Genomic DNA, 72,089 nt, shown 5'->3' with positions numbered 1-72,089 from the left:
ACACTGACAAGATGCAGCAGCCATTGGGGATGGCAGTTACTGGTTGGATTCCAGGTGGAATGTTGGTGTGTTCCACGAGGCTTGTTGTGGCTGTTGGATCCTAAGTAACCGGGCCGAGTTCTGTGGGTGGATCAGTGTGATGGAGGGGCTGCAGGCCTCTGTGGAGCTTGGCTTAGGTGTTTGGTCCGGGAAGCTGTGTAAGTTCGAGATACTTCTGCTGCCCAAAGACCTGAGTTCACAGGTCAGTTTCTAGAACCTGAAAGGGCAGACAGTGGAAGATCTGCCTGTCATCAGCTTACTGGTGAGGCTCCGAGGTACTTTCAGACTTGCCCAGTCCTGGTGAAGTCGACTTTAGGGGAGTCACGAAGAGAAGCTGGCCGAAAAGCTGGCTGCACGCATTGAGGAGAGATGCGAACACATGGATGAGAGATGTTCTGCTACAATGGAGAATACTGGCGTGGAGACAGCTGTAGAGGATACCAGGCTCAAAAGACATTCAGGAGACATATTGAACCTCGCTGATACTGGCAGAAACATACGGAGTGCCAACGTGGACTTGAGGAAGTTCCTCAATTCTCTTCTCCAAGAACGGGTCCAAGGTCCCTGACGTGTGCAAGAGAAGAGATGGCAGAGATGATCAAAACGCTCCTGTTCTTGGAAGAGGTCGTGAGAATCCACACGTCCCAAGGGGCCTTCCCAAGACATTCAGACCAAAATTCACCAAGCCCAGGTAAGCCTTTTCCCAGGTTTGGGCCTAGCTAGCAAGCACTTGCCCTTCCCTCCCCTCCACTCACGCATCCATTTTGAAGGTTCAGTACCTGAGCGGCAATGAAGCCATTAGGAGAAGGGCAAGTCCCTCCTAGAATCAGAGTTCCTCCAGCTTCACACTCTGTGAACAACAGTGAACTCCTTAAAGGTCAAATAGTCTCGGCTGAAATAGATAGGAATTGAATAATTAGCTCACACCTAGAAACGATGGCCTTCCGCTAGATTCAGCAGATGTTGTGTTTATGTCTTCCCTGGGGTGAAGGGAGTGTGGTAAGTGAGGGGAATCTTTGACTGAACTTGAATCTGTACTAGGCCTCAGTTTTTCAAGACAGTATATGTAAATAGTACAAGTCAGAAAGTGAAGTGTACTGTAAAAGTCGCCAATGACATTAAAGACACAGCTTATGTGGATCGTCTTTCAATTGAGTCAAGCCCCCGGGGGCATTATATCATGTGGGTGCAGACTGGGTTTCGTTAAATGGCTTTACCCAACATGATCGGAAGATTAACTGTTCTCATCACTGATAGAAGAACACCTGGTTCTCCATAGACAAGCATAAATGCAGCAGCGTTCTCCTACCTATAATGCCTCTAGGTGCTTTTGGATTCAAACCTAAATGTATATATTTGGTTTGTTTCCTCTTGTATTTTCCTAGAGAGGGATGTTACCCCTTGAAATGCCAACATTGGCCAGTCGGTGACAAATAGGGCTAAAGGGCACCACATGCCCAAGTGTATCCAAGGTTGGGGGTTATTTCATGTTTCCAATATTTATTTCATGGTTACTCTTGGTCTCGGAGGCTTCAACCGTAAAGAGCTGACATGAACCCTTTGACAGTTTGGACTGCTAGTTTGCATTCTATCTGTCAATGTTTTCCGTAGAGCTGACAAAATGTTACCAAAATTGACAAGTCTGGCTTCTAGGTCGATTTAGTGTGTTTCAAAAAATAACTTCATTTTCGTATAACTCCCAAAACATGGAAATGAATTCTGTTAAATTTCTTAAAGACTGCAAATGAGATATCAACACAATGTCAAAACAGGTTTCTTTGGACAACCCCTCCCACCACGGCTGTATAGAAACAAAGAGCTAAGCAAATATCACATTTCTGTGAAATGTATCTGGAAAGTGTTGATTCATCGATGCCCAGTTGGCAGAGAAGAAGTGCAACCTGCACTCACGCGCTCCCTTGTACAGAGAAATGTAAAACTCCACTCACCCAGCCATTGGCACAGGACACTTGCCGAAGAGAGCTCTGTTACTTCCAAAGACAGGATGAGGCCTCAGGACACCTGGAAGCAGGAGAAGGCAAACAGGGAATGGAAACCAGTGCAGGGTCTGACCAACAAGGGTGAAACCCTGGTTAACTTGGACGCACCCTCTCAAGCGGACAGGAGACATGAGATTGAAGGTGATGTGCTGAGATTTACAAGAGTGCACAGCAGATGCTTGGCTGACAGAACTCAAAGAAACCAGCGCAAAATATCCCCACAGTTGATTCTGAGACCAAGATCCGTGATGCCAAATTACAGTTAGCAGGAGCATCGGTAAGTGAGGTATAGGGCTACGGTTGATGGCATACACTTAGTCTCAGGGATCTGGAGTGCGTTGTGGGATGTGGTGGGTCTAATCAAGAGAGCAAACCGAACAGTGTACCAATGATAAAACAACCACACTGGTCGCGCGGTTGAGATTACCGATCTGTCCCATGGCCACACCCAGTGCATCTGCAGGCCCAGGGACCAATTGTGCATTTTGCCAATAGAGCACGTGTGGGGCTGTATCAGAGCTATTGTGCATCTGGTCTGAGGGATCCAGGGGGCCTTGGGTTTGAAATCAGAATGAAAAGCCTTAGGATCTACTACATTCATAACCTAGGCTGGGATTATGGTTTGGTTTGAGGCACAGGATGCGCAACAGCTCTGTGGTGGCCTTCGTGCACCCGTGCCACAAGGATGATAGGACAAGGTAGAGTGGTCCAAGTCCACAGCGTGAGAAGAGGAAGCATTTCCTTCAGCACTATCTCCCAAAATCGGATGCTACATTTTGGAAGGCACCGGCACGGTACGGCAGCGAGGACACCAAGGTCGGTCTGCGGGATCATTCCAGCAGGCCCTGATGTGTGACATCCATGGATGTGCTTCCACTGGTGTTTCAGTAGACAGAGAAGCTCTGGGAAGAACTGCTTTCATTGGGACATTCCCGTGGCACTACAAAGCACAAGCGCACTCTCAGTTTGCTGTTTTGGAAACACTCCAAAATGACATAGAGCAGAATGCAGAGCTGAGAACCTTTAGAATCCTCATTTCCACAAGAGGCCGTGTCCTGCGCACTTTCAGAATTGTGAGATAAGCGTAATCAAAATGAAGTTATGCTAATCGAAATAGTATGGGTTGTTCATCACAACAAATGCAACACCAGCAATTGGAGATATACCAGACAACACACACAGGAAGAGAATATGGCATCAATGTCTAGGAGAAATTGTCCTCACAGAAATCCCTTGGAATTGCGTAGAGACAAGAGCCTAAAATTTTCACTTAACATAGCCCTAAAAATCTACATTAGATACCTGATATTACCTGACCAGTAGAGATGAAGAAGTACCTTAAAAGAAATAGGAAGTACCATTTTCAGTTCCAAAGATATTGAAGGCCCAAAAGATAAGCTTTCAAACAACTAGACTGCAAAACCCTATGCAGTCCAAGTGTTGAAAATGGATGTCAGGAAAACACTGAAGAACAAAAGGGTCTCAGAATCACAAAAGGCAGAATACCAGAAAAGGTTAAGAGAAAGTCTAAAGACGAGCCAAAAGATATCAGAAAACTCAGTGGATGTGATATTATCAGGGCTAAAATTCAGTCCTTAGCAGAATAGATAATGCAGAGGGACGCGTGAATGACTGTGAAGACAGGGGAACAGAAATCCCTCGGTCAGATTCGGACATAGGAAAGCAAGTGCAAAACAATGAAAATATTGCTGTTGTATCCTGGGTTAAGACAGGGCATGAAAGACTAGAATTCATAAGAGTCCCAGATGGAAAAGCAAGAGATAAAGAAATAAAATATGTCTGAAAATTTATCTGTAGAAATATCAGACTGAAACTTGTTGAAAGCCAAGAAAAAATCATCTATGCGAATTCAGGAATTACACAGCATCCAAAGGAGATGGAATCCCAATAGACCTACCAGCAGCTGTATGATTCCAATCAACAAAGTTCACGAATATCACAGTGATTTAAAATGCACCTGGAGGAAACAACATAGTCACAAGGGAACCTCCAGAGGGGTTTCAGCTTATAACTCAGCAGCAATATTGCAGGTCAGGGAGGAGTGCCAGGACACAGACCATATCCTGAATGGCCAAATGCTGCCACCTAGGGTAGCCTATGCCACATGACCACCATTTCTAATAACGGTAGATCTAGAGCAATCCACAGACCGGCAAATCATAAAAGAATTCAGCAGTTCAAAACTTCTTCTAAAAGGAAGGTCGAGAATACTCCCCGGAATAGGAAAGCAGCAAGATGAAATGGAAAGAAGAAAACCATTATTGGAAATGCAAGAAGAGCATGAGTGGCAAAGAAGAAACAAGAAGAAGGCAAGGAGGACATCAAAACCTTAAAGATTGGAGAGGGAAGCAGGAAATCATAGGTGATTGGAAGCACTCTCTTAAGTGATTCAGCTTATTTGACTCTCTGAAGCGAAAGGAGAGATGCATGTCCTGATGTGTTTGCAAAACAAGCGAGAAGCAGACCAACAAAGAATCAAACCAACAAACATGCACCAAAATGGTACGGTTGGCTGACATATACCATGGGAAACATGATTATTCAAAAGAAAATACTCAAGGTGATGTTAAGGATCATTCAGCACGCATCGACCCAGTATTGCGGCTTGCATGTACTCAGCACACTTGTATTCGGAAATCAGAGGCGTGCATTCATATTCGTAAATATAGATTCATAAGAGCATATCGTGACCTCACCGAAATGCCGATTTGGATTCCATTGGATTCCTAGTCCGTGATGTAGTCTTGTATGTCTTCCAACAGGACGAAGGAATGCCATATTCTACGCTACGTAGAGAAGAATTGTAAGAAGCCTATAACAAAGGCAAGTAGCTCTGCCAAAGTGTACTAAGAGCAAAAGAGACAGACAGTAAAGTGCACATTGGGGTTGGTTTCATTTCTTGGAAATTCAGCCCCCATGAAACCAATAGATCCATGTCCTGAGAGTGTGGGTTTTTCAGCAGAAATCATGCGACGCATATGTTTTCCGGTTGTACGGATATTATATGAACATAAGTCTCCTTTACTGGGTCTCTGTGTACTGTGAACTCTTAGAAAGTTTAAAGACATGCGAAAACTTCAACTGAAAAGGGACACACTTCTCTCCATTGGTACTGTGCATACAGATCTGAACAAAAGGAAAGAGGGAAGAAGAAAGGCCCATGGGACGCTAGTGGGCAGAACCACATTGACTTTAGGAACCTCTCGTCGGATGCAGCCCCTCCCCCAACACTGACAAGATGCAGCAGCCATTGGGGATGGCAGTTACCGGTTGGATTCCAGGTGGAATGTTGGTGTGTTCCACGAGGCTTGTTGTGGCTGTTGGATCCTAGGTAACCGGGCCGAGTTCTGTGGGTGGATCAGTGTGATGGAGGGGCTGCAGGCCTCTGTGGAGCTTGGCTTAGGTGTTTGGTCCGGGAAGCTGTGTAAGTTCGAGATACTTCTGCTGCCCAAAGACCTGAGTTCACAGGTCAGTTTCCAGAACCTGAAAGGGCAGACAGTGGAAGATTTGCCTGTCATCAGCTTACTGGTGAGGCTCCGAGGTACTTTCAGACTTGCCCAGTCCTGGTGAAGTCGACTTTAGGGGAGACACGAAGAGAAGCTGGCCGAAAAGCTGGCTGCACGGATTGAGGAGAGATGCGAACACAAGGATGAGATATGTTCTGCTACAATGGAGAATACTGGCGTGGAGACAGCTGTAGAGGATACCAGGCTCAAAAGACATTCATTAGACATATTGAACCTCGCTGATACTGGCAGAAACATACGGAGTGCCAACGTGGACTTGAGGAAGTTCCTCAATTCTCTTCTCCAAGAACGGGTCCAAGGTCCCTGACGTGTGCAAGAGAAGAGATGGCAGAGATGATCAAAACGCTCCTGTTCTTGGAAGAGGTCGTGAGAATCCACACGTCCCAAGGGGCCTTCCCAAGCCATTCAGACCAAAATTCACCAAGCCCAGGTAAGCCTTTTCCCAGGTTTGGGCATAGCTAGCAAGCACTTGCCCTTCGCTCCCCTCCACTCACGCATCCATTTTGAAGGTTCAGTACCTGAGCGGCAATGAAGCCATTAGGAGAAGGGCAAGTCCCTCCTAGAATCAGAGTTCCTCCAGCTTCACACTCTGTGAACAACAGTGAACTCCTTAAAGGTCAAATACTCTCGGCTGAAATAGATATGAATTGAATACTTAGCTCACACCTAGAAACGATGGCCTTCCGCTAGATTCAGCAAATGTTGTGTTTATGTCTTCCCTGGGGTGAAGGGAGTGTGGTAAGTGAGGGGAATCTTTGACTGAACTTGAATCTGTATTAGGCCTCAGTTTTTCAAGACAGTATAGGTAAATAGTACAAGTGAGAAATTGAAGTGTACTGTAAAAGTCGCCAATGACATTAAAGACACAGCTTATGTGGATCGTCTTTCACTTGAGTCAAGCCCCCGGGGGCACTATATCATGTGGGTGCAGACTTGGTTGCGTTAAATGGCTTTACCCAACATGATCGGAAGATTAACTGTTCTCATCACTGATAGAAGAACACCTGGTTCTCCATAGACAAGCATAACTGCAGCAGGGTTCTCCTAGCTATAATGCCTCTAGGTGCTTTTGGATTCAAACCTAAATGTATATATTTGGTTTGTTTCCTCTTGTATTTTCCTAGAGAGGGATGTTACCCCTTGAAATGCCAACATTGGCCAGTCGGTGACAAATAGGGCTAAAGGGCACCACATGCCCAAGTGTATCCAAGGTTGGGGGTTATTTCATGTTTCCAATAGTTATTTCATGGTTCCTGTTGGTCTCGGAGGCTTCAACCGTAAAGAGCTGACATGAACCCTTTAACAGTTTGGACTGCTAGTTTGCATTCTATCTGTCTAGGTTTTCCGTAGAGCTGACAAAATGTTACCAAAATTGACAAGTCTGGCTTCTAGGTCGATTTAGTGTGTTTCAAAAAATAACTTCATTTTCGTATAACTCCCAAAACATGGAAATGAATTCTGTTAAAATTCTTAAAGACTGCAAATGAGATATCAACACAATGTCAAAACAGTTTTCTTTGGACAACCCCTCCCACCACGGCTGTATAGAAACCAAGAGCTAAGCAAATATCACATTTCTGTGAAATGTATCTGGATAGTGTTGATTCATCGATGCCCAGTTGGCAGAGAAGAAGTGCAACCTGCACTCACGCGCTCGCTTGTACAGAGAAATGTAAAACTCCACTCACACAGCCTTTGGCACAGGACACTTGCCGAAGAGAGGTCTGTTACTTCCAAAGACAGGATGAGGCCTCAGGACACCTGGAAGCAGGAGAAGGCAAAGCAGGGAATGGAAACCAGTGCAGGGTCTGACCAACAAGGGTGAAACCCTGTTTAACTTGGACGCACCCTCTCAAGCGGACAGGAGACATGAGATTGAAGGTGATGTGCTGAGATTTACAAGAGTGCACAGCAGATGCTTGGCTGACAGAACTCAAAGAAACCAGCGCAAAATATCCCCACAGTTGATTCTGAGACCAAGATACGTGATGCCAAATTAGAGTCAGCCGGGGCATCGGTAAGTGAGGAATAGGGCTACGGTTGATGGCATACGCTGAGTCTCAGGGATCTGGAGTGCGTTGTGGGATGTGGTGGGTCTAATCAAGAGAGCAAACCGAACAGTGTACCAATGATAAATCAACCACACTGGTCGCGCGGTTGAGATTACCGATATGTCCCATGGCCACACCCAGTGCATCTGCAGGACCAGGGACCAATTGGGCATTTTGCCAATAGAGCACGTGTGGGGCTGAATCAGAGCTATCGTGCATCTGGTCTGAGGGATCCAGGGGGCCTTGGGTTTGAAATCAGAATGAAAAGCCTTAGGATCTGCTACATTCATAACCTGGGCTGGGATTATGGTTTGGTTTGAGGCACAGGATGCGCAACAGCTCTGTGGTGGCCTTCGTGCACCCGTGCCACAAGGATGATAGGACAAGGTAGAGTGGTCCAAGTCCACAGCGTGAGAAGAGGAAGCATTTCCTTCAGCACTATCTCCCAAAATCGGATGCTACATTTTGGATGGCACCGGCACGGTACGGCAGCGAGGACACCAAGGTCGGTCTGCGGGATCATTCCAGCAGGCCCTGATTTGTGACATCCATGGATGTGCTTCCACTGGTGTTTCAGTAGACAGAGAAGTTCTGGGAAGAACTGCTTTCATTGGGACATTCCCGTGGCACTACAAAGCACAAGCGCACTCTCAGTTTGCTGTTTTGGAAACACTCCAAAATGACATAGAGCAGAATGCAGAGCTGAGAACCTTTAGAATCCACATTTCCACAAGAGGCCGTGTCCTGCGCACTTTCAGAATTGTGAGATAAGCGTAATCAAAATGAAGTTATGCTAATCGAAATAGTATGGGTTGTTCATCACAACAAATGCAACACCAGCAATTGGAGATATACCAGACAACACACACAGGAACAGAATATGGCATCAATGTCTAGGAGAAATTGTCCTCACAGAAATCCCTTGGAATTGCGTAGAGAAAAGAGTCTAAAATTTTCACTTAACATAGCCCTAAAAATCTACATTAGATACCTGATATTACCTGACCAGTAGAGATGAAGAAGTACAGTAAAAGAAATAGGAAGTACCATTTTCAGTTCCAAAGATATTGAAGGCCCAAAAGATAAGCTTTCAAACAACTAGAATGCAAAACGCTATGCAGTCCAAGTGTTGAAAATGGAGGTCAGGAAAACACTGAAGAACAAAAGGGTCTCAGAATCACAAAACTCAGAATACCAGAAAAGGGGAAGAGAAAGTCTAAAGACGAGCCAAAAAATATCAGAAAACTCAGTGGATGTGATAATATCAGGGCTAAAATTCAGTCCTTAGCAGACTAGATAATGCAGAGGGACGCGTGAATGACTGTGAAGACAGGGGAACAGAAATCCCTCGGTCAGAATCGGACATAGGAAAGCAAGTGCAAAACAATGAAAATATTGCTGTTGTATCCTGGGTTAAGACAGGGCATGAAAGACTAGAATTCATAAGAGTCCCAGATGGAAAAGCAAGAGATAAAGAAATAAAATATGTCTGAAAATTTATCTGTAGAAATATCAGACTGAAACTTGTTGAAAGCCAAGACAAAATCATCTATGCGAATTCAGGAATTACACAGCATCCAAAGGTGGTGGAATCCCAATAGACCTACAAGCAGCTGTATGATTCCAATCAACAAAGTTCACGAATATCACAGTGATTTAAAATGCACCTGGAGGAAACAACATAGTCACAAGGGAACCTCCAGAGGGGTTTCAGCTTATAACTCGGCAGCAATATTGCAGGACAGGGAGGAGTGCCAGGACACAGACCATATACTGAATGGCCAAAGGCTGCCACCTAGGGTAGCCTATGCCACATGACCACATTTCTAATAACGGCAGAGCTAGAGCAATCCACAGACCGGCAAATCATAAAAGAATTCAGCAGTTCAAAACTTCTTCTAAAAGGAAGGTTGAGAACACTCCCCGGAATTGAAAAGCAGCAAGATGAAATGGAAAGAAGAAAACCATTATTGGAAATGCAAGAAGAGCATGAGTGGCAAAGAAGAAACAAGAAGAAGGCAAGGAGGACATCAAAACCTTAAAGATTGGAGAGGGAAGCAGGAAATCATAGGTGATTGGAAGCACTCTCTTAAGTGAATCAGCTTATTTGACTCTCTGTTTGAAGCGAAAGGAGAGATGCATGTCCTGACGTGTTTGCAAAACAAGCGAGAAGCAGACCAACAAAGAATCAAACCAACAAACATGCACCAAAATGGTACGGTTGGCTGACATATACCATGGGAAACATGATTATTCAAAAGAAAATACTCAAGGTGATGTCAAGGATCATTCAGCACGCATCGACCCAGTATTGTGGCTTGCATGTACTCAGCACACTTGTATTCGGAAATCAGAGGCGTGCATTCATATTCGTAAATATAGATTCATAAGAGCATATCGTGACCTCACCCAAATCCCGATTTGGAATCCAATGGATTCCTAGTCCGTGATGTAGTCTTGTATGTCTTCCAACAGGATGAAGGAATGCCATATTCTACGCTACGTAGAGAAGAATTGTAAGAAGCCTATAACAAAGGCAAGTAGCTCTGCCAAAGTGTACTAAGAGCAAAAGAGACAGACAGTAAAGTGCACATTGGGGTTGGTTTCATTTCTTGGAAATTCAGCACCCATGAAACCAATAGATCCATGTCCTGAGAGTGTGGGTTTTTCAGCAGAAATCATGCGACGCATATGTATTCCGGTTGTATGGATATTATAGGAATATAAGTTTCCTTTACTGGGTCTGTGTGTACTGTGAACTCTTAGAAAGTTTAAAGACGTGTGAAACCTTCAACTGAAAAGGGACACACTTCTCTCCATTGGTACTGTGCATACAGATCTGAACAAAAGGAAAGAGGGAAGAAGAAAGGCCCATGGGACGCTAGTGGGCAGAACCACATTTACTTTAGGAACTTCTCGTCGGAAGCAGCCCCTCCCCCAACACTGACAAGATGCATCAGGCATTGGGGTGGCAGTTACCGGTTAATTCCAGGTGGAATGTTGGTGTGTTCCATGAGGCTTGTTGTGGCTGTTGGATCCTAGGTAACCGGGCCGAGTTCTGTGGGTGGATCAGTGTGATGGAGGGGCTGCAGGCCTCTGTGGAGCTTGGCTTAGTTGTTTGGTCCGGGAAGCTGTGTAATTTCGAGATACTTCTGCTGCCCAAAGACCTGAGATCACAGGTCAGTTTCCAGAACCTGAAAGGGCAGACAGTGGAAGATCTGCCTGTCATCAGCTTACTGGTGAGGCTCCGAGGTACTTTCAGACTTGCCCAGTCCTGGTGAAGTCGACTTTAGGGGAGTCACGAAGAGAAGCTGCCCGAAAAGCTGGCTGCACGCATTGAGGGGAGATGCGAACACATGGATGAGAGATGTTCAGCTACAATGGAGAATACTGGCGTGGAGACAACTGTAGAGGATACCAGGCTCAAAAGACATTCAGGAGACATATTGAACCTCGCTGATACTGGCAGAAACATACGGAGTGCCAACGTGGACTTGAGGAAGTTCCTCAATTCTCTTTTCCAAGAACGGGTCCAAGGTCCCTGACGTGTGCAAGAGAAGAGATGGCAGAGATGATCAAAACGCTCCTGTTCTTGGAAGAGGTCGTGAGAATCCACACGTCCCAAGGGGCCTTCCCAAGCCATTCAGACCAAAATTCACCAAGCCCAGGTAAGCCTTTTCCCAGGTTTGGGCCTAGCTAGCAAGCACTTGCCCTTCCCTCCCCTCCACTCACGCATCCATTTTGAAGGTTCAGTACCTGAGCGGCAATGAAGCCATTAGGAGAAGGGCAAGTCCCTCCTAGAATCAGAGTTCCTCCAGCTTCACACTCTGTGAACAACAGTGAACTCCTTAAAGGTCAAATAGTCTCGGCTGAAATAGATAGGAATTGAATACTTAGCTCACACCTAGAAACGATGGCCTTCCGCTAGATTCAGCAAATGTTGTGTTTATGTCTTCCCTGGGGTGAAGGGAGTGTGGTAAGTGAGGGGAATCTTTGACTGAACTTGAATCTGTATTAGGCCTCAGTTTTTCAAGACAGTATAGGTAAATAGTACAAGTCAGAAAGTGAAGTGTACTGTAAAAGTCGCCAATGACATTAAAGACACAGCTTATGTGGATCGTCTTTCACTTGAGTCAAGCCCCCGGGGGCACTATATCATGTGGGTGCAGACTTGGTTGCGTTAAATGGCTTAACCCAACATGATCGGAAGATTAACTGTTCTCATCACTGATAGAAGAACACCTGGTTCTCCGTAGACAAGCATAAGTGCAGCAGGGTTCTCCTAGCTATAATGCCTCTAGGTGCTTTTGGATTCAAACCTAAATGTATATATTTGGTTTGTTTCCTCTTGTATTTTCCTAGAGAGGGATGTTACCCCTTGAAATGCCAACATTGGCCAGTAGGTGACAAATAGGACTAAAGGGCACCACATGACCAAGTTTATCCAAGGTTGGGGGTTATTTCATGTTTCCAATAGTTATTCCATGGTTCCTGTTGGTCTCGGAGGCTTGAACCGTAAAGAGCTGACATGACCCCTTTAACAGTTTGGACTGCTAGTTTGCATTCTATCTGTCTAGGTTTTCCGTAGAGCTGACAAAATTTTACCAAAATTGACAAGTCTGGCTTCTAGGTCGATTTAGTGTGTTTCAAAAAATAACTTCATTTTCGTATAACTCCCAAAACATGGAAATGAATTCTGTTAAAATTCTCAAAGACTGCAAATGAGATATCAACACAATGTCAAAACAGGTTTCTTTGGACAACCCCTCCCACCACGGCTGTATAGAAACCAAGAGCTAAGCAAATATCACAGTTCTGTGAAATGTATCTGGATAGGGTTGATTCATCGATGCCCATTTGGCAGAGAAGAAGTGCAACCTGCACTCACGCGCTCGCTTGTACAGAGAAATGTAAAACTCCACTCACCCAGCCTTTGGCACAGGACAGTTGCCGAAGAGAGGTCTGTTACTTCCAATGACAGGATGAGGCCTCAGGACACCTGGAAGCAGGAGAAGGCAAAGCAGGGAATGTAAATCAGGGCAGGGTCTGACCAAAAATGGTGAAACCCTGTTTAACTTGGACGCACCCTCTCAAGCGAACATGAAACATGAGATTGAAGGTGATGTGCTGAGATTTACAAGAGTGCACAGCAGATGCTTGGCTGACAGAACTCAAAGATACCAGCGCAAATTATCCCCACAGTTGATTCTGAGACCAAGATCCGTGTTGCCAAGTTACAGTTAGCAGGAGCATTGTTAAGTGAGGTATAGGGCTACGGTTGATGGCATACGCTGAGTCTCAGGGATCTGGAGTGCGTTGTGGGATGTGGTGTGTCTAATCAAGAGAGCAAATCGAACAGTGTACCAATGATAAATCAACCACACTGGTCGTGCGGTTGAGATTACCGATATGTCCCATGGCCACACCCAGTGCATCTGCAGGACCAGGGACCAACTGGGCATTTTGCCAATAGAGCATGTGTGGGGCTGAATCAGAGCTATCGTGCATCTGGTCTGAGGGATCCAGGGGGCCTTGGGTTTGAAATCAGATTGAAAAGCCTTAGGATCTGCTACATTCATAACCTGGGCTGGGATTAAGGTTTGGTTTGAGGCACAGGATGCGCAACAGCTCTGTGGTGGACTTCGTGCACCCGTGCCACAAGGATGATAGGACAAGGTAGAGTGGTCCAAGTCCACAGCGTGAGAAGAGGAAGCATTTCCTTCAGCACTATCTCCCAAAATCGGATGCTACATTTTGGATGGCACCGGCACGGTACGGCAGCGAGGACACCAAGGTCGGTCTGCAGGATCATTCCAGCAGGCACTGATGTGTGACATCCATGGATGTGCTTCCACTGGTGTTTCAGTAGACAGAGAAGCTCTGGGAAGAACTGCTTTCATTGGGACATTCCCGTGGCACTACAAAGCACAAGCGCACTCTCAGTTTGCTGTTTTGGAAACACTCCAAAATGACATAGAGAAGAATGCATAGCTGACAACCTTTTGAATCCTCATTTCCACAAGAGGCCCTGTCCTGCGCACTTTCAGAATTGTGAGATAAGCGTAATCAAAATGAAGTTATGCTAATCGAAATAGTATGGGTTGTTCATCACAACCAATGCAACACCAGCAATTGGAGATATACCAGACAACACACACAGGAACAGAATATGGCATCAATGTCTAGGAGGAATTGTCCTCACAGAAATCCCTTGGAATTGCGTAGAGACAAGGGTCTAAAATTTTCACTTAACATAGCCCTAAAAATCTACATTAGATACCTGATATTACCTGACCAGTAGAGATGAAGAAGTACAGTAAAAGAAATAGGAAGTACCATTTTCAGTTCCAAAGATATTGAAGGCCAAAAAGATAAGCTTTCAAACAACTAGACTGCAAAACGCTATGCAGTCCAAGTGTTGAAAATGGAGGTCAGGAAAACACTGAAGAACCAAAGGGTCTCAGAATCACAAAAGGCAGAATACCAGAAAAGGGGAAGATAAAGTCTAAAGACGAGCCAAAAAATATCAGAAAACTCAGTGGATGTGATAATATCAGGGCTAAAATTCAGTCCATAGCAGACTAGATAATGCAGAGGGTCGCGTGAATGACTGTGAAGACAGGGGAACAGAAATCCCTCGGTCAGATTCGGACATAGGAAAGCAAGTGCAAAACAATGAAAATATTGCTGTTGTATCCTGGGTTAAGACAGGGCATGAAAAACTAGAATTCATAAGAGTCCCAGATGGAAAAGCAAGAGATAAAGAAATAAAATATGTCTGAAAATTTATCTGTAGAAATATCAGACTGAAACTTGTTGAAAGCCAAGAAAAAATCATCTATGCGAATTCAGGAATTACACAGCATCCAAAGGAGGTGGAATCCCAATAGACCTACCAGCAGCTGTATGATTCCAATCAACAAAGTTCACGAATATCACAGTGATTTAAAATGCACCTGGAGGAAACAACATAGTCACAAGGGAACCTCCAGAGGGGTTTCAGCTTATAACTCGGCAGCAATATTGCAGGACAGGGAGGAGTGCCAGGACACAGAACATATCCTGAATGGCCAAATGCTGCCACCTAGGGTAGCCTATGCCACATGACCACCATTTCTAATAACGGCAGAGCTAGAGCAATAAACAGACCGGCAAATCATAAAAGATTTCAGCAGTTCAAAACTTCTTCTAAAAGGAAGGTTGAGAATACTCCCCGGAATAGAAAAGCAGCAAGATGAAATGGAAAGAAGAAAACCATTATTGGAAATGCAAGAAGAGCATGAGTGTCAAAGAAGAAACAAGAAGAAGGCAAGGAGGACATCAAAACCTTAAAGATTGGAGAGGGAAGCAGGAAATCATAGGTGATTGGAAGCACTCTCTTAAGTGAATCAGCTTATTTGACTCTCTGTTTGAAGCGAAAGAAGAGATGCATGTCCTGACGTGTTTGCAAAACAAGCGAGAAGCAGACCTACAAAGAATCAAACCAACAAACATGCACCAAAATGGTACGGTTGGCTGACATATACCATGGGAAACATGATTATTCAAAAGAAAATACTCAAGGTGATGTCAAGGATCATTCAGCACGCATCGACCCAGTATTGCGGCTTGCATGTACTCAGCACACTTGTATTCGGAAATCAGAGGCGTGCATTCATATTCGTAAATATAGATTCATAAGATCATATCGTGACCTCACCCAAATGCCGATTTGGAATCCACTGGATTCCTAGTCCGTGATGTAGTCTTGTATGTCTTCCAACAGGATGAAGGAATGCCATATTCTACGCTACGTAGAGAAGAATTGTAAGAAGCCTATAACAAAGGCAAGTAGCTCTGCCAAAGTGTACTAAGAGCAAAAGAGACAGACAGTAAAGTGCACATTGGGGTTGGTTTCATTTCTTGGAAATTCAGCCCCCATGAAACCAACAGATCCATGTCCTGGGAGTGTGGGTTTTTCAGCAGAAATCATGCGACGCATATGTATTCCGGTTGTACGGATATTATAGGAACATAAGTCTCCTTTACTGGGTCTCTGTGTACTGTGAACTCTTAGAAAGTTTAAAGAGGTGTGAAACCTTCAACTGAAAAGGGACACACTTCTCTCCATTGGTACTGTGCATACAGATCTGAACAAAAGGAAAGAGGGAAGAAGAAATGCCCATGGGACGCTAGTGGGCAGAACCACATTTACTTTAGGAACCTCTCGTCGGATGCAGCCCCTCCCCCAACACTGACAAGATGCAGCAGCCATTGGGGATGGCAGTTACCGGTTGGATTCCAGGTGGAATGTTGGTGTGTTCCACGAGGCTTGTTGTGGCTGTTGGATCCTAGGTAACCGGGCCGAGTTCTGTGGGTGGATCAGTGTGATGGAGGGGCTGCAGGCCTCTGTGGAGCTTGGCTTAGGTGTTTGGTCCGGGAAGCTGTGTAAGTTCGAGATACTTCTGCTGCCCAAAGACCTGAGTTCACAGGTCAGTTTCCAGAACCTGAAAGGGCAGACAGTGGAAGATCTGCCTGTCATCAGCATACTGGTGAGGCTCCGAGGTACTTTCAGACTTGCCCAGTCCTGGTGAAGTCGACTTTAGGGGAGTCACGAAGAGAAGCTGGCCGAAAAGCTGGCTGCACGGATTGAGGAGAGATGCGAACACATGGATGAGAGATGTTCTGCTCCAATGGAGAATACTGGCGTGGAGACAGCTGTAGAGGATACCAGGCTCAAAAGACATTCAGGAGACATATTGAACCTCGCTGATACTGGCAGAAACATACGGAGTGCCAACGTGGACTTGAGGAAGTTCCTCAATTCCCTTCTCCAAGAACGGGTCCAAGGTCCCTGACGTGTGCAAGAGAAGAGATGTCAGAGATGATCAAAACGCTCCTGTTCTTGGAAGAGGTCGTGAGAATCCACACGTCCCAAGGGGCCTTCCCAAGCCATTCAGACCAAAATTCACCAAGCCCAGGTAAGCCTTTTCCCAGGTTTGGGCCTAGCTAGCAAGCACTTGCCCTTCCCTCCCCTCCACTCACGCATTCATTTTGAAGGTTCAGTACCTGAGCGGCAATGAAGCCATTAGGAGAAGGGCAAGTCCCTCCTAGAATCAGAGTTCCTCCAGCTTCACACTCTGTGAACAACAGTGAACTCCTTAAAGGTCAAATAGTCTCGGCTGAAATAGATAGGAATTGAATAGTTAGCTCACAACTAGAAACGATGGCCTTCCGCTAGATTCAGCAAATGTTGTGTTTATGTCTTCCCTGGGGTGAAGGGAGTGTGGTAAGTGAGGGGAATCTTTGACTGAACTTGAATCTGTATTAGGCCTCAGTTTTTCAAGACAGTATAGGTAAATAGTACAAGTCAGAAAGTGAAGTGTACTGTAAAAGTCGCCAATGACATTAAAGACACAGCTTATGTGGCTCGTCTTTCACTTGAGTCAAGCCCCCGGGGGCACTATATCATGTGGGTGCAGACTTGGTTGCGTTAAATGGCTTTACCCAACATGATCGGAAGATTAACTGTTCTCATCACTGATAGAAGAACACCTGGTTCTCCATAGACAAGCATAACTGCAGCAGGGTTCTCCTAGATATAATGCCTCTAGGTGCTTTTGGATTCAAACCTAAATGTATATATTTGGTTTGTTTCCTCTTGTATTTTCCTAGAGAGGGATGTTACCCCTTGAAATGTCGACATTGACCAGTAGGTGACAAATAGGACTAAAGGGCACCACATGCCCAAGTGTATCCAAGGTTGGGGGTTATTTCATGTTTCCAATAGTTATTTCATGGTTCCTGTTGGTCTCGGAGGCTTCAACCATAAAGAGCTGACATGACCCCTTTAAAAGTTTGGACTGCTAGTTTGCATTCTATCTGTCTAGGTTTTCCGTAGAGCTGACAAAATGTTACCAAAATTGACAAGTCTGGCTTCTAGGTCGATTTAGTGTGTTTCAAAAAATAACTTCATTTTCGTATAACTCCCAAAACATGGAAATTAATTCTGTTAAAATTCTTAAAGACTGCAAATGAGATATCAACACAATGTCAAAAAAGGTTTCTTTGGACAACCCCTCCCACCACGGCTGTATAGATACCAAGAGCTAAGCAAATATCACATTTCTGTGAAATGTATCTGGATAGTGTTGATTCATCGATGCCCAGTTGGCAGAGAAGAAGTGCAACCTGCACTCACGCGCTCCCTTGTACAGAGAAATGTAAAACTCCACTCACCCAGCCTTTGGCACAGGACACTTGCCGAAGAGAGGTCTGTTACTTCCAAAGACAGGATGAGGCCTCAGGACACCTGGAAGCAGGAGAAGGCAAAGCAGGGAATGGAAACCAGTGCAGGTTCTGACCAACAATGGTGAAACCCTGTTTAACTTGGACGCACCCTCTCAAGCGGACAGGAGACATGAGATTGAAGGTGATGTGCTGAGATTTACAAGAGTGCACAGCAGATGCTTGGCTGACAGAACTCAAAGAAACCAGCGCAAAATATCCCCACAGTTGATTCTGAGACCAAGATCCGTGATGCCAAATTACAGTTAGCAGGAGCATCGGTAAGTGAGGTATAGGGCTTCGGTTGATGGCATACGCTGAGTCTCAGGGATCTGGAGTGCGTTGTGGGATGTGGTGGGTCTAATCAAGAGAGCAAACCGAACAGTGTACCAATGATAAATCAACCACACTGGTCGCGTGGTTGAGATTACCGATATGTCCCATGGCCACACCCAGTGCATCTGCAGGACCAGGGACCAATTGGGCATTTTGCCAATAGAGCACGTGTGGGGCTGAATCAGAGCTATTGTGCATCTGGTCTGAGGGATCCAGGAGGACTTGTGTTTGAAATCAGAATGAAAAGCCTTAGGATCTGCTACATTCATAACCTGGGCTGGGATTATGGTTTGGTTTGAGGCACAGGATGCGCAACAGCTCTGTGGTGGCCTTCGTGCATCCGTGCCACAAGGATGATAGGACAAGGTAGAGTGGTCGAAGTCCACATCGTGAGAAAAGGAAGCATATCCTTCAGCACTATCTCCCAAAATCGGATGCTACATTTTGGATGGCACCGGCACGGTACGGCAGCGAGGACACCAAGGTCGGTCTGCGGGATCATTCCAGCAGGCCCTGATGTGTGACATCCATGGATGTGCTTCCACTGGTGTTTCAGTAGACAGAGAAGCTCTGGGAAGAACTGCTTTCATTGGGACATTCCCGTGGCAATAAAAAGCACAAGCGCACTCTCAGTTTGCTGTTTTGGAAACACTCCAAAATGACATAGAGCAGAATGCAGAGCTGAGAACTTTTAGAATCCTCATTTCCACAAGAGGCCGTGTCCTGCGCACTTTCAGAATTGTGAGATAAGCGTAATCAAAATGAAGTTATGCTAATCGAAATAGTATGGGTTGTTCATCACAACAAATGCAACACCAGCAATTGGAGATATACCAGACAACACACACAGGAACAGAATATGGCATCAATGTCTAGGAGAAATTGTCCTCACAGAAATCCCTTGGAATTGCGTAGAGACAAGAGTCTAAAATTTTCACTTAACATAGCCCTAAAAATCTACATTAGATACCTGATATTACCTGACCAGTAGAGATGAAGAAGTACAGTAAAAGAAATAGGAAGTACCATTTTCAGTTCCAAAGATATTGAAGGCCCAAAAGATAAGCTTTCAAACAACTAGACTGCAAAACGCTATGCAGTCCAAGTGTTGAAAATGGAGGTCAGGAAAACACTGAAGAACAAAAGGGTCTCAGAATCACAAAAGGCAGACTACCAGAAAAGGGGAAGAGAAAGCCTAAAGACGAGCCAAAAGATATCAGAAAACTCAGTGGATGTGATAATATCAGGGCTAAAATTCAGTCCTTAGCAGACTAGATAATGCAGAGGGACGCGTGAATGACTGTGAAGACAGGGGAACAGAAATCCCTCGGTCAGATTCGGACATAGGATAGCAAGTGCAAAACAATGAAAATATTGCTGTTGTATCCTGGGTTAAGACAGGGCATGAAAGACTAGAATTCATAAGAGTCCCAGATGGAAAAGCAAGAGATAAAGAAATAAAATATGTCTGAAAACTTATCTGTAGAAATATCAGACTGAAACTTGTTGAAAGCCAAGAAAAAATCATCTATGCGAATTCAGGAATTACACAGCATCCAAAGGAGGTGGAATCCCAATAGACCTACAAGCAGCTGTATGATTCCAATCAACAAAGTTCACGAATATCACAGTGATTTAAAATGCACCCGGAGGAAACAACATAGTCACAAGGGAACCTCCAGAGGGGTTTCAGCTTATAACTCGGCAGCAATATTGCAGGACAGGGAGGAGTGCCAGGACACAGACCATATCCTGAATGGCCAAAGGCTGCCACCTAGGGTAGCCTATGCCACATGACCACCATTTCTAATAACGGCAGAGCTAGAGCAATCCACAGACCGGCAAATCATAAAAGAATTCAGCAGTTCAAAACTTCTTCTAAAAGGAAGGTTGAGAACACTCCCCGGAATAAAAAAGCAGCAAGATGAAATGGAAAGAAGAAAACCATTATTGGAAATGCAAGAAGAGCATGAGTGTCAAAGAAGAAACAAGAAGAAGGCAAGGAGGACATCAAAACCTTAAAGATTGGAGAGGGAAGCAGGAAATCATAGTTGATTGGAAGCACTCTCTTAAGTGAATCAGCTTATTTGACTCTCTGTTTGAAGCGAAAGGAGAGATGCATGTCCTGACGTGTTTGCAAAACAAGCGAGAAGCAGACCTACAAAGAATCAAACCAACAAACATGCACCAAAATGGTACGGTTGGCTGACATATACCATGGGAAACATGATTATTCAAAAGAAAATACTCAAGGTGATGTCAAGGATCATTCAGCACGCATCGACCCAGTATTGCGGCTTGCATGTACTCAGCACACTTGTATTCGGAAATCAGAGGCGTGCATTCATATTCGTAAATATAGATTCATAAGAGCATATCGTGACCTCACCCAAATGTCGATTTGGAATCCAATGGATTCCTAGTCCGTGATGTAGTCTTGTATGTCTTCCAAAAGGATGAAGGAATGCCATATTCTACGCTACGTAGAGAAGAATTGTAAGAAGCCTATAACAAAGGCAAGTAGCTCTGCCAAAGTGTACTAAGAGCAAAAGAGACAGACAGTAAAGTGCACATTGGGGTTGGTTTCATTTCTTGGAAATTCAGCCCCCATGAAACCAATAGATCCATGTCCTGAGATTGTGGGTTTTTCAGCAGAAATCATGCGACGCATATGTATTCCGGTTGTACAGATATTATAGGAACATAAGTCTCCTTTACTGGGTCTCTGTGTACTGTGAACTCTTAGAAAGTTTAAAGACGTGTGAAACCTTCAACTGAAAAGGGACACACTTCTCTCCATTGGTACTGTGCATACAGATCTGAACAAAAGGAAAGAGGGAAGAAGAAAGGCCCATGGGACGCTAGTGGGCAGAACCACATTGACTTTAGGAACCTCTCGTCGGATGCAGACCCTCCCCCAACACTGACAAGATGCAGCAGCCATTGGGGATGGCAGTTACCGGTTGGATTCCAGGTGGAATGTTTGTGTGTTCCACGAGGCTTGTTGTGGCTGTTGGATCCTAGGTAACCGGGCCGAGTTCTGTGGGTGGATCAGTGTGATGGAGGGGCTGCAGGCCTCTGTGGAGCTTGGCTTAGTTGTTTGGTCCGGGAAGCTGTGTAAGTTCGAGATACTTCTGCTGCCCAAAGACCTGAGTTCACAGGTCAGTTTCCAGAACCTGAAAGGGCAGACAGTGGAAGATCTGCCTGTCATCAGCTTACTGGTGAGGCTCCGAGGTACTTTCAGACTTGCCCAGTCCTGGTGAAGTCGACTTTAGGGGAGTCACGAAGAGAAGCTGGCCGAAAAGCTGGCTGCACGCATTGAGGAGAGATGCGAACACATGGATGAGAGATGTTCTGCTACAATGGAGAATACTGGCGTGGAGACAGCTGTAGAGGATACCAGGCTCAAAAGACATTCAGGAGACATATTGAACCTCGCTGATACTGGCAGAAACATACGGAGTGCCAACGTGGACTTGAGGAAGTTCCTCAAATCTCTTTTCCAAGAACGGGTCCAAGGTCCCTGACATGTGCAAGAGAAGAGATGGCAGAGATGATCAATACGCTCCTGTTCTTGGAAGAGGTCGTGAGGATCCACACGTCCCAAGGGGCCTTCCCAAGCCATTCAGACCAAAATTCACCAAGCCCAGGTAAGCCTTTTCCCAGGTTTGGGCCTAGCTAGCAAGCACTTGCCCTTCCCTCCCCTCCACTCACGCATCCATTTTGAAGGTTCAGTACCTGAGCGGCAATGAAGCCATTAGGAGGAGGGCAAGTCCCTCCTAGAATCAGAGTTCCTCCAGCTTCACACTCTGTGAACAACAGTGAACTCCTTAAAGGTCAAATAGTCTCGGCTGAAATAGATAGGAATTGAATAATTAGCTCACACCTAGAAACGATGGCCTTCCGCTAGATTCAGCAAATGTTGTGTTTATGTCTTCCCTGGGGTGAAGGGAGTGTGGTAAGTGAGGGGAATCTTTGACTGAACTTGAATCTGTATTAGGCCTCAGTTTTTCAAGACAGTATAGGTAAATAGTACAAGTCAGAAAGTGAAGTGTACTGTAAAAGTCGCCAATGACATTAAAGACACAGCTTATGTGGATCGTCTTTCACTTGAGTCAAGCCCCCGGGGGCACTATATCATGTGGGTGCAGACTTGGTTGCGTTAAATGGCTTTACCCAACATGATCGGAAGATTAACTGTTCTCATCACTGATAGAAGAACACCTGGTTCTCCATAGACAAGCATAACTGCAGCAGGGTTCTCCTAGCTATAATGCCTCTAGGTGCCTTTGGATTCAAACCTAAATGTATATATTTGGTTTGTTTCCTCTTGTATTTTCCTAGAGAGGGATGTTACCCCTTGAAATGCCAACATTGGCCAGTAGGTGACAAATAGGACTAAAGGGCACCACATGCCCAAGTGTATCCAAGGTTGGGGGTTATTTCATGTTTCCAATAGTTATTTCATGGTTCCTGTTGGTCTCGGAGGCTTCAACCGTAAAGAGCTGACATGACCCCTTGAACAGTTTGGACTCCTAGTTTGCATTCTATCTGTCTAGGTTTTCCGTAGAGCTGACAAAATGTTACCAAAATTGACAAGTCTGGTTTCTAGGTCGATTTAGTGTGTTTCAAAAATAAATTCATTTTCGTATAACTCCCAAAACATGGAAATGAATTCTGTTAAAATTCTTAAAGTCTGCAAATGAGATATCAACACAATGTCAAAACAGGTTTCTTTGGACAACCCCTCCCACCACGGCTGTATAGAAACCAAGAGCTAAGCAAATATCACATTTGTGTGAAATGTATCTGGATAGTGTTGATTCATCGATGCCCAGTTGGCAGAGAAGAAGTGCAACCTGCACTCACGCGCTCCCTTTTACAGAGAAATGTAAAACTCCACTCACCCAGCCTTTGGCACAGGACACTTGCCGAAGAGAGGTCTGTTACTTCCAAATACAGGATGAGGCCTCAGGACACTTGGAAGCAGGAGAAGGCAAAGCAGGGAATGGAAACCAGTGCAGGGTCTGACCAACAAGGGTGAAACCCTGTTTAACTTGGACGCACCCTCTCAAGGGGACAGGAGACATGAGATTGAAGGTGATGTGCTGAGATTAACAAGAGTGCACAGCAGATGCTTGGCTGACAGAACTCAAAGAAACCAGCACAAAATATCCCCAAATTTGATTCTGAGACCAAGATCCGTGATGCCAAATTACAGTTAGCAGGAGCATCGGTAAGTGAGGTATAGGGCTACGGTTGATGGCATACGCTGAGTCTCAGGGATCTGGAGTGCTTTGTGGGATGTGGTGGGTCTAATCAAGAGAGCAAACCGAACAGTGTACCAATGATAAATCAACCACACTGGTCGCGCGGTTGAGATTACCGATATGTCCCATGGCCACACCCAGTGCATCTGCAGGACCAGGGACCAACTGGGCATTTTGCCAATAGAGCACGTGTGGGGCTGAATCAGAGCTATTGTGCATCTGGTCTGAGGGATCCATGGGGCCTTGGGTTTGAAATCAGAATGAAAAGCCTTAGGATCTGCTACATTCATAACCTGGGCTGGGATTATGGTTTGGTTTGAGGCACAGGATGCGCAACAGCTCTGTGGTGGCCTTCGTGCACCCGTGCCACAAGGATGATAGGACAAGGTAGAGTGGTCCAAGTCCACAGCGTGAGAAGAGGAAGCATTTCCTACAGCACTATCTCCCAAAATCGGATGCTACATTTTGGATGGCACCGGCACGGTACGGCAGCGAGGACACCAAGGTCGGTCTGCGGGATCATTCCAGCAGGCCCTGATGTGTGACATCCATGGATGGGCTTCCACTGGTGTTTCAGTAGACAGGGAAGCTCTGGGAAGAACTGCTTTCATTGGGACATTCCCGTGGCACTACAAAGCACAAGCGCTCTCTCATTTTGCTGTTTTGGAAACACTCCAAAATGACATAGAGCAGAATGCAGAGCTGAGAACCTTTAGAAACCTCATTTCCACAAGAGGCCGTGTCCTGCGCACTTTCAGAAATGTGAGATAAGCGTAACCAAAATGAAGTTATGCTAATCGAAATAGTATGGGTTGTTCATCTCAACAAATGCAACACCAGCAATTGGAGAAATACCAGACACACACACAGGAACAGAATATGGCATCAATGTCTAGGAGAAATTGTCCTCACAGAAATCCCTTGGAATTGCGTAGAGACAAGAGTCTAAAATTTTCACTTAACATAGCCCTAAAAATCTACATTAGATACCTGATATTACCTGACCAGTAGAGATGAAGAAGTACAGTAAATGAAACAGGAAGTACCATTTTCAGTTCCAAAGATATTGAAGGCCCAAAAGATAAGCTTTCAAACAACTAGACTGCAAAACGCTATGCAGACCAAGTGTTGAAAATGGAGGTCAGGAAAACACTGAAAAACAAAATGGTCTCAAAATCACAAAAGGCAGAATACCAGAAAAGGGGAAGAGAAAGTCTAAAGACGAGCCAAAAGATATCAGAAAACTCAGTGGATGTGATATATTAGGGCTAAAATTCAGTCCTTAGCAGACTAGATAATGCAGAGGGACGCGTGAATGACTGTGAAGACAGGGGAACAGAAATCCCTCGGTCAGATTCGGACATAGGAAAGCAAGTGCAAAACAATGAAAATATTGCTGTTGTATCCTGGGTTAAGACAGGGCATGAAAGACTAGAATTCATAAGAGTCCCAGATGGAAAAGCAAGAGATAAAGAAATAAAATATGTCTGAAAATTTATCTGTAGAAATGTCAGACTGAAACTTGTTGAAAGCCAAGAAAAAATCATCTATGCGAATTCAGGAATTACACAGCATCCAAAGGAGGTGGAATCCCAATAGACCTACCAGCAGCTGTATGATTCCAATCAACAAAGTTCACGAATATCACAGTGATTTAAAATGCACCTGGAGGAAACAACATAGTCACAAGGGAACCTCCAGAGGGGTTTCAGCTTATAACTCGGCAGCAATATTGCAGGACAGGGAGGAGTGCCAGGACACAGACCATAACCTGAATGGCCAAATGCTGCCACCTAGGGTAGCCTATGCCACATGACCACCATTTCTAATAACGGCAGATCTAGAGCAATCCACAGACCGGTAAATCATAAAAGAATTCAGCAGTTCAAAACTTCTTCTAAATGGAAGGTTGAGAATAATCCCTGGAATAGAAAAGCAGCAAGATTAAATGGAAAGAAGAAAACCATTATTGGAAATGCAAGAAGAGCATGAGTGGCAAAGAAGAAACAAGAAGAAGGCAAGGAGGACATCAAAACCGTAAAGATTGGAGAGGGAAGCAGGAAATCATAGTTGATTGGAAGCACTCTCTTAAGTGAATCATCTTATTTGACTCTCTGTTTGAAGCGAAAGGAGAGATGCATGTCCTGACGTGTTTGCAAAACAAGCGAGAAGCAGCCCAACAAAGAATCAAACCAACAAACATGCACCAAAATGGTACGGTTGGCTGACATATACCATGGGAAACATGATTATTCAAAAGAAAATACTCAAGGTGATGTGAAGGATCATTCAGCACGCATCGACCCAGTATTGCGGCTTGCATGTACTCAGCACACTTGTATTCGGAAATCAGAGGCATGCATTCATATTCGTAAATATAGATTCATAAGAGCGTATCGTGACCTCACCCAAATGCCGATTTGGAATCCAATGGATTCCTAGTCCGTGATGTAGTCTTGTATGTCTTCCAACAGGATGAAGGAATGCCAAATTCTACGCTACGTTGAGAAGAATTGTAAGAAGCCTATAACAAAGGCAAGTAGCTCTGCCAAAGTGTACTAAGAGCAAAAGAGACAGACAGTAAAGTGCACATTGGGGTTGGTTTCATTTCTTGGAATTTCAGCCCCCATGAAACCAATAGATCCATGTCCGGAGATTGTGGGTTTTTCAGCAGAAATCATGCGACGCATATGTATTCCGGTTTACGGATATTATAGGAACATAAGTCTCCTTTACTGGGTCTCTGTGTACTGTGAACTCTTAGAAAGTTTAAAGACGTGTGAAACCTTCAACTGAAAAGGGACACACTTCTCTCCATTGGTACTGTTCATACAGATCTGAACAAAAGTAAAGAGGGAAGAAGAAAGGCCAATGGGACGCTAGTGGCCAGAACCACATTTACTTTAGGAACCTCTCGTCGGATGCAGCCCCACCCGCAACACTGACAAGATGCAGCAGCCATTGGGGATGGCAGTTACCGGTTGGATTCCAGGTGGAATGTTTGTGTGTTCCACGAGGCTTGTTGTGGCTGTTGGATCCTAGGTAACCGGGCCGAGTTCTGTGGGTGTATCAGCTTGATGGAGGGGCTGCAGGCCTCTGTGGAGCTTGGCTTAGGTGTTTGGTCCGGGAAGCTGTGTAAGTTCGAGATACTTCTGCTGCCCAAAGACCTGAGTTCACAGGTCAGTTTCCAGGAACTGAAAGGGCAGACAGTGGAAGATCTGCCTGTCATCAGCTTACTGGTGAGGCTCCGAGGTACTTTCAGACTTGCCCAGTCCTGGTGAAGTCGACTTTAGGGGAGTCACGAAGAGAAACTGGCCGAAAAGATGGTGGCACGTATTGAGGAGAGATGCGAACACATGGATGAGAGATGTTCTGCTCCAATGGAGAATACTGGCGTGGAGGCTGCTGTAGAGGATACCAGGCTCAAAAGACATTCAGGAGACATATTGAACCTCGCTGATACTGGCAGAAACATACGGAGTGCCAACGTGGACTTGAGGAAGTTCCTCAATTCTCTTCTACAAGAACGGGTCCAAGGTCCCTGACGTGTGCAAGAGAAGAGATGGCAGAGATGATCAAAACGCTCCTGTTCTTGGAAGAGGTCGTGAGAATCCACACGTCCCAAGGGGCCTTCCCAAGCCATTCAGACCAAAATTCGCCAAGCCCAGGTAAGCCTTTTCCCAGGTTTGGGCCTAGCTAGCAAGCACTTGCCCTTCCCTCCCGTCCACTCACGCATCCATTTTGAAGGTTCAGTACCTGAGCGGCAATGAAGCCATTAGGAGAAGGGCAAGTCCCTCCTAGAATCAGAGTTCCTCCAGCTTCACACTCTGTGAACAACAGTGAACTCCTTAAAGGTCAAATAGTCTCGGCTGAAATAGATAGGAATTGAATACTTAGCTCACACCTAGAAACGATGGCCTTCCGCTAGATTCAGCAAATGATGTGTTTATGTCTTCCCTGGGGTGAAGGGAGTGTGGTAAGTGAGGGGAATCTTTGACTGAACTTGAATCTGTATTAGGCCTCAGTTTTTCAAGACAGTATAGGTAAATAGTACAAGTCAGAAAGTGAAGTGTACTGTAAAAGTCGCCAATGACATTAAAGACACAGCTTATGTGGATCGTCTTTCACTTGAGTCAAGCCACCGGGGGCACTATATCATGTGGGTGCAGACTTGGTTGCGTTAAATGGCTTTACCCAACATGATCGGAAGATTAACTGTTCTCATCACTGATAGAAGAACACCTGGTTCTCCATAGACAAGCATTACTGCAGCAGGGTTCTCCTAGCTATAATGCCTCTAGGTGCTTTTGGATTCAAACCTAAATGTATATATTTGGTTTGTTTCCTCTTGTATTTTCCTAGAGAGGGATGTTACCCCTTGAAATGCCAACATTGGCCAGTAGGTGACAAATAGGACTAAAGGGCACCACATGCCCAAGTGTATCCAAGGTTGGGGGTTATTTCATGTTTCCAATAGTTATTTCATGGTTCCTGTTGGTCTCGGAGGCTTCAACCGTAAAGAGCTGACATGACCCCTTTAACAGTTTGGACTGCTAGTTTGCATTCTATCTGTCTAGGTTTTCCGTAGAGCTGACAAAATGTTACCAAAATTGACAAGTCTGGCTTCTAGGTCGATTTAGTGTGTTTCAAAAAATAACTTCATTTTCGTATAACTCCCAAAACATGGAAATGAATTCTGTTAAAATTCTTAAAGACTGCAAATGAGATATCAACACAATGTCAAAACAGCTTTCTTTGGACAACCCCTCCCAACACGGCTGTATAGAGACCAAGAGCTAAGCAAATATCACATTTCTGTGAAATGAATCTGGATAGGGTTGATTCATCGATGCCCAGTTGGCAGAGAAGAAGTGCAACCTGCACTCACGCGCTCCCTTGTACAGAGAAATGTAAAACTCCACTCACCCAGCCTTTGGCACAGGACACTTGCCGAAGAGAGGTCTGTTATTTCCAAAGACAGGATGAGGCCTCAGGACACCTGGAAGCAGGACTAGGCAAAGCAGGGAATGGAAACCAGTGCAGGGTCTGACCAACAAGGGTGAAACCCTGTTTAACTTGGACGCACCCTCTCAAGCGGACTGGAGACATGAGATTGAAGGTGATGTGCTGAGATTTACAAGAGTGCACAGCAGATGCTTGGCTGACAGAACTCAAAGAAACCAGCGCAAAATATCCCCACAGTTGATTCTGAGACCAAGATCCGTGATGCCAAATTACATTTAGCAGGAGCTTCGGTAAGTGATGTATAGGGCTACGGTTGATGGCATACGCTGAGTCTCAGGGATCTGGAGTGCGTTGTGGGATGTGGTGGGTCTAATCAAGAGAGCAAACCAAACAGTGTACCAATGATAAATCAACCACACTGGTCGCGTGGTTGAGATTACCGATCTGTCTCATGGCCACACCCAGTGCATCTGCAGGACCAGGGACCAATTGGGCATTTTGCCAATAGAGCACGTGTGGGGCTGAATCAGAGCTATCGTGCATCTGGTCTGAGGGATCCAGGGGGCCTTGGGTTTGAAATCAGAATGAAAAGCCTTAGGATCTGCTACATTCATAACCTGGGCTGGGATTATGATTTGGTTTGAGGCACTGGACGTGCAACAGCTCTGTGGTGGCCTTCGTGCACCCGTGCCACAAGTATGATAGGACAAGGTAGAGTGGTCCAAGTCCACAGCGTGAGAAGAGGAATCATTTCCTTCAGCACTATCTCCCAAAATCGGATGCTACATTTTGGTTAGCACCGGCACGGTACGGCAGCGAGGACACCAAGGTCGGTCTGCGGGATCATTCCAGCAGGCCCTGATTTGTGACATCCATGGATGTGCTTCCACTGGTGTTTCAGTAGACAGAGAAGCTCTGGGAAGAACTGCTTTCATTGGGACATTCCCGTGGCACTACAAAGCACAAGCGCACTCTCAGTTTGCTGTTTTGGAAACACTCCAAAATGACATAGAGCAGAATGCAGAGCTGAGAACCTTTAGAATCCTCATTTCCACAAGAGGCCGTGTCCTGCGCACTTTCAGAATTGTGAGATAAGTGTAATCAAAATGAAGTTATGCTAATCAATAAAGTATGGGTTTTTCATCAGAACAAAAGCAACAACAGCAATTGGGGATATACAAGACAACACACACAGGAACAGAATATGGCATCAATGTCTAGGAGAAATTGTCCTCACAGAAATCCCTTGGAATTGCGTAGAGACAAGAGTCTAAAATTTTCCCTTAACATAGCCCTAAAAATCTACATTAGATACCTGATATTACCTGACCAGTAGAGATGAAGAAGTACAGTAAATGAAACAGGAAGTACCATTTTCAGTTCCAAAGATATTGAAGGCCCAAAAGATAAGCTTTCAAACAACTAGACTGCAAAACGCTATGCAGACCAAGTGTTGAAAATGGAGGTCAGGAAAACACTGAAAAACAAAATGGTCTCAAAATCACAAAAGGCAGAATACCAGAAAAGGGGAAGAGAAAGTCTAAAGACGAGCCAAAAGATATCAGAAAACTCAGTGGATGTGATATATTAGGGCTAAAATTCAGTCCTTAGCAGACTAGATAATGCAGAGGGACGCGTGAATGACTGTGAAGACAGGGGAACAGAAATCCCTCGGTCAGATTCGGACATAGGAAAGCAAGTGCAAAACAATGAAAATATTGCTGTTGTATCCTGGGTTAAGACAGGGCATGAAAGACTAGAATTCATAAGAGTCCCAGATGGAAAAGCAAGAGATAAAGAAATAAAATATGTCTGAAAATTTATCTGTAGAAATGTCAGACTGAAACTTGTTGAAAGCCAAGAAAAAATCATCTATGCGAATTCAGGAATTACACAGCATCCAAAGGAGGTGGAATCCCAATAGACCTACCAGCAGCTGTATGATTCCAATCAACAAAGTTCACGAATATCACAGTGATTTAAAATGCACCTGGAGGAAACAACATAGTCACAAGGGAACCTCCAGAGGGGTTTCAGCTTATAACTCGGCAGCAATATTGCAGGACAGGGAGGAGTGCCAGGACACAGACCATAACCTGAATGGCCAAATGCTGCCACCTAGGGTAGCCTATGCCACATGACCACCATTTCTAATAACGGCAGATCTAGAGCAATCCACAGACCGGTAAATCATAAAAGAATTCAGCAGTTCAAAACTTCTTCTAAATGGAAGGTTGAGAATAATCCCTGGAATAGAAAAGCAGCAAGATTAAATGGAAAGAAGAAAACCATTATTGGAAATGCAAGAAGAGCATGAGTGGCAAAGAAGAAACAAGAAGAAGGCAAGGAGGACATCAAAACCGTAAAGATTGGAGAGGGAAGCAGGAAATCATAGTTGATTGGAAGCACTCTCTTAAGTGAATCATCTTATTTGACTCTCTGTTTGAAGCGAAAGGAGAGATGCATGTCCTGACGTGTTTGCAAAACAAGCGAGAAGCAGCCCAACAAAGAATCAAACCAACAAACATGCACCAAAATGGTACGGTTGGCTGACATATACCATGGGAAACATGATTATTCAAAAGAAAATACTCAAGGTGATGTGAAGGATCATTCAGCACGCATCGACCCAGTATTGCGGCTTGCATGTACTCAGCACACTTGTATTCGGAAATCAGAGGCGTGCATTCATATTCGTAAATATAGATTCATAAGAGCGTATCGTGACCTCACCCAAATGCCGATTTGGAATCCAATGGATTCCTAGTCCGTGATGTAGTCTTGTATGTCTTCCAACAGGATGAAGGAATGCCAAATTCTACGCTACGTTGAGAAGAATTGTAAGAAGCCTATAACAAAGGCAAGTAGCTCTGCCAAAGTGTACTAAGAGCAAAAGAGACAGACAGTAAAGTGCACATTGGGGTTGGTTTCATTTCTTGGAATTTCAGCCCCCATGAAACCAATAGATCCATGTCCGGAGATTGTGGGTTTTTCAGCAGAAATCATGCGACGCATATGTATTCCGGTTTACGGATATTATAGGAACATAAGTCTCCTTTACTGGGTCTCTGTGTACTGTGAACTCTTAGAAAGTTTAAAGACGTGTGAAACCTTCAACTGAAAAGGGACACACTTCTCTCCATTGGTACTGTTCATACAGATCTGAACAAAAGTAAAGAGGGAAGAAGAAAGGCCAATGGGACGCTAGTGGCCAGAACCACATTTACTTTAGGAACCTCTCGTCGGATGCAGCCCCACCCGCAACACTGACAAGATGCAGCAGCCATTGGGGATGGCAGTTACCGGTTGGATTCCAGGTGGAATGTTGGTGTGTTCCACGAGGCTTGTTGTGGCTGTTGGATCCTAGGTAACCGGGCCGAGTTCTGTGGGTGTATCAGCTTGATGGAGGGGCTGCAGGCCTCTGTGGAGCTTGGCTTAGGTGTTTGGTCCGGGAAGCTGTGTAAGTTCGAGATACTTCTGCTGCCCAAAGACCTGAGTTCACAGGTCAGTTTCCAGGAACTGAAAGGGCAGACAGTGGAAGATCTGCCTGTCATCAGCTTACTGGTGAGGCTCCGAGGTACTTTCAGACTTGCCCAGTCCTGGTGAAGTCGACTTTAGGGGAGTCACGAAGAGAAGCTGGCCGAAAAGATGGTGGCACGTATTGAGGAGAGATGCGAACACATGGATGAGAGATGTTCTGCTCCAATGGAGAATACTGGCGTGGAGGCTGCTGTAGAGGATACCAGGCTCAAAAGACATTCAGGAGACATATTGAACCTCGCTGATACTGGCAGAAACATACGGAGTGCCAACGTGGACTTGAGGAAGTTCCTCAATTCTCTTCTACAAGAACGGGTCCAAGGTCCCTGACGTGTGCAAGAGAAGAGATGGCAGAGATGATCAAAACGCTCCTGTTCTTGGAAGAGGTCGTGAGAATCCACACGTCCCAAGGGGCCTTCCCAAGCCATTCAGACCAAAATTCGCCAAGCCCAGGTAAGCCTTTTCCCAGGTTTGGGCCTAGCTAGCAAGCACTTGCCCTTCCCTCCCGTCCACTCACGCATCCATTTTGAAGGTTCAGTACCTGAGCGGCAATGAAGCCATTAGGAGAAGGGCAAGTCCCTCCTAGAATCAGAGTTCCTCCAGCTTCACACTCTGTGAACAACAGTGAACTCCTTAAAGGTCAAATAGTCTCGGCTGAAATAGATAGGAATTGAATACTTAGCTCACACCTAGAAACGATGGCCTTCCGCTAGATTCAGCAAATGATGTGTTTATGTCTTCCCTGGGGTGAAGGGAGTGTGGTAAGTGAGGGGAATCTTTGACTGAACTTGAATCTGTATTAGGCCTCAGTTTTTCAAGACAGTATAGGTAAATAGTACAAGTCAGAAAGTGAAGTGTACTGTAAAAGTCGCCAATGACATTAAAGACACAGCTTATGTGGATCGTCTTTCACTTGAGTCAAGCCACCGGGGGCACTATATCATGTGGGTGCAGACTTGGTTGCGTTAAATGGCTTTACCCAACATGATCGGAAGATTAACTGTTCTCATCACTGATAGAAGAACACCTGGTTCTCCATAGACAAGCATAAGTGCAGCAGGGTTCTCCTAGCTATAATGCCTCTAGGTGCTTTTGGATTCAAACCTAAATGTATATATTTGGTTTGTTTCCTCTTGTATTTTCCTAGAGAGGGATGTTACCCCTTGAAATGCCAACATTGGCCAGTAGGTGACAAATAGGACTAAAGGGCACCACATGCCCAAGTGTATCCAAGGTTGGGGGTTATTTCATGTTTCCAATAGTTATTTCATGGTTCCTGTTGGTCTCGGAGGCTTCAACCGTAAAGAGCTGACATGACCCCTTTAACAGTTTGGACTGCTAGTTTGCATTCTATCTGTCTAGGTTTTCCGTAGAGCTGACAAAATGTTACCAAAATTGACAAGTCTGGCTTCTAGGTCGATTTAGTGTGTTTCAAAAAATAACTTCATTTTCGTATAACTCCCAAAACATGGAAATGAATTCTGTTAAAATTCTTAAAGACTGCAAATGAGATATCAACACAATGTCAAAACAGCTTTCTTTGGACAACCCCTCCCAACACGGCTGTATAGAGACCAAGAGCTAAGCAAATATCACATTTCTGTGAAATGAATCTGGATAGGGTTGATTCATCGATGCCCAGTTGGCAGAGAAGAAGTGCAACCTGCACTCACGCGCTCCCTTGTACAGAGAAATGTAAAACTCCACTCACCCAGCCTTTGGCACAGGACACTTGCCGAAGAGAGGTCTGTTATTTCCAAAGACAGGATGAGGCCTCAGGACACCTGGAAGCAGGACTAGGCAAAGCAGGGAATGGAAACCAGTGCAGGGTCTGACCAACAAGGGTGAAACCCTGTTTAACTTGGACGCACCCTCTCAAGCGGACTGGAGACATGAGATTGAAGGTGATGTGCTGAGATTTACAAGAGTGCACAGCAGATGCTTGGCTGACAGAACTCAAAGAAACCAGCGCAAAATATCCCCACAGTTGATTCTGAGACCAAGATCCGTGATGCCAAATTACATTTAGCAGGAGCTTCGGTAAATGAGGTATAGGGCTACGGTTGATGGCATACGCTGAGTCTCAGGGATCTGGAGTGCGTTGTGGGATGTGGTGGGTCTAATCAAGAGAGCAAACCAAACAGTGTACCAATGATAAATCAACCACACTGGTCGCGTGGTTGTGATTACCGATCTGTCTCATGGCCACACCCAGTGCATCTGCAGGACCAGGGACCAATTGGGCATTTTGCCAATAGAGCACGTGTGGGGCTGAATCAGAGCTATCGTGCATCTGGTCTGAGGGATCCAGGGGGCCTTGGGTTTGAAATCAGAATGAAAAGCCTTAGGATCTGCTACATTCATAACCTGGGCTGGGATTATGATTTGGTTTGAGGCACAGGACGCGCAACAGCTCTGTGGTGGCCTTCGTGCACCCGTGCCACAAGTATGATAGGACAACGTAGAGTGGTCCAAGTCCACAGCGTGAGAAGAGGAATCATTTCCTTCAGCACTATCTCCCAAAATCGGATGCTACATTTTGGATAGCACCGGCACGGTACGGCAGCGAGGACACCAAGGTCGGTCTGCGGGATCATTCCAGCAGGCCCTGATTTGTGACATCCATGGATGTGCTTCCACTGGTGTTTCAGTAGACAGAGAAGCTCTGGGAAGAACTGCTTTCATTGGGACATTCCCGTGGCACTACAAAGCACAAGCGCACTCTCAGTTTGCTGTTTTGGAAACACTCCAAAATGACATAGAGCAGAATGCAGAGCTGAGAACCTTTAGAATCCTCATTTCCACAAGAGGCCGTGTCCTGCGCACTTTCAGAATTGTGAGATAAGCGTAATCAAAATGAAGTTATGCTAATCAATAAAGTATGGGTTGTTCATCAGAACAAAAGCAACAACAGCAATTGGAGATATACAAGACAACACACACAGGAACAGAATATGGCATCAATGTCTAGGAGAAATTGTCCTCACAGAAATCCCTTGGAATTGCGTAGAGACAAGAGTCTAAAGTTTTCCCTTAACATAGCCCTAAAAATCTACATTAGATAACTGATATTACCTGACCAGTAGAGATGAAGATGTACAGTAAAAGAAATAGGAAGTACCATTTTCAGTTCCAAAGATATTGAAGGCCCAAAAGATAAGCTTTCAAACATCTAGACTGCAAAACGCTATGCAGTTCAAGTGTTGAAAATGGAGGTCAGGAAAACACTGAAGAACATAAGGGTCTCAGAATCACAAAAGGCATAATACCAGAAAAGGGGAAGTGAAAGTATAAAGACGAGCCAGAAGATATCAGAAAACTCAGTGAATGTGATAATATCAGGGCTAAAATTCAGTCCTTAGCAGACTAGATAATGCAGAGGGACGCGTGAATGACTGTGAGACAGGGGAACAGAAATCCCTCGGTCAGATTCGGACATAGGAAAGCAAGTGCGAAACAATGAAAATATTGCTGTTGTATCCTGGGTTAATACAGGGCATGAAAGACTAGAATTCATAAGAGTCCCAGATGGAAAAGCAAGATATAAAGAAATAAAATATGTCTGAAAATTTATCTGTAGAAATATCAGACTGAAACTTGTTGAAAGCCAAGAAAAAATCATCTATGCGAATTCAGGAATTACACAGCATCCAAAGGAGGTGGAATCCCAATAGACCTACCAGCAGCTGTATGATTCCAATCAACAAAGTTCACGAATATCACAGTGATTTAAAATGCACCTGGAGGAAACAACATAGTCACAAGGGAACCTCCAGAGGGGTTTCAGCTTATAACTCGGCAGCAATATTGCAGGACAGGGAGGAGTGCCAGGACACAGACCATATCCTGAATGGCCAAAGGCTGCCACCTAGGGTAGCCTATGCCACATGACCACCATTTCTAATAACGGCAGAGCTAGAGCAATCCACAGACCGGCAAATCATAAAAGAATTCAGCAGTTCAAAACTTCTTCTAAAAGGAAGGTTGAGAATACTCCCCGGAATAGAAAAGCAGCAAGATGAAATGGAAAGAAGAAAACCATTATTGGAAATGCAAGAAGAGCATGAGTGGCAAAGAAGAAACAAGAAGAAGGCAAGGAGGACATCAAAACCTTAAAGATTGGAGAGGGAAGCAGGAAATCATAGGTGATTGGAAGCACTCTCTTAAGTGAATCAGCTTATTTGACTCTCTGTTTGAAGCGAAAGGAGAGATGCATGTCCTGACGTGTTTGCAAAACAAGCGAGAAGCAGCCCAACAAAGAATCAAACCAACAAACATGCACCAAAATGGTACGGTTGGCTGACATATACCATGGGAAACATGATTATTCAAAAGAAAATACTCAAGGTGATGTCAAGGATCATTCAGCACGCATCGACCCAGTATTGCGGCTTGCATGTACTCAGCACACTTGTATTCGGAAATCAGAGACGTGCATTCATATTCGTAAATATAGATTCATAAGAGCATATCGTGACCTCACCCAAATGCCGATTTGGAATCCAATGGATTCCTAGTCCGTGATGTAGTCTTGTATGTCTTCCAACAGGACGAAGGAATGCCATATTCTACGCTACGTAGAGAAGAATTGTAAGAAGCCTATAACAAAGGCAAGTAGCTCTGCCAAAGTGTACTAAGAGCAAAAGAGACAGACAGTAAAGTGCACATTGGGGTTGGTTTCATTTCTTGGAAATTCAGCCCCCATGAATCCAATAGATCCATGTCCTGAGAGTGTGGGTTTTTCAGCAGAAATCATGCGACGCATATGTATTCCGGTTGTACGGATATTATAGGAACATAAGTCTCCTTTACAGGGTCTCTGTGTACTGTGAACTCTTAGAAAGTTTAAAGACGTGTGAAACCTTCAACTGAAAAGGGACACACTTCTCTCCATTGGTACTGTGCATACAGATCTGAACAAAAGGAAAGAGGGAAGAAGAAAGGCCCATGGGACGCTAGTGGGCAGAACCACATTGACTTTAGGAACCTCTCGTCAGATGCAGCCCCTCCCCCAACACTGACAAGATGCAGCAGCCATTGGGGATGGCAGTTACCGGTTGGATTCCAGGTGGAATGTTGGTGTGTTCCACGAGGCTTGTTGTGGCTGTTGGATCCTAGTAACCAGGCCGAGTTCTGTGGGTGGATCAGTGTGATGGAGGGGCTGCAGTCCTCTGTGGATCTTGGCTTAGGTGTTTGGTCTGGGAAGCTGTGTAAGTTCGAGATACTTCTGCTGCCCAAAGACCTGAGTTCACAGGTCAGTTTCCAGAACCTGAAAGGGCAGACAGTGGAAGATCTGCCTGTCATCAGCTTACTGGTGAGGCTCCGAGGTACTTTCAGACTTGCCCAGTCCTGGTGAAGTCGCCTTTAGGGGAGTCACGAAGAGAAGCTGGCCGAAAAGCTGGCTGCACGGATTGAGGAGAGATGCGAACACATGGATGAGAGATGTTCTGCTACAATGGAGAATACTGGCGTGGAGACAGCTGTAGAGGATACCAGGCTCAAAAGACATTCAGGAGACATATTGAACCTCGCTGATACTGGCAGAAACATACGGAGTGCCAACGTGGACTTGAGGAAGTTCCTCAATTCTCTTCTCCAAGAACGGGTCCAAGGTCCCTGACGTGTGCAAGAGAAGAGATGGCAGAGATGATCAAAACGCTCCTGTTCTTGGAAGAGGTCGTGAGAATCCACACGTCCCAAGGGGCCTTCCCAAGCCATTCAGACCAAAATTCACCAAGCCCAGGTAAGCCTTTTCCCAGGTTTGGGACTAGCTAGCAAGCACTTGCCCATCCCTCCCCTCCACTCACGCATCCATTTTGAAGGTTCAGTACCTGAGCGGCAATGAAGCCATTAGGAGAAGGGCAAGTCCCTCCTAGAATCAGAGTTCCTCCAGCTTCACACTCTGTGAACAACAGTGAACTCCTTAAAGGTCAAATAGTCTCGGCTGAAATAGATAGGAATTGAATAATTAGCTCACACCTAGAAACGATGGCCTTCCGCTAGATTCAGCAGATGTTGTGTTTATGTCTTCCCTGGGGTGAAGGGAGTGTGGTAAGTGAGGGGAATCTTTGACTGAAATTGAATCTGTATTTGGCCACAGTTTTTCAAGACAGTATAGGTAAATAGTACAAGTCAGAAAGTGAACTGTACTATAAAATTCGCCAATGACATTAAAGACACAGCTTATGTGGATCGTCTTTCACTTGAGTCAAGACCCCGGGGGCACTATATCATGTGGGTGCAGACTTGGTTGCGTTAAATGGCTTTACCCAACATGATCGGAAGATTAACTCTTCTCATCACTGATAGAAGAACACCTGGTTCTCCATAGACAAGCATAACTGCAGCAGGGTTCTCCTAGCTATAATGCCTCTAGGTGCTTTTGGATTCAAACCTAAATGTATATATTTGGTTTGTTTCCTCCTGTATTTTCCTAGAGAGGGATGTTACCACTTGAAATGCCAACATTGGCCAGTAGGTGACAAATAGGACTAAAGGGCACCACATGCCCAAGTGTATCCAAGGTTGGGGGTTATTTCATGTTTCCAATAGTTATTTCATGGTTCCTGTTGGTCTCGGAGGCTTCAACCGTAAAGAGCTGACATGACCCCTTTAACAGTTTGGACTGCTAGTTTGCATTCTATCTGTCAAGTTTTTCCGTAGAGCTGACAAAATGTTACCAAAATTGACAAGTCTGGCTTCTAGGTCGATTTAGTGTGTTTCAAAAAATAACTTCATTTTCGTATAACTCCCAAAACATGGAAATGAATTCTGTTAAAATTCTTAAAGACTGCAAGTGAGATATCAACACAATGTCAAAACAGGTTTCTTTGGACAACCCCTCCCACCACGGCAGTATAAAAACCAAGAGCTAAGCAAATATCACATTTCTGTGAAATGTATCTGGATAGTGTTGATTCATCGATGCCCAGTTGGCAGAGAAAAAGTGCAAGCTGCACTCACGCGCTCCCTTGTACAGAGAAATGTAAAACTCCACTCACCCAGCCTTTGGCACAGGACACTTGCCTAAGAGAGGTCTGTTACTTCCAAAGACAGGATGAGGCCTCAGGACACCTGGAAGCAGGAGAAGGCAAAGCAGGGAATGGAAACCAGTGCAGGGTCTGACCAACAAGGGTGAAACCCTGTTTAACTTGGACGCACCCTCTCAAGGGGACAGGAGACATGAGATTGAAGGTGATGTGCTGAGATTTACAAGAGTGCACAGCAGATGCTTGGCTGAAAGAACTCAAAGAAACCAGTGCAATATATCCCCACAGTTGATTCTGAGACCAAGATACATGATGCCAAATTACAGTCAGCAGGGGCATCGGTAAGTGAGTAATAGGGCTACGTTTGTTGGCAGACGCTGAGTCTCAGGGATCTGGAGTGCGTTGTGGGATGTGGTGGGTCTAATCAAGAGAGCAAACCGAACAGTGTACCAATGATAAATCAACCACACTGGTCGCGCGGTTGAGATTACCGATATGTCCCATGGCCACACCCAGTGCATCTGCAGGACCAGGGACCAATTGGGCATTTTGCCAATAGAGCACGTGTTGGGCTGAATCAGAGCTATCGTGCATCTGGTCTGAGGGATCCAGGGGGCCTTGGGTTTGAAATCAGAATGAAAAGCCTTAGGATCTGCTACATTCATAACCTGGGCTGGGATTATGGTTTGGTTTGAGGCACAGGATGCGCAACAGCTCTGTGGTGGCCTTCGTGCACCCGTACCACAAGGATGATAGGACAAGGTAGAGTGGTCCAAGTCCACAGCGTGAGAAGAGGAAGCATTCCCTTCAGCACTATCTCCCAAAATCGGATGCTACATTTTGGATGGCACCGGCACGGTACGGCAGCGAGGACACCAAGGTCGGTCTGCGGGATCATTCCAGCAGGCCCTGATTTGTGACATCCATGGATGTGCTTCCACTGGTGTTTCAGTAGACAGAGAAGCTCTGGGAAGAACTGCTTTCATTGGGACATTCCCGTGGCACTACAAAGCACAAGCGCACTCTCAGTTTGCTGTTTTGGAAACACTCCAAAATGACATAGAGCAGAATGCAGAGCTGAGAACCTTTAGAATCCTCATTTCCACAAGAGGCCGTGTCCTGCGCACTTTCAGAATTGTGAGATAAGCGTAATCAAAATGAAGTTATGCTAATCGATAAAGTATGGGTTGTTCATCAGAACAAAAGCAACAACAGCAATTGGAGATATACAAGACAACACACACAGGAACAGAATATGGCATCAATGTCTAGGAGAAATTGTCCTCACAGAAATCCCTTGGAATTGTGTAGAGACAAGTGTCTAAAATTTTCACTTAACATAACCCTAAAAATCTACATTAGATACCTGATATTACCTGACCAGTAGAGATGAAGAAGTACAGTAAAAGAAATAGGAAGTACCATTTTCAGTTCCAAAGATATTGAAGGCCCAAAAGATAAGCTTTCAAACATCTAGACTGTAAAACGCTATGCAGTCCAAGTGTTGAAAATGGAGGTCAGGAAAACACTGAAGAACATAAGGGTCTCAGAATCACAAAAGGCATAATACCAGAAAAGGGGAAGTGAAAGTCTAAAGACGAGCCAAAAAATATCAGAAAACTCAGTGAATGTGATAATATCAGGGCTAAAATTCAGTCCTTAGCAGACTAGATAATGCAGAGGGACGCGTGAATGACTGTGAAGACAGGGGAACAGAAATCCCTCGGTCAGATTCGGACATAGGAAAGCAAGTGCAAAACAATGAAAATATTGCTGTTGTATCCTGGGTTAAGACAGGGCATGAAAGACTAGAATTCATAAGAGTCCCAGATGGAAAAGCAAGAGATAAAGAAATAAAATATGTCTGAAAATTTATCTGTAGAAATATCAGTCTGAAACTTGTTGAAAGCCAAGAAAAAATCATCTATGCGAATTCAGGAATTACACAGCATCCAAAGGAGGTGGAATCCCAATAGACCTACCAGCAGCTGTATGATTCCATTCAACAAAGTTCACGAATATCACAGTGATTTAAAATGCACCTGGAGGAAACAACATAGTCACAAGGGAACCTCCAGAGGGGTTTCAGCTTATAACTCGGCAGCAATATTGCAGGACAGGGAGGAGTGCCAGGACACAGACCATATCCTGAATGGCCAAAGGCTGCCACCTAGGGTAGCCTATGCCACATGACCACCATTTCTAATAACGGCAGAACTAGAGCAATCCACAGACCGGCAAATCATAAAAGAATTCAGCAGTTCAAAACTTCTTCTAAAAGGAAGGTTGAGAATACTCCCCGGAATAGAAAAGCAGCAAGATGAAATGGAAAGAAGAAAACCATTATTGGAAATGCAAGAAGAGCATGAGTGGCAAAGAAGAAACAAGAAGAAGGCAAGGAGGACATCAAAACCTTAAAGATTGGAGAGGGAAGCAGGGAATCATAGGTGATTGGAAGCACTCTCTTAAGTGAATCAGCTTATTTGACTCTCTGTTTGAAGCGAAAGGAGAGATGCATGTCCTGACGTGTTTGCAAAACAAGCGAGAAGCAGACCAACAAAGAATCAAACCAACAAACATGCACCAAAATGGTACGGTTGGCTGACATATACCATGGGAAACATGATTATTCAAAAGAAAATACTCAAGGTGATGTCAAGGATCATTCAGCACGCATCGACCCAGTATTGCGGCTTGCATGTACTCAGCACACTTGTATTCGGAAATCAGAGGCGTGCATTCATATTCGTAAATATAGATTCATAAGAGCATATCGTGACCTCACCCAAATACCGATTTGGAATCCAATGGATTCCTAGTCCGTGATGTAGTCTTGTATGTCTTCCAACAGGACGAAGGAATGCCATATTCTACGCTACGTAGAGAAGAATTGTAAGAAGCCTATAACAAAGGCAAGTAGCTCTGCCAAAGTGTACTAAGAGCAAAAGAGATAGACAGTAAAGTGCACATTGGGGTTGGTTTAATTTCTTGGAAATTCAGCCCCCATGAAACCAATAGATCCATGTCCTGAGAGTGTGGGTTTTTCAGCAGAAATCATGCGACGCATATGTATTCCCGTTGTACGGATATTATAGGAACATAAGTCTCCTTTACTGGGTTTCTGTGTACTGTGAACTCTTAGAAAGTTTAAAGACGTGTGAAACCTTAAACTGAAAAGGGACACACTTCTCTCCATTGGTACTGTGCATACAGATCTGAACAAAGGGAAAGAGGGAAGAAGAAAGGCCCATGGGACGCTAGTGGGCAGAACCACATTTACTTTAGGAACCTCTCGTTGGATGCAGTCCCTCCCCCAACACTGACAAGATGCAGCAGCCATTGGGGATGGCAGTTACCGGTTGGATTCCAGGTGGAATGTTGGTGTGTTCCACGAGGCTTGTTGTGGCTGTTGGATCCTAGGTAACCGGGCCGAGTTCTGTGGGTGGATCAGTGTGATGTAGGGGCTGCAGGCCTCTGTGGAGCTTGGCTTAGGTGTTTGGTCCGGGAATCTGTGTAAGTTCGAGATACTTCTGCTGCCCAAATACCTGAGTTCACAGGTCAGTTTCCAGAACCTGAAAGGGCAGACAGTGGAAGATCTGCCTGTCATCAGCTTACTGGTGAGGCTCCGAGGTACTTTCAGACTTGCCCAGTCCTGGTGAAGTCGACTTTAGGGGAGTCACGAAGAGAAGCAGGCCGAAAAGCTGGCGGCACGGATTGAGGAGAGATGCGAACACATGGATGAGAGATGTTCTGCTACAATGGAGAATACTGGCGTGGAGACAGCTGTAGAGGATACCAGGCTCAAAAGACATTCAGGAGACATATTGAACCTCGCTGATACTGGCAGAAACATACGGAGTGCCAACGTGGACTTGAGGAAGTTCCTCAATTCTCTTCTCCAAGAACGGGTCCAAGGTCCCTGACGTGTGCAAGAGAAGAGATGGCAGAGATGATCAATACGCTCCTGTTCTTGGAAGAGGTCGTGAGAATCCACACGTCCCAAGGGGCCTTCCCAAGCCATTCAGACCAAAATTCACCAAGCCCAGGTAAGCCTTTTCCCAGGTTTGGGCCTAGCTAGCAAGCACTTGCCCTTACCTCCCCTCCACTCACGCATCCATTTTGAAGGTTCAGTACCTGAGCGGCAATGAAGCCATTAGGAGAAGGGCAAGTCCCTCCTAGAATCAGATTTCCTCAAGCTTCACACTCTGTGAACAACAGTGAAATCCTTAAAGGTCAAATAGTCTCGGCTGAAATAGATAGGAATTGAATACTTAGCTCACACCTAGAAACGATGGCCTTCCGCTAGATTCAGCAAATGATGTGTTTATGTCTTCCCTGGGGTGAAGGGAGTGTGGTAAGTGAGGGGAATCTTTGACTGAACTTGAATCTGTATTAGGCCTCAGTTTTTCAAGACAGTATAGGTAAATAGTACAAGTCAGAAAGTGAAGTGTACTGTAAAAGTCGCCAATGACATTAAAGACACAGCTTATGTGGATCGTCTTTCACTTGAATCAAGCCCCCAGGGGCTCTATATCATGTGGGTGCAGACTTGGTTGCGTTAAATGTCTTTACCCATCATGATCGGAAGATTAACTGTTCTCATCACTGATAGAAGAACACCTGGTTCTCCATAGACAAGCATAACTGCAGCAGGGTTCTCCTAGCTATAATGCCTCTAGGTGCTTTTGGATTCAAACCTAAATGTATATATTTGGTTTGTTTCCTCTTGTATTTTCCTAGAGAGGGATGTTACCCCTTGAAATGCCAACATTGGCCAGTAGGTGACAAATAGGACTAAAGGGCACCACATGCCCAAGTGTATCCAAGGTTGGGGGTTATTTCATGTTTCCAATAGTTATTTCATGGTTCCTGTTGGTCTCGGAGGCTTCAACCGTAAAGAGCTGACATGACCCCTTTAACAGTTTGGACTGCTAGTTTGCATTCTATCTGTCTAGGTTTTTCGTAGAGCTGACAAAATGTTACCAAAATTGACAAGTCTGGCTTCTAGGTCGATTTAGTGTGTTTCAAAAATAACTTCATTTTCGTATAACTCCAAAAACATGGAAATGAATTCTGTTAAAATTCTTAAAGACTGCAAATGAGATATCAACACAATGTCAAAACAGATTTCTTTGGACAACCCCTCCCACCACGGCTGTATAGAAACCAAGAGCTAAGAAAATATCACAATTCTGTGCAATGTATCTGGATAGTGTTGATTCATCGATGCCCAGTTGGCAGAGAAGAAGTGTAACCTGCACTCACGCGCTCCCTTGTACAGAGAAATGTAAAACTCCACTCACCCAGCCTTTGGCACAGGACACTTGTCGAAGAGATCTCTGTTACTTCCAAAGACAGGATGAGGCCTCAAGACACCTGGAAGCAGGAGAAGGCAAAGCAGGGAATGGAAACCAGTGCAGGGTCTGACCAACAAGGGTGAAACCCTGTTTAACTTGGACGCACCCTCTCAACGGGACAGGAGACATGAGATTGAAGGTGATGTGCTGAGATTTACAAGAGTGCACAGCAGATGCTTGGCTGACAGAACTCAAAGAAACCAGCGCAAAATATCCCCACAGTTGATTCTGAGACCAAGATCCGTGATGCCAAATTACAGTTAGCAGGGGCATCGGTAAGTGAGGTATAGGGCTACGGTTGATGGCATACGCTGAGTCTCAGGGATCTGGAGTGCGTTGTGGGATGTGGTGGGTCTAATCAAGAGAGCAAACCGAACAGTGTACCAATGATAAATCAACCACACTTGTCGCGCGGTTGAGATTACCGATATGTCCCATGGCCACACCCAGTGCATCTGCAGGACCAGGGACCAATTGGGCATTTTGCCAATAGAGCACGTGTGGGGCTGAATCAGAGCTATCGTGCATCTGGTCTGAGGAATCCAGGGGGCCTTGGGTTTGAAATCAGAATGAAAAGCCTTAGGATCTGCTACATTCATAACCTGGGCTGGGATTATGGTTTGGTTTGAGGCACAGGATGCGCAACAGCTCTGTGGTGGCATTCGTGCACCCGTGCCACAAGGATGATAGGACAAGGTAGAGTGGTCCAAGTCCACAGCGTGAGAAGAGGAAGCATTTCCTTCAGCACTATCTCCCAAAATCGGATGCTACATTTTGGATGGCACCGGCACGGTACGGCAGCGAGGACACCAAGGTCGGTCTGCGGGATCATTCCAGCAGGCCCTGATGTGTGACATCCATGGATGTGCTTCCACTGGTGTTTCAGTAGACAGAGAAGTTCTGGGAAGAACTGCTTTCATTGGGACATTCCCGTGGCACTACAAAGCACAAGCGCACTCTCAGTTTGCTGTTTTGGAAACACTCCAAAATGACATAGAGCAGAATGCAGAGCTGAGAACCTTTAGAATCCTCATTTCCACAAGAGGCCGTGTCCTGCGCACTTTCAGAATTGTGAGATAAGCGTAATCAAAATGAAGTTATTCTAATCGAAATAGTATGGGTTGTTCATCACAACAAATGCAACACCAGCAATTGGAGATATACCAGACAACACACAGGAACAGAATATGGCATCAATGTCTAGGAGAAATTGTCCTCACAGAAATCCCTTGGAATTGTGTAGAGACAAGAGTCTAAAATTTTCACGTAACATAGCCCTAAAAATCTACATTAGATACCTGATATTACCTAACCAGTAGAGTTGAAGAAGTACAGTAAAAGAAATAGGAAGTACCATTTTCAGTTCCAAAGATATTGAAGGCCCAAAAGATAAGCTTTCAAACAACTAGACTGCAAAACGCTATGCAGACCAAGTGTTGAAAATGGATGTCAGGAAAACACTGAAGAACAAAAGGGTCTCAGAATCACAAAAGGCAGAATACCAGAAAAGGTTAAGAGAAAGTCTAAAGACGAGCCAAAAGATATCAGAAAACTCAGTGGATGTGATAATATCAGGGCTAAAATTCAGTCCTTAGCAGACTAGATAATGCAGAGGGACGCGTGAATGACTGTGAAGACAGGGGAACAGAAATCCCTCGGTCAGATTCAGACATAGGAAAGCAAGTGCAAAACAATGAAAATATTGCTGTTGTATCCTGGGTTAAGACAGGGCATGAAAGACTAGAATTCATAAGAGTCCCAGATGGAAAAGCAAGAGATAAAGAAATAAAATATGTCTGAAAATTTATCTGTAGAAATATCAGACTGAAACTTGTTGAAAGCCAAGAAAAAATCATCTATGCAAATTCAGGAATTACACAGCATCCAAAGGAGGTGGAATCCCAATAGACCTACCAGCAGCTGTATGATTCCAATCAACAAAGTTCACGAATATCACAGTGATTTAAAATGCACCTGGAGGAAACAACATAGTCACAAGGGAACCTCCAGAGGGGTTTCAGCTTATAACTCGGCAGCAATATTGCAGGACAGGGAGGAGTGCCAGGACACAGACCATATCCTGAATGGCCAAATGCTGCCACCTAAGGTAGCCTATGCCACATGACCACCATTTCTAATAACGGCAGAGCTAGAGCAATCCACAGACCGGCAAATCATAAAAGAATTCAGCAGTTCAAAACTTCTTCTAAAAGGAAGGTTGAGAATACTCCCCAGAATAGGAAAGCAGCAAGATGAAATGGAAAGAAGAAAACCATTATTGGAAATGCAAGAAGAGCATGAGTGGCAAAGAAGAAACAAGAAGAAGGCAAGGAGGACATCAAAACCTTAAAGATTGGAGAGGGAAGCAGGAAATCATAGGTGATTGGAAGCACTCTCTTAAGTGAATCAGCTTATTTGACTCTCTGTTTGAAGCGAAAGGAGAGATGCATGTCCTGACGTGTTTGCAAAACAAGCGAGAAGCAGACCAACAAAGAATCAAACCAACAAACATGCACCAAAATGGTACGGTTGGCTGACATATACCATGGGAAACATGATTATTCAAAAGAAAATACTCAAGGTGATGTCAAGGATCATTCAGCACGCATCGACCCAGTATTGCGGCTTGCATGTACTCAGCACACTTGTATTCGGAAATCAGAGACGTGCATTCATATTCGTAAATATAGATTCATAAGAGCATATCGTGACCTCACCCAAATGCCGATTTGGAATCCAATGGGTTCCTAGTCCGTGATGTAGTCTTGTATGTCTTCCAACAGGACGAAGGAATGCCATATTCTACGCTACGTAGAGAAGAATTGTAAGAAGCCTATAACAAAGGCAAGTAGCTCTGCCAAAGTGTACTAAGAGCAAAAGAGACAGACAGTAAAGTGCACATTGGGGTTGGTTTCATTTCTTGGAAATTCAGCCCCCATGAAACCAATAGATCCATGTCCTGAGAGTGTGGGTTTTTCAGCAGAAATCATGCGACGCATATGTATTCCGGTTGTACGGATATTATAGGAACATAAGTCTCCTTTACTGGGTCTCTGTGTACTGTGAACTCTTAGAAAGTTTATAGACGTGTGAAACCTTCAACTGAAAAGGGACACACTTCTCTCCATTGGTACTGTGCATACAGATCTGAACAAATGGAAAGAGGGAAGAAGAAAGTCCCATGGGACGCTAGTGGGCAGAACCACATTTACTTTAGGAACCTCTCGTCGGATGCAGCCCCTCCCCCAACACTGACAAGATGCAGCAGCCATTGGGGTTGGCAGTTACCGGTTGGATTCCAGGTGGAATGTTGGTGTGTTCCACGAGGCTTGTTGTGGCTGTTGGATCCTAGGTAACCGGGCCGAGTTCTGTGGGTGGATCAGTGTGATGGAGGGGCTGCAGGCCTCTGTGGAGCTTGGCTTAGGTGTTTGGTCCGGGAAGCTGTGTAAGTTCGAGATACTTCTGCTGCCCAAAGACCTGAGTTCACAGGACAGTTTCCAGAACCTGAAAGGGCAGACAGTGGAAGATCTGCCTGTCATCAGCTTACTGGTGAGGCTCTGAGGTACTTTCAGACTTGCCCAGTCCTGGTGAAGTCGACTTTAGGGGAGTCACGAAGAGAAGCTGGCCGAAAAGCTGGCGGCACGGATTGAGGAGAGATGCGAACACATGGATGAGAGATGTTCTGCTACAATGGAGAATACTGGCGTGGAGACAGCTGTAGAGGATACCAGGCTCAAAAGACATTCAGGAGACATATTGAACCTCGCTGATACTGGCAGAAACATACGGAGTGCCAACGTGGACTTGAGGAAGTTCCTCAATTCTCTTCTCCAAGAACGGGTCCAAGGTCCCTGACGTGTGCAAGAGAAGAGATGGCAGAGATGATCAAAACGCTCCTGTTCTTGGAAGAGGTCGTGAGAATCCACACGTCCCAAGGGGCCTTCCCAAGCCATTCAGACCAAAATTCACCAAGCCCAGGTAAGCCTTTTCCCAGGTTTGGGCCTAGCTAGCAAGCACTTGCCCTTCCCTCCCGTCCACTCACGCATCCATTTTGAAGGTTCAGTACCTGAGCGGCAATGAAGCCATTAGGAGAAGGGCAAGTCCCTCCTAGAATCAGAGTTCCTCCAGCTTCACACTCTGTGAACAACAGTGAACTCCTTAAAGGTCAAATAGTCTCGGCTGAAATAGATAGGAATTGAATACTTAGCTCACACCTAGAAACGATGGCCTTCCGCTAGATTCAGCAAATGTTGTGTTTATGTCTTCCCTGGGGTGAAGGGAGTGTGGTAAGTGAGGGGAATCTTTGACTGAACTTGAATCTGTAGTAGGCCTCAGTTTTTCAAGACAGTATAGGTAAATAGTACAAGTCAGAAAGTGAAGTGTACTGTAAAAGTCGCCAATGACACTAAAGACACAGCTTATGTGGATCGTCTTTCACTTGAGTCAAGCCCCCGGGGGCACTATATCATGTGGGTGCAGACTTGGTTGCGTTAAATGGCTTTACCCATCATGATCGTAAGATTAACTGTTCTCATCACTGATAGAAGAACACCTGGTTCTCCATAGACAAGCATAAGTGCAGCAGGGTTCTCCTAGCTATAATGCCTCTAGGTGCTTTTGGATTCAAACCTAAATGTATATATTTGGTTTGTTTCCTCTTGTATTTTCCTAGAGAGGGATGTTACCCCTTGAAATGCCAACATTGGCCAGTAGGTGACAAATAGGGCTAAAGGGCACTACATGCCCAAGTGTATCCAAGGTTGGGGGTTATTTCATGTTTCCAATAGTTATTTCATGGTTCCTGTTGGTCTCGGAGGCTTCAACCGTAAAGAGCTGACATGACCCCTTTAACAGTTTGGACTGCTAGTTTGCATTCTATCTGTCTAGGTTTTCCGTAGAGCTGACAAAATGTTACCAAAATTGACAAGTCTGGCTTCTAGGTCGATTTAGTGTGTTTCAAAAAATAACTACATTTTCGTATAACTCCCAAAACATGGAAATGAATTCTGTTAAAATTCTTAAAGACTTCAAATGAGATATCAACACAATGTCAAAACAGGTTTCTTTGGACAACCCCTCCCACCACGGCTGTATAGAAACCAAGAGCTTCGCAAATATCACATTTCTGTGAAATGTATCTGGATAGTGTTGATTCATCGATGCCCAGTTGGCAGAGATGAAGTGTAACCTGCACTCACGCGCTCCCTTGTACAGAGAAATGTAAAACTCCACTCACCCAGCCTTTGGCACAGGACACTTGCCGAAGAGAGGTCTGTTACTTCCAAAGACAGGATGAGGCCTCAGGACACCTGGAAGCAGGAGAAGGCAAAGCAGGGAATGGAAACCAGTGCAGGGTCTGACCAACAAGGGTGAAACCCTGTTTAACTTCGACGCACCCTCTCAACGGGACAGGAGACATGAGATTGAATGTGATGTGCTGAGATTACAAGAGTGCACAGCAGATGCTGGGCTGACAGAACTCAAAGAAACCAGCGCAACATATCCCCACATTTGATTCTGAGACCAAGATCCGTGATGCCAAATTACAGTTAGCAGGGGCATCGGTAAGTGAGTTATAGGGCTACGGTTGATGGCATACGCTGAGTCTCAGGGATCTGGAGTGCGTTGTGGGATGTGGTGGGTCTAATCAAGAGAGCAAACCGAACAGTGTACCAATGATAAATCAACCACACTGGTCGCGCGGTTGAGATTACCGATATATCCCATGGCCACACCCAGTGCATCTGCAGGACCAGGGACCAATTGGGCATTTTGACAATAGAGCACGTGTGGGGCTGAATCAGAGCTATCGTGCATCTGGTCTGAGGGATCCAGGGGGCCTTGGGATTGAAATCAGAATGAAAAGCCTTAGGATCTGCTACATTCATAACCTGGGCTGGGATTATGGTTTGGTTTGAGGCACAGGATGCGCAACAGCTCTGTGGTGGCCTTCGTGCGCCCGTGCCACAAGGATGATAGGACAAGGTAGAGTGGTCCAAGTCCACAGCGTGAGAAGAGGAAGCATTTCCTTCAGCACTATCTCCCAAAATCGGATGCTACATTTTGGATGGCACCGGCACAGTACGGCAGCGAGGACACCAAGGTCGGTCTGCGGGATCATTCCAGCAGGCCCTGATTTGTGACATCCATGGATGTGCTTCCACTGGTGTTTCAGTAGACAGAGAAGCTCTGGGAAGAACTGCTTTCATTGGGACATTCCCGTGGCACTACAAAGCACAATCGCACTCCCAGGTTGCTGTTTTGGAAACACTCCAAAATGACATAGAGCAGAATGCAGAGCTGAGAACCTTTAGAATCCTCATTTCCACAAGAGGCCGTGTCCTGCGCACTTTCAGAATTGTGAGATAAGCGTAATCAAAATGAAGTTATGCTAATCGAAATAGTATGGGTTTTTCATCACAAAAAATGCAACACCAGCAATTGGAGATATACCAGACAACACACACAGGAAGAGAATATGGCATCAATGTCTAGGAGAAATTGTCCTCACAGAAATCCCTTGGAATTGCGTAGAGACAAGAGTCTAAAATTTTCACTTAACATAGCCCTAAAAATCTACATTAGATACCTGATATTACCTGACCAGTAGAGATGAAGAAGTACAGTAAAAGAAATAGGAAGCACCATTTTCAGTACCAAAGATATTGAAGGCCCAAAAGATAAGCTTTAAAACAACTAGACTGCAAAACGCTATGCAGTCCAAGTGTTGAAAATGGAGGTCAGGAAAACACTGAAGAACAAAAGGGTCTCAGAATCACAAAAGGCAGAATACCAGAAAAGGGGAAGAGAAAGTCTAAAGACGAGCCAAAAGATATCAGAAAACTCAGTGGATGTGATAATATCAGGGCTAAAATTCAGTCCTTAGCAGACTAGATAATGCAGAGGGACGCGTGAATGACTGTGAAGACAGGGGAACAGAAATCCCTCGGTCAGATTCGGACATAGGAAAGCAAGTGCAAAACAATGAAAATATTGCTGTTGTATCCTGGGTTAAGACAGGGCATGAAAGACTAGAATTCATAAGAGTCCCAGATGGAAAAGCAAGAGATAAAGAAATAAAATATGTCAGAAAATTTATCTGTAGAAATATCAGACTGAAACTTGTTGAAAGCCAAGAAAAAATCATCTATGTGAATTCAGGAATTACACAGCATCCAAAGAAGGTGGAATCCCAATAGACATACCAACAGCTGTATGATTCCAATCAACAAAGTTCACGAATATCACAATGATTTAAAATGCACCTGGAGGAAACAACATAGTCACAAGGGAACCTCCAGAGGGGTTTCAGCTTATAACTCGGCAGCAATATTGCAGGACAGGGAGGAGTGCCAGGACACAGACCATATCCTGAATGGCCAAATGCTGCCACCTAGGGTAGCCTATGCCACATGACCACCATTTCTAATAACGGTAGAGCTAGAGCAATCCACAGACGGGCAAATCATAAAAGAATTCAGCAGTTCAAAACTTCTTCTAAAAGGAAGGTTTAGAAATAATCCCCGGAATAGAAAAGCAGCAAGATGAAATGGAAAGAAGAAAACCATTATTGGAAATGCAAGAAGAGCATGAGTGGCAAAGAAGAAACAAGAAGAAGGCAAGGAGGACATCAAAACCTTAAAGATTGGAGAGGGAAGCAGGAAATCATAGGTGATTGGAAGCACTCTCTTAAGTGAATCAGCTTATTTGACTCTCTGTTTGAAGCGAAAGGAAAGATGCATGTCCTGACGTGTTTGCAAAACAAGCGAGAAGCAGACCAACAAAGAATCAAACCAACAAACATGCACCAAAATGGTACGGTTGGCTGACATATACCATGGGAAACATGATTATTCAAAAGAAAATACTCAAGGTGATGTCAAGGATCATTCAGCACGCATCGACCCAGTATTGCGGCTTGCATGTACTCAGCACACTTGTATTCGGAAATCAGAGGCGTGCATTCATATTCGTAAATATAGATTCATAAGAGCATATCGTGACCTCACCCAAATGCCGATTTGGAATCCAATGGATTCCTAGTCCGTGATGTAGTCTTGTATATCTTCCAACAGGATGAAGGAATGCCATATTCTACGCTACGTAGAGAAGAATTGTAAGAAGCCTATAACAAAGGCAAGTAGCTCTGCCAAAGTGTACTAAGAGCAAAAGAGACAGACAGTAACGTGCACATTGGGGTTGGTTTCATTTCTTGGAAATTCAGCCCCCATGAAACAAATAGATCCATGACCTGAGAGTGTGGGCTTTTCAGCAGAAATCATGCGACGCATATGTATTCCGGTTGTACGGATATTATAGGAACATAAGTCTCCTTTACTGGGTCTCTGTGTACTGTGAACTCTTAGAAAGTTTAAAGACGTGTGAAACCTTCAACTGAAAAGGGACACACTTCTCTCCATTGGTACTGTGCATACAGATCTGAACAAAAGGAAAGAGGGAAGAAGAAAGGCCCATGGGACGCTAGTGGGCAGAACCACATTTACTTAAGGAACCTCTCGTCGGATGCAGCCCCTCCCCCAACACTGACAAGATGCAGCAGCCTTTGGGGATGGCAGTTACCGGTTGGATTCCAGGTGGAATGTTGGTGTGTTCCACGAGGCTTGTTGTGGCTGTTGGATCCTAGGTAACCGGGCCGAGTTCTGTGGGTGGATCAGTGTGATGGAGGGGCTGCAGGCCTCTGTGGAGCTTGGCTTAGGTGTTTGGTCCGGGAAGCTGTGTAAGTTCGAGATACTTCTGCTGCCCAAAGACCTGAGTTCACAGGTCAGTTTCCAGAACCTGAAAGGGCAGACAGTGGAAGATCTGCCTGTCATCAGCTTACTGGTGAGGCTCCGAGGTACTTTCAGACTTGCCCAGTCCTGGTGAAGTCGACTTTAGGGGAGTCACGAAGAGAAGCTGGCCGAAAAGCTGGCTGCACGGATTGAGGAGAGATGCGAACACATGGATGAGAGATGTTCTGCTCCAATGGAGAATACTGGCGTGGAGACAGCTGTAGAGGATACCAGGCTCAAAAGACATTCAGGAGACATATTGAACCTCGCTGATACTGGCAGAAACATACAGACTGCCAACGTGGACTTGAGGAAGTTCCTCAATTCTCTTCTCCAAGAACGGGTCCAAGGTCCCTGACGTGTGCAAGAGAAGAGATGGCAGAGATGATCAAAACGCTCCTGTTCTTGGAAGAGGTCGTGAGAATCCACACGTCCCAAGGGGCCTTCCCAAGCCATTCAGACCAAAATTCACCAAGCCCAGGTAAGCCTTTTCCCAGGTTTGGGCCTAGCTAGCAAGCACTTGCCCTTCCCTCCCCTCCACTCACGCATCCATTTTGAAGGTTCAGTACCTGAGCGGCAATGAAGCCATTAGGAGAAGGGCAAGTCCCTCCTAGAATCAGAGTTCCTCCAGCTTCACACTCTGTGAACAACAGTGAACTCCTTAAAGGTCAAATAGTCTCGGCTGAAATAGATAGGAATTGAATAGTTAGCTCACACCTAGAAACGATGGCCTTCCGCTAGATTCAGCAAATGTTGTGTTTATGTCTTCCCTGGGGTGAAGGGAGTGTGGTAAGTGAGGGGAATCTTTGACTGAACTTGAATCTGTATTAGGCCTCAGTTTTTCAAGACAGTATAGGTAAATAGTACAAGTCAGAAAGTGAAGTGTACTGTAAAAGTCGCCAATGACATTAAAGACACAGCTTATGTGGATCGTCGTTCACTTGAGTCAAGCCCCCGGGGGCACTATATCATGTGGGTGCAGACTTGGTTGCGTTAAATGGCTTTACCCAACATGATCGGAAGATTAACTGTTCTCATCACTGATAGAAGAACACCTGGTTCTCCATAGACAAGCATAACTGCAGCAGGGTTCTCCTAGCTATAATGCCTCTAGGTGCTTTTGGATTCAAACCTAAATGTATATATTTGGTTTGTTTCCTCTTGTATTTTCCTAGAGAGGGATGTTACCCCTTGAAAGGCCAACATTGGCCAGTAGGTGACAAATAGGACTAAAGGGCACCACATGCCCAAGTGTATCCAAGGTTGTGGGTTATTTCATGTTTCCAATAGTTATTTCATGGTTCCTGTTGGTCTCGGAGGCTTCAACCGTAAAGAGCTGACATGACCCCTTTAACAGTTTGGACTGCTAGTTTGCATTCTATCTTTCTAGGTTTTCCGTAGTGCTGACAAAATGTTACCAAAATTGACAAGTCTGGCTTCTAGGTCGATTTAGTGTGTTTCAAAAAATAACTTCATTTTCGTATAACTCCCAAAACATGGAAATGAATTCTGTTAAAATTCTTAAAGACTGCAAATGAGATATCAACACAATGTCAAAACAGGTTTCTTTGGACAACCCCTCCCACCACGGCTGTATAGAAACCAAGAGCTAAGCAAATATCACATTTCTGTGAAATGTATCTGGATAGTGTTGATTCATCGATGCCCAGTTGGCAGAGAAGAAGTGCAACCTGCACTCACGCGCTCCCTTGTACAGAGAAATGTAAAACTCCACTCACCCAGCCTTTGGCACAGGACACTTGCCGAAGAGAGGTCTGTTACTTCCAAAGACAGGATGAGGCCTCAGGACACCTGGAAGCAGGAGAAGGCAAAGCAGGGAATGGAAACCAGTGCAGGGTCTGACCAACAAGGGTGAAACCCTGTTTAACTTGGACGCACCCTCTCAAGCGGACAGGAGGCATGAGATTGAAGGTGATGTGCTGAGATTTACAAGAGTGCACATCAGATGCTTGGCTGACAGAACTCAAAGAAACCAGCGCAAAATATCCCCACAGTTGATTCTGAGACCAAGATCCGTGATGCCAAATTACAGTTAGCAGGGGCATCGGTAAGTGAGGTATAGGGCTACGGTTGATGGCATACGCTGAGTCTCAGGGATCTGGAGTGCGTTGTGGGATGTGGTGGGTCTAATCAAGAGAGCAAACTGGACAGTGTACCAATGATAAAACAACCACACTGGTCGCGCGGTTGAGATTACCGATATGTCCCATGGCCACACACAGTGCATCTGCAGGACCAGGGACCAATTGGGCATTTTGCCAATAGAGCACGTGTGGGGCTGAATCAGAGCTATCGTGCATCTGGTCTGAGGGATCCAGGGGGCCTTGGGTTTGAAATCAGAATGAAAAGCCTTAGGATCTGCTACATTCATAACCTGGGCTGGGATTATGGTTTGGTTTGAGGCACAGGATGCGCAACAGCTATGTGGTGGCCTTCGTGCACCCGTGCCACAAGGATGATAGGACAAGGTAGAGTGGTCCAAGTCCACAGCGTGAGAAGAGGAAGCATTTCCTTCAGCACTATCTCCCAAAATCGGATGCTACATTTTGGATGGCACCGGCACGGTACGGCAGCGAGGACACCAAGGTAGGTCTGCGGGATCATTCCAGCAGGCCCTGATTTGTGACATCCATGGATGTGTTTCCACTGGTGTTTCAGTAGACAGAGAAGCTCTGGGAAGATCTGCTTTCATTGGGACATTCCCGTGGCACTACAAAGCACAAGCACACTCTCAGTTTGCTGTTTTGGAAACACTCCAAAATGACATAGAGCAGAATGCAGAGCTGAGACCCTTTAGAATCCTCATTTCCACAAGAGGCCGTGTCCTGCGCACATTCAGAATTGTGAGAGAAGCGTAATCAAAATGAAGTTATGCTAATCGAAATAGTATGGGTTGTTCATCACAACAAATGCAACACCAGCCATTGGAGATATACCAGACAACACACAGGAAGAGAATATTGCATCAATGTCTAGGAGAAATTGTCCTCACAGAAATCCCTTGGAATTGTGTAGAGACAAGTGTCTAAAATTTTCACTTAACATAGCCCTAAAAATCTACATTAGATACCTGATATTACCTGACCAGTAGAGATGAAGAAGTACAGTAAAAGAAATAGGAAGTACCATTTTCAGTTCCAAAGATATTGAAGGCCCAAAAGATAAGCTTTCAAACAACTAGACTGCAAAACGCAAGGCAGTCCAAGTGTTGAAAATGGAGGTCAGGAAAACACTGAAGAACAAAAGGGTCTCAGAATCACAAAAGGCAGAATACCAGAAAAGGGGAAGAGAAAGTCTAAAGATGAGCCAAAAGATATCAGAACACTCAGTGGATGTGATAATATCAGGGCTAAATTTCAGTCCTTAGCAGACTAGATAATGCAGAGGAACGCGTGAATGACTGTGAAGACAGGGAAACAGAAATCCCTCAGTCAGATTCGGACATAGGAAAGCAAGTGCAAAACAATGAAAATATTGCTGTTGTATCCTGGGATAAGACAGGGCATGAAAGACTAGAATTCATAAGAGTCCCAGATGGAAAAGCAAGAGATAAAGAAATAAAATATGTCTGAAAATTTATCTGTAGAAATATCAGATTGAAACTTGTTGAAAGCCAAGAAAAAATCATCTATGCGAATTCAGGAATTACACAGCATCCAAAGGAGGTGGAATCCCAATAGACCTACCAGCAGCTGTATCATTCCAATCAACAAAGTTCACGAATATCACAGTGATTTAAAATGCACCTGGAGGAAACAACATAGTCACAAGGGAACCTCCAGAGGGGTTTCAGCTTATAACTCGGCAGCAATATTGCAGGACAGGGAGGAGTGCCAGGACACAGACCATATCCTGAATGGCCAAAGGCTGCCACCTAGGGTAGCCTATGCCACATGACCACCATTTCTAATAACGGCAGAGCTAGAGCAATCCACAGACCAGCAAATCATAAAAGAATTCAGCAGTTCAAAACTTCTTCTAAAAGGAAGGTTGAGAATACTCCCCGGAATAGAAAAGCAGCAAGATGAAATGGAAAGAAGAAAACCATTATTGGAAATGCAAGAAGAGCATGAGTGGCAAAGAAGAAACAAGAAGAAGGCAAGGAGGACATCAAAACCTTAAAGATTGGAGAGGGAAGCAGGAAATCATAGGTGATTGGAAGCACTCTCTTAAGTGAATCAGCTTATTTGACTCTCTGTTTGAAGCGAAAGGAGAGATGCATGTCCTGACGTGTTTGCAAAACAAGCGAGAAGCAGACCAACAAAGAATCAAACCAACAAACATGCACCAAATTTGTACGGTTGGCTGATATATACAATGGGAAACATGATTATTCAAAAGAAAATACTCAAGGTGATGTCAAGGATCATTCAGCACGCATCGACCCAGTATTGCGGCTTGCATGTACTCAGCACACTTGTATTCGGAAATCAGAGGCGTGCATTCATATTCGTAAATATAGATTCATAAGAGCATATCGTGACCTCACCCAAATGCCGATTTGGAATCCAATGGATTCCTAGTCCGTGATGTAGTCTTGTATGTCTTCCAACAGGATGAAGGAATGCCATATTCTACGCTACGTAGAGAAGAATTGTAAGAAGCCTATAACAAAGGCAAGTAGCTCTGCCAAAGTGTACTAAGAGCAAAAGAGACAGACATTAACGTGCACATTGGGGTTGGTTTCATTTCTTGGAAATTCAGCCCCCATGAAACAAATAGATCCATGTCCTGAGAGTGTGGGTTTTTCAGCAGAAATCATGCGACGCATATGTATTCCGGTTGTACGGATATTATAGGAACATAAGTCTCCTTTACTGGGTCTATGTGTACTGTGAACTCTTAGAAAGTTTAAAGACGTGTGAAACCTTCAACTGAAAAGGGACACACTTCTCTCCATTGGTACTGTGCATACAGACCTGAACAAAAGGAAAGAGGGAAGAAGAAAGGCCCATGGGACGCTAGTGGGCAGAACCACATTTACTTTAGGAACCTCTCGTCGGATGCAGCCCCTCCCCCAACACTGACAAGATGCAGCAGCCATTGGGGATGGCAGTTACCGGTTGGATTCCAGGTGGAATGTTGGTGTGTTCCACGAGGCTTGTTGTGGCTGTTGGATCCTAGGTAACCGGGCCGAGTTCTGTGGGTGGATCAGTGTGATGGAGGGGCTGCAGGCCTCTGTGGAGCTTGGCTTAGGTGTTTGGTCCGGGAAGCTGTGTAAGTTCGAGATACTTCTGCTGCCCAAAGACCTGAGTTCACAGGTCAGTTTCCAGAACCTGAAAGGGCAGACAGTGGAAGATCTGCCTGTCATCAGCTTACTGGTGAGGCTCCGAGGTACTTTCAGACTTGCCCAGTCCTGGTGAAGTCGACTTTAGGGGAGTCACGAAGAGAAGCTGGCCGAAAAGCTGGCTGCACGGATTGAGGAGAGATGCGAACACATGGATGAGAGATGTTCTGCTCCAATGGAGAATACTGGCGTGGAGACAGCTGTAGAGGATACCAGGCTCAAAAGACATTCAGGAGACATATTGAACCTCGCTGATACTGGCAGAAACATACGGAGTGACAACGTGGACTTGAGGAAGTTCCTCAATTCTCTTCTCCAAGAACGGGTCCAAGGTCCCTGACGTGTGCAAGAGAAGAGATGGCAGAGATGATCAAAACGCTCCTGTTCTTGGAAGAGGTCGTGAGAATCCACACGTCCCAAGGGGCCTTCCCAAGCCATTCAGACCAAAATTCACCAAGCCCAGGTAAGCCTTTTCCCAGGTTTGGGCCTAGCTAGCAAGCACTTGCCCTTCCCTCCCCTCCACTCACGCATCCATTTTGAAGGTTCAGTACCTGAGCGGCAATGAAGCCATTAGGAGAAGGGCAAGTCCCTCCTAGAATCAGAGTTCCTCCAGCTTCACACTCTGTGAACAACAGTGAACTCCTTAAAGGTCAAATAGTCTCGGCTGAAATAGATAGGTATTGAATAATTAGCTCACACCTAGAAACGATGGCCTTCCGCTAGATTCAGCAAATGTTGTGTTTATGTCTTCCCTGGGGTGAAGGGAGTGTGGTAAGTGAGGGGAATCTTTGACTGAACTTGAATCTGTATTAGGCCTCAGTTTTTCAAGACAGTATAGGTAAATAGTACAAGTCAGAAAGTGAAGTGTACTGTAAAAGTCGCCAATGACATTAAAGACACAGCTTATGTGGATCGTCTTTCACTTGAGTCAAGCCCCCGGGGGCACTATATCATGTGGGTGCAGACTTGGTTGCGTTAAATGGCTTTACCCAACATGATCGGAAGATTAACTGTTCTCATCACTGATAGAAGAACACCTGGTTCTCCATAGACAAGCATAACTGCAGCAGGGTTCTCCTAGATATAATGCCTCTAGGTGCTTTTGGATTCAAACCTAAATGTATATATTTGGTTTGTTTCCTCTTGTATTTTCCTAGAGAGGGATGTTACCCCTTGAAATGCCAACATTGGCCAGTAGGTGACAAATAGGACTAAAGGGCACCACATGCCCAAGAGTATCCAAGGTTGGGGGTTATTTCATGTTTCCAATAGTTACTTCATGGTTCCTGTTGGTCTCGGAGGCTTCAACCGTAAAGAGCTGACATGACCCCTTTAACAATTTGGAATGCTAGTTTGCATTCTATCTGTCTAGGTTTTCCGTAGAGCTGACAAAATGTTACCAAAATTGACAAGTCTGGCTTCTTGGTCTATTTAGTGTGTTTCAAAAAATAACTTCATTTTCGTATAACTCCCAAAACATGGAAATGAATTCTGTTAAAATTCTTAAAGACTGCAAATGAGATATAAACACAATGTCAAAACAGATTTCTTTGGACAACCCCTCCCACCACGGCTGTATAGAAACCAAGAGCTAAGCAAATATCACATTTCTGTGAAATGTATCTGGATAGTGTTGATTCATCGATGCCCAGTTGGCAGAGGAGAAGTGCAACCTGCACTCACGTGCTCCCTTGTACAGAGAAATGTAAAATTCCACTCACCCAGCCTTTGGCACAGGACACTTGCCGAAGAGAGGTCTGTTACTTCCAAAGACAGGATGAGGCCTCAGGACACCTGGAAGCAGGAGAAGGCAAAGCAGGGAATGGAAACCAGTGCAGGGTCTGACCAACAAGGGTGAAACCCTGTTTGACTTGGACGCACCCTGTCAAGCGGACAGGAGACATGAGATTGAAGGTGATGTGCTGAGATTTACAAGAGTGCACAGCAGATGCTTGGCTGACAGAACTCAAAGAAACCAGCGCAAAATATCCCCACAGTTGTTTCTGAGACCAAGATCCGTGATGCCAAATTACAGTTAGCAGGAGGATCGGTAAGTGAGGTATAGGGCTACGGTTGATGTCATACGCTGAGTCTCAGGGATCTGGAGTGCGTTGTGGGATGTGGTGGGTCTAATCAAGAGAGCAAACCGAACAGTGTACCAATGATAAATCAACCACACTGGTCACGCGGTTGAGATTACCGATCTGTCCCATGGCCACACCCAGTGCATCTGCAGGACCAGGGACCAATTGGGCATTTTGCCAATAGAGCACGTGTGGGGCTGAATCAGAGCTATCGTGCATCTGGTCTGAGGGATCCAGGGGGCCTTGGGTTTGAAATCAGAATGAAAAGCCTTAGGATCTGCTACATTCATAACCTGGGCTGGGATTATGGTTTGGTTTGAGGCACAGGATGCGCAACAGCTCTGTGGTGGCCTTCGTGCACCCGTGCCACAAGGATGATAGGACAAGGTAGAGTGGTCCAAGTCCACAGCGTGAGAAGAGGAAGCATTTCCTTCAGCACTATCTCCCAAAATCGGATGCTACATTTTGGTTGGCACCGGCACGGTACGGCAGCGAGGACACCAAGTTCGGTCTGCGGGATCATTCCAGCAGGCCCTGATTTGTGACATCCATGGATGTGCTTCCACTGGTGTTTCAGTAGACAGAGAAGCTCTGGGAAGAACTGCTTTCATTGGGACATTCCCGTGGCACTACAAAGCACAAGCGCACTCTCAGTTTGCTGTTTTGGAAACACTCCAAAATGACATAGAGCAGAATGCAGAGCTGAGAACCTTTAGAATCCTCATTTCCACAAGAGGCCGTGTCCTGCGCACTTTCAGAATTGTGAGATAAGCGTAATCAAAATGAAGTTATGCTAATCGAAATAGTATGGGTTGTTCATCACAACAAATGCAACACCAGCAATTGGAGATATACCAGACAACACACACAGGAAGACAATATGGCATCAATGTCTAGGAGAAATTGTCCTCACAGAAATCCCTTGGAATTGCGTAGAGACAAGAGTCTAAAATTTTCACTTAACATAGCCCTAAAAATCTACATTAGATACCTGATATTACCTGACCAGTAGAGATGAAGAAGTTCAGTAAAAGAAATAGGAAGTACCATTTTCAGTTCCAAAGATATTGAAGGCCCAAAAGATAAGCTTTCAAACAATTAGACTGCAAAACTCTATGCAGTCCAAGTGTTGAAAATGGAGGTCAGGAAAACACTGAAGATCAAAAGGGTCTCAGAATCACAAAAGGCAGAATACCAGAAAAGGGGAAGAGAAAGTCTAAAGACGAGCCAAAAGATATCAGAAAACTCAGTGAATGTGATAATATCAGGGCTAAAATTCAGTCCTTAGCAGACTAGATAATGCAGAGGGACGCGTGAATGACTGTGAAGACAGGGGAACAGAAATCCCGCGGTCAGATTCGGACATAGGAAAGCAAGTGCAAAACAATGAAAATATTGCTGTTGTATCCTGGGTTAAGATAGGGCATGAAAGACAAGAATTCATAAGAGTCCCAAATGGAAAAGCAAGAGATAAAGAAATAAAATATGTCTGAAAATTTATCTGTAGAAATATCAGTCTGAAACTTGTTGAAAGCCAAGAAAAAATCATCTATGCGAATTCAGGAATTACACAGCATCCAAAGGAGGTGGAATCCCAATAGACCTACCAGCAGCTGTATGATTCCATTCAACAAAGTTCACGAATATCACAGTGATTTAAAATGCACCTGGAGGAAACAACATAGTCACAAGGGAACCTCCAGAGGGGTTTCAGCTTATAACTCGGCAGCAATATTGCAGGACAGGGAGGAGTGCCAGGACACAGACCATATCCTGAATGGCCAAAGGCTGCCACCTAGGGTAGCCTATGCCACATGACCACCATTTCTAATAACGGCACAGCTAGAGCAATCCACAGACCGGCAAATCATAAAAGAATTCAGCAGTTCAAAACTTCTTCTAAAAGGAAGGTTGAGAATACTCCCCGGAATAGAAAAGCAGCAAGATGAAATGGAAAGAAGAAAACCATTATTGGAAATGCTAGAAGAGCATGAGTGAAAAAGAAGAAACAAGAAGAAGGCAAGGAGGACATCAAAACCTTAAAGATTGGAGAGGGAAGCAGGAAATCATAGGTGATTGGAAGCACTCTCTTAAGTGAATCAGCTTATTTGACTCTCTGTTTGAAGCGAAAGGAGAGATGCATGTCCTGACGTGTTTGCCAAACAAGCGAGAAGCAGACCAACAAAGAATCAAACCAACAAACATGCACCAAAATGGTACGGTTGGCTGACATATACCATGGGAAACATGATTATTCAAAAGAAAATACTCAAGGTGATGTCAAGGATCATTCAGCACGCATCGACCCAGTATTGCGGCTTGCATGTACTCAGCACACTTGTATTCGGAAATCAGAGGCGTGCATTCATATTCGTAAATATAGATTCATAAGAGCATATCGTGACCTCACCCAAATGCCGATTTGGAATCCACTAGATTCCTAGTCCGTGATGTAGTCTTGTATGTCTTCCAACAGGATGAAGGAATGCCATATTCTACGCTACGTAGAGAAGAATTGTAAGAAGCCTATAACAAAGGCAAGTAGCTCTGCCAAAGTGTACTAAGAACAAAAGAGACAGACAGTAACGTGCACATTGGGGTTGGTTTCATTTCTTGGAAATTCAGCCCCCAGGAAACAAATAGATCCATGTCCTGAGAGTGTGGGTTTTTCAGCAGAAATCATGCGACGCAAATGTATTCCGGTTGTACGGATATTATAGGAACATAAGTCTCCTTTACTGGGTCTCTGTGTACTGTGAACTCTTAGAAAGTTTAAAGACGTGTGAAACCTTCAACTGAAAAGGGACACACTTCTCTCCATTGGTACTGTGCATACAGATCTGAACAAAAGGAAAGAGGGAAGAAGAAAGGCCCATGGGACGCTAGTGGGCAGAACCACATTTACTTTAGGAACCTCTCTTCGGATGCAGCCCCTCACCCAACACTGACAAGATGCAGCAGCCATTGGGGATGGCAGTTACCGGTTGGATTCCAGGTGGAATGTTGTTGTGTTCCACGAGGCTTGTTGTGGCTGTTGGATCCTAGGTAACCGGGCCGAGTTCTGTGGGTGGATCAGTGTGATGGAGGGGCTGCAGGCCTCTGTGGAGCTTGGCTTAGGTGTTTGGTCCGGGAAGCTGTGTAAGTTCGAGATACTTCTGCTGCCCAAAGACCTGAGTTCACAGGTCAGTTTCCAGAACCTGAAAGGGCAGACAGTGGAAGATCTGCCTGTCATCAGCTTACTGGTGAGGCTCCGAGGTACTTTCAGACTTGCCCAGTCCTGGTGAAGTCGACTTTAGGGGAGTCACGAAGAGAAGCTGGCCGAAAAGCTGGCTGCACGGATTGAGGAGAGATGCGAACACATGGATGAGAGATGTCCTGCTCCAATGGAGAATACTGGCGTGGAGACAGCTGTAGAGGATACCAGGCTCAAAAGACATTCAGGAGACATATTGAACCTCGCTGATACTGGCAGAAACATACGGAGTGCCAACGTGGACTTGAGGAAGTTCCTCAATTCTCTTCTCCAAGAACGGGTCCAAGGTCCCTGACGTGTGCAAGAGAAGAGATGGCAGAGATGATCAAAACGCTCCTGTTCTTGGAAGAGGTCGTGAGAATCCACACGTCCCAAGGGGCCTTCCCAAGCCATTCAGACCAAAATTCACCAAGCCCAGGTAAGCCTTTTCCCAGGTTTGGGCCTAGCTAGCAAGCACTTGCCCTTCCCTCCCCTCCACTCACGCATCCATTTTGAAGGTTCAGTACCTGAGCGGCAATGAAGCCATTAGGAGAAGGGCAAGTCCCTCCTAGAATCAGAATTCCTCCAGCTTCACACTCTGTGAACAACAGTGAACTCCTTAAAGGTCAAATAGTCTCGGCTGAAATAGATAGGAATTGAATACTTAGCTCACACCTAGAAAAGATGGCCTTCCGCTAGATTCAGCAAATGTTGTGTTTATGTCTTCCCTGGGGTGAAGGGAGTGTGGTAAGTGAGGGGAATCTTTGACTGAACTTGAATCTGTATTAGGCCTCAGTTTTTCAAGACAGTATAGGTAAATAGTACAAGTCAGAAAGTGAAGTGTACTGTAAAAGTCGCCAATGACATTAAAGACACAGCTTATGTGGCTCGTCTTTCACTTGAGTCAAGCCCCCGGGGGCACTATATCATGTGGGTGCAGACTTGGTTGCGTTAAATGGCTTTACCCAACATGATCGGAAGATTAACTGTTCTCATCACTGATAGAAGAACACCTGGTTCTCCATAGACAAGCATAACTGCAGCAGGGTTCTCCTAGCTATAATGCCTCTAGGTGCTTTTGGATTCAAACCTAAATGTATATATTTGGTTTGTTTCCTCTTGTATTTTCCTAGAGAGGGATGTTACCCCTTGAAATGCCAACATTGGCCAGTAGGTGACAAATAGGACTAAAGGGCACCACATGCCCACGTGTATCCAAGGTTGGGGGTTATTTCATGTTTCCAATAGTTATTTCATGGTTCCTGTTGGTCTCGGAGGCTTCAACCGTAAAGAGCTGACATGACCCCTTTAACAGTTTGGACTGCTAGTTTGCATTCTATCTGTCTAGGTTTTCCGTAGTGCTGACAAAATGTTACCAAAATTGACAAGTCTGGCTTCTAGGTCGATTTAGTGTGTTTCAAAAAATAACTTCATTTTCGTATAACTCCCAAAACATGGAAATGAATTCTGTTAAAATTCTTAAAGTCTGCAAATGAGATATCAACACAATGTCAAAACAGGTTTCTTTGGACAACCCCTCCCACCACGGCTGTATAGAAACCAAGAGCTAAGCAAATATCACATTTCTGTGAAATGTATCTGGATAGTGTTGATTCATCGATGCCCAGTTGGCAGAGAAGAAGTGCAACCTGCACTCACGCGCTCCCTTGTACAGAGAAATGTAAAACTCCACTCACCCAGCCTTTGGCACAGGACACTTGCCGAAGAGAGGTCTGTTACTTCCAAAGACAGGATGAGGCCTCAGGACACCTGGAAGCAGGAGAAGGCAAAGCAGGGAATGGAAACCAGTGCAGGGTCTGACCAACAAGGGTGAAACCCTGTTTAAATTGGACGCACCCTCTCAAGCGGACAGGAGGCATGAGATTGAAGGTGATGTGCTGAGATTTACAAGAGTGCACAGCAGATGCTTGGCTGACAGAACTCAAAGAAACCAGCGCAAAATATCCCCACAGTTGATTCTGAGACCAAGATCCGTGATGCCAAATTACAGTTAGCAGGGGCATCGGTAAGTGAGGTATAGGGCTACGGTTGATGGCATACGCTGAGTCTCAGGGATCTGGAGTGCGTTGTGGGATGTGGTGGGTCTAATCAAGAGAGCAAACCGAACAGTGTACCAATGATAAATCAACCACACTGATCGCGCGGTTGAGATTACCGATATGTCCCATGGCCACACCCAGTGCATCTGCAGGACAAGGGACCAATTGGGCATTTTGCCAATAGAGCACGTGTGGGGCTGAATCAGAGCTATCGTGCATCTGGTCTAAGGGATCCAGGGGGCCTTGGGTTTGAAATCAGAATGAAAAGACTTAGGATCTGCTACATTCATAACCCGGGATGGGATTATGGTTTGGTTTGAGGCACAGGATGCGCAACAGCTCTGTGGTGGCCTTCGTGCACCCGTGCCACAAGGATGATAGGACAAGGTAGAGTGGTCCAAGTCCACAGCGTGAGAAGAGGAAGCATTTCCTTCAGCACTATCTCCCAAAATCGGATGCTACATTTTGGTTGGCACCGGCACGGTACGGCAGCGAGGACACCAAGGTCGGTCTGCGGGATCATTCCAGCAGGCCCTGATGTGTGACATCCATGGATGTGCTTCCACTGGTGTTTCAGTAGACAGAGAAGCTCTGGGAAGAACTGCTTTCATTGGGACATTCCCGTGGCACTACAAAGCACAAGCGCACTCTCAGTTTGCTGTTTTGGAAACACTCCAAAATGACATAGAGCAGAATGCAGAGCTGAGAACTTTTAGAATCCTCATTTCCACAAGAGGCCGTGTCCTGCGCACTTTCAGAATTGTGAGATAAGCGTAATCAAAATGAAGTTATGCTAATCGAAATAGTATGGGTTGTTCATCACAACAAATGCAACACCAGCAATTGGAGATATACCAGACAACACACACAGGAAGAGAATATGGCATCAATGTCTAGGAGAAATTGTCCTCACAGAAATCCCTTGGAATTGCGTAGAGACAAGAGTCTAAAATTTTCACTTAACATAGCCCTAAAAATCTACATTAGATACCTGATATTACCTGACCAGTAGAGATGAAGAAGTACAGTAAAAGAAATAGGAAGTACCATTTTCAGTTCCAAAGATATTGAAGGCCCAAAAGATAAGCTTTCAAACAACTAGACTGCAAAACGCTATGCAGTCCAAGTGTTGAAAATGGAGGTCAGGAAAACACTGAAGAACAAAAGGGTCTCAGAATCACAAAAGGCAGAATACCAGAAAAGGGGAAGAGAAAGTCTAAAGACGAGCCAAAAGATATCAGAAAACTCAGTGGATGTGATAATATCAGGGCTAAAATTCAGTCCTTAGCAGACTAGATAATGCAGAGGGACGCGTGAATGACTGTGAAGACAGGGGAACAGAAATCCCTCGGTCAGATTCGGACATAGGAAAGCAAGTGCAAAACAATGAAAATATTGCTGTTGTATCCTGGGTTAAGACAGGGCATGAAAGACTAGAATTCATAAGAGTCCCAGATGGATAAGCAAGAGATAAAGAAATAAAATATGTCTGAAAATTTATCTGTAGAAATATCAGACTGAAACTTGTTGAAAGCCAAGAAAAAATCATCTATGCGAATTCAGGAATTACACAGCATCCAAAGGAGGTGGAATCCCAATAGACCTACCAGCAGCTGTATGATTCCAATCAACAAAGTTCACGAATATCACAGTGATTTAAAATGCACCTGGAGGAAACAACATAGTCACAATGGAACCTCCAGAGGGGTTTCAGCTTATAACTCGGCAGCAATATTGCAGGACAGGGAGGAGTGCCAGGACACAGACCATATCCTGAATGGCCAAATGCTGCCACCTAGGGTAGCCTATGCCACATGACCACCATTTCTAATAACGGCAGAGCTAGAGCAATCCACAGACCGGCAAATCATAAAAGAATTCAGCAGTTCAAAACTTCTTCTAAAAGGAAGGTTGAGAATACTCCCCGGAATATAAAAGCAGCAAGATGAAATGGAAAGAAGAAAACCATTATTGGAAATGCAAGAAGAGCATGAGTGGCAAAGAAGAAACAAGAAGAAGGCAAGGAGGACATCAAAACCTTAAAGATTGGAGAGGGAAGCAGGAAATCATAGGTGATTGGAAGCACTCTCTTAAGTGAATCAGCTTATTTGACTCTCTGTTTGAAGCGAAAGGAGAGATGCATGTCCTGACGAGTTTGCAAAACAAGCGAGAAGCAGACCAACAAAGAATCAAACCAACAAACATGCACCAAAATGGTACGGTTGGCTGACATATACCATGGGAAACATGATTATTCAAAAGAAAATACTCAAGGTGATGTCAAGGATCATTCAGCACGCATCGACCCAGTATTGCGGCTTGCATGTACTCAGCACACTTGTATTCGGAAATCAGAGGCGTGCATTCATATTCGTAAATATAGATTCATAAGAGCATATCGTGACCTCACCCAAATGCCGATTTGGAATCCACTAGATTCCTAGTCCGTGATGTAGTCTTGTATGTCTTCCAACAGGATGAAGGAATGCCATATTCTACGCTACATAGAGAAGAATTGTAAGAAGCCTATAACAAAGGCAAGTAGCTCTGCCAAAGTGTACTAAGAACAAAAGAGACAGACAGTAACGTGCACATTGGGGTTGGTTTCATTTCTTGGAAATTCAGCCCCCATGAAACCAATAGATCCATGTCCTGAGAGTGTGGGTTTTTCAGCAGAAATCATGCGACGCATATGTATTCCGGTTGTACGGATATTATAGGAACATAAGTCTCCTTTACTGGGTCTCTGTGTACTGTGAACTCTTAGAAAGTTTAAAGACGTGTGAAACCTTCAACTGAAAAGGGACACACTTCTCTCCATTGGTACTGTGCATACAGATCTGAACAAAAGGAAAGAGGGAAGAAGAAAGGCCCATGGGACGCTAGTGGGCAGAACCACATTGACTTTAGGAACCTCTCGTCGGATGCAGCCCCTCCCCCAACACTGACAAGATGCAGCAGCCATTGGGGATGGCAGTTACCGGTTGGATTCCAGGTGGAATGTTGGTGTGTTCCACGAGGCTTGTTGTGGCTGTTGGATCCTAGGTAACCGGGCCGAGTTCTGTGGGTGGATCAGTGTGATGGAGGGGCTGCAGGCCTCTGTGGAGCTTGGCTTAGGTGTTTGGTCCGGGAAGCTGTGTAAGTTCGAGATACTTCTGCTGCCCAAAGACCTGAGTTCACAGGTCAGTTTCCAGAACCTGAAAGGGCAGACAGTGGAAGATCTGCCTGTCATCAGCTTACTGGTGAGGCTCCGAGGTACTTTCAGACTTGCCCAGTCCTGGTGAAGTCGACTTTAGGGGAGTCACGAAGAGAAGCTGGCCGAAAAGCTGGCTGCACGGATTGAGGAGAGATGCGAACACATGGATGAGAGATGTTCTGCTCCAATGGAGAATACTGGCGTGGAGACAGCTGTAGAGGATACCAGGCTCAAAAGACATTCAGGAGACATATTGAACCTCGCTGATACTGGCAGAAACATACGGAGTGCCAACGTGGACTTGAGGAAGTTCCTCAATTCTCTTCTCCAAGAACGGGTCCAAGGTCCCTGACGTGTGCAAGAGAAGAGATGGCAGAGATGATCAAAACGCTCCTGTTCTTGGAAGAGGTCGTGAGAATCCACACGTCCCAAGGGGCCTTCCCAAGCCATTCAGACCAAAATTCACCAAGCCCAGGTAAGCCTTTTCCCAGGTTTGGGCCTAGCTAGCAAGCACTTGCCCTTCCCTCCCCTCCACTCACGCATCCATTTTGAAGGTTCAGTACCTGAGCGGCAATGAAGCCATTAGGAGAAGGGCAAGTCCCTCCTAGAATCAGAGTTCCTCCAGCTTCACACTCTGTGAACAACAGTGAACTCCTTAAAGGTCAAATAGTCTCGGCTGAAATAGATAGGAATTGAATACTTAGCTCACACCTAGAAACGATGGCCTTCCGCTAGATTCAGCAAATGTTGTGTTTCTGTCTTCCCTGGGGTGAAGGGAGTGTGGTAAGTGAGGGGAATCTTTGACTGAACTTGAATCTGTATTAGGCCTCAGTTTTTCAAGACAGTATAGGTAAATAGTACAAGTCAGAAAGTGAAGTGTACTGTAAAAGTCGCCAATGACATTAAAGACACAGCTTATGTGGATCGTCTTTCACTTGAGTCAAGCCCCCGGGGGCACTATATCATGTGGGTGCAGACTTGGTTGCGTTAAATGGCTTTACCCAACATGATCGGAAGATTAACTGTTTTCATCACTGATAGAAGAACACCTGGTTCTCCATAGACAAGCATAACTGCAGCAGGGTTCTCCAGGCTATAATGCCTCTAGGTGCTTTTGGATTCAAACCTAAATGTATATATTTGGTTTGTTTCCTCTTGTATTTTCCTAGAGAGTGATGTTACCACTTGAAATGCCAACATTGGCCAGTAGGTGACAAATAGGACTAAAGGGCACCACATGCCCAAGTGTATCCAAGGTTGGGGGTTATTTCATGTTTCCAATAGTTATTTCATGGTTCCTGTTGGTCTCGGAGGCTTCAACCGTAAAGAGCTGACATGACCCCTTTAACAGTTTGGACTGCTAGTTTGCATTCTATCTGTCTAGGTTTTCCGTAGAGCTGACACAATGTTACCAAAATTGACAAGTCTGGCTTCTAGGTCGATTTAGTGTGTTTCAAAAAATAACTTCATTTTCGTATAACTCCCAAAACATGGAAATGAATTCTGTTAAAATTCTTAAAGACTGCAAATGAGATATCAACACAATGTCAAAACAGGTTTCTTAGGACAACCCCTCCCACCACGGCTGTATAGAAACCAAGAGCTAAGCAAATATCACATTTCTGTGAAATGTATCTGGATAGTGTTGATTCATCGATGCCCAGTTGGCAGAGAAGAAGTGCAACCTGCACTCACGCGCTCCCTTGTACAGAGAAATGTAAAACTCCACTCACCCAGCCTTTGGCACAGGACACTTGCTGAAGAGAGGTCTGTTACTTCCAATGACAGGATGAGGCCTCAGGACACCTGGAAGCAGGAGAAGGCAAAGCAGGGAATGGAAACCAGTGCAGGGTCTGACCAACAAGGGTGAAACCCTGTTTAACTTGGACGCACCCTCTCAAGCGGACAGGAGGCATGAGATTGAAGGTGATGTGCTGAGATTTACAAGAGTGCACAGCAGATGCTTGGCTGACAGAACTCAAAGAAACCAGCGCAAAATATCCCCACAGTTGATTCTGAGACCAAGATCCGTGATGCCAAATTACAGTTAGCAGGGGCATCGGTAAGTGAGGTATAGGGCTACGGTTGATGGCATACGCTGAGTCTCAGGGATCTGGAGTGCGTTGTGGGATGTGGTGGGTCTAATCAAGAGAGCAAACCGAACAGTGTACCAATGATAAATCAACCACACTGATCGCGCGGTTGAGATTACCGATATGTCCCATGGCCACACCCAGTGCATCTGCAGGACCAGGGACCAATTGGGCATTTTGCCAATAGAGCACGTGTGGGGCTGAATCAGAGCTATCGTGCATCTGGTCTGAGGGATCCAGGGGGCCTTGGGTTTGAAATCAGAATGAAAAGACTTAGGATCTGCTACATTCATAACCTGGGCTGGGATTATGGTTTGGTTTGAGGCACAGGATGCGCAACAGCTCTGCGGTGGCCTTCGTGCACCCATGCCACAAGGATGATAGGACAAGGTAGAGTGGTCCAAGTCCACAGCGTGAGAAGAGGAAGCATTTCCTTCAGCACTATCTCCCAAAATCGGATGCTACATTTTGGATGGCACCGGCACGGTACGGCAGCGAGGACACCAAGGTCGGTCTGCGGGATCATACCAGCAGGCCCTGATGTGTGACATCCATGGATGTGCTTCCACTGGTGTTTCAGTAGACAGAGAAGCTCTGGGAAGAACTGCTTTCATTGGGACATTCCCGTGGCACTACAAAGCACAAGCGCACTCTCAGTTTGCTGTTTTGGAAACACTCCAAAATGACATAGAGCAGAATGCAGAGCTGAGAACCTTTAGAATCCTCATTTCCACAAGAGGCCGTGTCCTGCGCACTTTCAGAATTGTGAGATAAGCGTAATCAAAATGAAGTTATGCTAATCGAAATAGTATGGGTTGTTCATCACAAAAAATGCAACACCAGCAATTGGAGATATACCAGACAACACACACAGGAAGAGAATATGGCATCAATGTCTAGGAGAAATTGTCCTCACAGAAATCCCTTGGAATTGCGTAGAGACAAGAGTCTAAATTTTCACTTAAC

Source organism: Vicugna pacos, unplaced genomic scaffold (assembly GCF_048564905.1).
Source record: "Vicugna pacos unplaced genomic scaffold, VicPac4 scaffold_20, whole genome shotgun sequence".
Taxonomy (NCBI): domain Eukaryota; kingdom Metazoa; phylum Chordata; class Mammalia; order Artiodactyla; family Camelidae; genus Vicugna; species Vicugna pacos.
This window is presented reverse-complemented; position numbering follows the sequence as displayed.